The 65,494-nt window shown below is 34.8% G+C and overlaps 3 protein-coding genes across 12 annotated transcripts in view; all 3 read right to left on the reverse strand.

Moving 5' to 3' along the window:
- Positions 1–1,916, reverse strand: part of LOC110718218 — a 3,338-nt gene extending 1,422 nt beyond the window's left edge. For 4 of the 9 annotated variants that reach the window (XR_002510867.1, XR_002510866.1, XR_002510865.1 and 1 more), the window contains exons 1-3: positions 1,335–1,916; positions 342–637; positions 72–133 (exon numbers count right to left, since the gene is read on the reverse strand). Coding sequence is in view for 1 of the 9 variants with exons in the window: in XM_021897027.1 (XP_021752719.1) it covers positions 558–637; positions 1,335–1,815 (561 nt within the window). In the remaining 8 variants the exon portion in view is untranslated. Of the gene's footprint in view, positions 134–205; positions 638–1,334 lie in introns of those variants that run through there. The other 5 variants (XR_002510864.1, XR_002510863.1, XR_002510861.1 and 2 more) reach the window with 2 other exon arrangements.
- Positions 1,917–28,629: 26,713 nt separating this feature from the next.
- Positions 28,630–34,704, reverse strand: LOC110717446 (inositol transporter 1-like). 2 transcript variants are annotated; one of them, XM_021896146.1, is made up of 7 exons: positions 34,224–34,704; positions 33,230–33,300; positions 32,124–32,459; positions 29,918–30,025; positions 29,649–29,831; positions 29,247–29,445; positions 28,630–28,997 (listed from the first exon to the last, which is right to left on the reverse strand). In XM_021896146.1, exons 1-7 carry the CDS (start codon positions 34,360–34,362, stop codon positions 28,783–28,785), a joined length of 1,251 nt encoding a protein of 416 aa, XP_021751838.1. In that variant the 5' UTR covers positions 34,363–34,704; the 3' UTR covers positions 28,630–28,782. The 2 variants fall into 2 exon arrangements, with proteins under 2 accessions (XP_021751838.1, XP_021751837.1); XM_021896145.1 differs by having other exon boundaries at positions 28,630–29,445; positions 34,224–34,703.
- An 8,454-nt stretch (positions 34,705–43,158) lies between these two features.
- On the reverse strand, positions 43,159–50,263 carry LOC110718112 (inositol transporter 1-like). Its single transcript, XM_021896910.1, has 6 exons — positions 49,423–50,263; positions 46,945–47,015; positions 46,321–46,656; positions 45,605–45,712; positions 45,332–45,514; positions 43,159–44,284 (listed from the first exon to the last, which is right to left on the reverse strand). The coding sequence occupies exons 1-6, from the start codon at positions 49,562–49,564 to the stop codon at positions 43,619–43,621; spliced, it is 1,506 nt and encodes a 501-aa protein (XP_021752602.1). The 5' UTR covers positions 49,565–50,263; the 3' UTR covers positions 43,159–43,618.
- Between the last annotated feature and the right edge of the window lie 15,231 nt (positions 50,264–65,494).

Raw genomic sequence — 65,494 nt, forward strand, 5'->3', positions numbered from 1 at the left:
TTCCATCAGGCAGAGATAATCGAAAGGATTGGCAGTAATCCAAGACTGATTATCCAATAAGGGGGAGTTACCTCAGCAATGCAGAGGCCAGTTAAGAAGCTGAGGTAGCTGCAATGGTGATTCTCAACACACACTGCATAAGAATCACAGTAGAATAAGCACATGAAAATAAAAGTAACAACAACATAACAGTTGCACAAAACAATTTAAAAATTAAAAGAAGCAAGTTTTATTCCACTTTCATCTCTTTTATTTCATCTATCATTACAAATAATCACAACCTAAAATCTAAGCCGAGTACTAAATGTCAGACCATCATCGGTAGTTGATTAATCTCAGACCTGACACGGTCCTCTTCTCTAATGGTTCTGATTCCATCTTGTCCAAAATTCGGTCGCAAAGTTCTGAACTTTGACGGTCCTGGCATGTTTATCTTCCCATTCAAAGATTAATTCATTTAGATTACGAAAGTTAAAGACTTTTCATCTTTTAGGGAAAATAGGACATCCTTTTGTCCTTAGACTGATAAAATCAGTCGACGGCAGCGCCGCTGCATTCTAGCTGCATAATTTGACAGTGCACGCCACAGCCTGAGCCCAAAATTTTAGCCTTGCTTTGACATCTTCAGGATGATCACCTAATCAAGAGAACAGACAGCATGTTAAGCATAGCACAATGGGTAAAGAACAAATGTGAAAACAAACTTGAACATGCTGTGGCCAACTCATGCCTAACAGATGCCAACTATCTACAACTCAGAAAAATAAAAGCACACAATCCAATATACTACAGCAATTAACATTGTGAATGATTAGCTTTGTTCACACTTTACAGTTTACATGTGCACAATATCAAGTCTTTATTTCTGGTAACAATTTTGTCAGCAAATATCATGGAACACATGGAATTCTTTTAATCTTAGACATCAGAAACATAATGCAATGTTTACCTCAATAGTCTCGTATTCTTAAGTGTTTCAATCTTTCTAAACTCAATCAGATCAACTTATTATTTAATTACATATATATTCACATGATTAAGTAATCATTTGTCCTGAAATTAATTAGAATCAACATCAAATCTCTAAATACCACCCTGCATATCAGATTTAGTTGTCACATTACTGATTCAAATTACACTATCAATGACTATTGATTCAAGTAATTAACAGCTTTTCAAGGCAAATTAAATCAAAAATCATGATCAAATCCAGATCCCAAAAAACCCAGAAAAATTCACAGCACCCAGAAAAATTCAAGCAAAACCCAGATCATAAAACAAAGAAAAAACCAAACCCGGATCATAAAAATCAAAAATTATAAAATCAAACTCACCAGGACTAGAGATCTTCCAAGTAGGCATAGGACTAGAACTTTCAGACCCAGAAGACGACGCCGTATCAGTAGTACTATTAGCATGATTCAAACTTTGTTGATGATATTGTTGTTGATTAGGATGATCATCTAGAAACTTCTGAGACATAGAATAACAAAGCTCCAAAGCAGGCAAAGTATTACAAAGTTCAGGAATTTCATCATAACTAAACCCAAACCCTAAATCAACACAACCCTTTAATTCATCAAGATCATCATCAGTTAAGCTCTTTGTTCGAGGTAAATCATCGTCATCAGAGGGTTCAACGTATCCTTCTAAACAAACGTGTGGTACCCTCTTTCTGGGTTTCCTGATTCTGGGTTTTGGTTCGTATACAATCACCTCTTCTTCATCTTCTTGATGATCGGAATTAGGGGTTGTTGTTTGGTTGGAAATTATGGTTTTATCTTGGGATTCGGATTCGGGTTTGTAGGCTGCCATAGTTTTTCTGGGTTTTTTTTCTCTTTTCTTGGTTTTTTGGGTTTTTTCTCTCTCCAATTCTTTTGATTCTGTTGTGTGTGAGATTGTGAGAAATGGAGTGACAGAGAAGGGGTTATAAAGGTAGGGCTTTTGCAGTTAAGTCCCTAAATCGGTCATTAGACGGCTATTTTTTAATATTTGTTGTTATGCCATTATGTGGGGATAGAGGTGATAATATTGGTCCGGCCCGCTAGCCAGGCCCGATCTGGCCGGAAAATAGGGCGGGTTTGAGCAAGCTTAAAAATGTATTTTTTGTAAAAAAAATCGAACCCGACTCGAAAAAACCCACTTAAGTCCGACAAGCCGGTACTTTTTTGCGGGTTAGGCACGAGGAATCATGTTAGGGCCCGGCCCAGCCTAATTTTTGATCACCTCTAAACAACTCGGACAATGTTGTGTAAATCTTACTTCCTCCTTCCCCTAATACAAAGCCTCATTTCCTTTTTGGGTAAACCACAATACAATGCCTCTTTCTATTTAAAGATTGTATTTTTTGACATTATTACCCTCTTTTAGATGAGTTGTCATCTTTTTTCCTTTACTTTTTTGTACTTTTAACATCAATTTCCAACACTTTCTCACTTTCAATTATTCTCAACTATTTTTTCTTTCTCTCTATCTCTCTCTAACCCCACATGCACATATGTACTTTTAATCATTAGTTTAAAAAATTTACAACTTTCTTAATTCCCGCGCTAAAACCAAAAGAGGCTTTGTATTAGGGGACGGAGGGAGTACAATACTCCCTCTGTGTTTAAATATAATAAATGAAATAAGAAGAAAATAAGGGGTTTTGTGGGGGCCATTAGTCAATAGAATATTACTCCCTCCGTCCCAAAATATAGTTTTTCGTTTGACTTTCGATGGTCTCCAAGACGTGTCTTAAAACGTCTATATTTATATTCTCATATGGGTAAAAATTATTAAAATTTGATATTAATAAAATATATAATATGACGAATCCAACAAGATCCACATGGCTGGAAACAAAATCTCACATGAATATATAATCTCTTATAAATTAAAAGGAAGTTATGGTCAATGTTTTTAATGTTTGACCCAAATAAATCAAATGAAAACTATATTAAGGAAAGAACAGGATATTAAAAAGTAGAGAGAAATTATTAAAAAATAGAGAGAAATTGACCTTTTTTTTTTCTTTTTTAACTATTTAATGTTAACTTTGACTAATGTTAACAACTATTATCATTTTAGGTCTCAAAATTACGAGTATCATTTTAAAATGTTTTCAAATACGAAGTATTCCCTTCATTCGTAAATGAATGTTACGCATGGTGATTTCACACAGTTATTAAGGAAAAGAAGATAGTGGAGACTTGGAAAGCTATGATTAAATGTCACATATATTAAGTATTAAAATATTAAGTCAACGTTAAAATGGGAATATTTTGTTTTGGGACTTGTTAAACATCGCCCGCGTTTTTCTACATAAAGCCCACATTTTTTAAAAATTTTGACATTATTGCCCTTGTTTTAATTTTTACCGAAAATAAAAATTTTCACTCACCAAAAATGTGGAGCAGGACTGGATCGCCGAGTGAAACCGAAGAGCCCTCAACGTCGGCTAGATGCACCGGAGAGACGCCGTTGACGCCGGAAAAGGAGGTACGAAGCCATCTAAAACCACGAATTGGCGGCTGGCGTCCTGCCGGGACGCCGTGAACGTAGTAGTGGCGCCTAGCCAGGACGCCGCCACCGTGGCGATGGCGCCTGGCCAGGACGCCGCCACCGTGGCATTGGCGTCTGGCCAAGACGCCGCCACCATGAAAGCGGCGTCCTGGCCAGGCGCCATCGCCACGGTGGCGGCGTCCTGGCCAGGCGCCATCGCCACGGTGGCGGCGTCCTGGCTAGGCGCCACTGCATTTATTTATTTTTTTTTTTTTTTTAATTTAATTTAAAATTTGTTTTTTTTTTTTTTTTTTTGTGTTAAAATTTTTTTTCGTTTTTTTTTTGTTTTATTTTGTTTTGTTTTTAATTGTTTTAAAATGTAATGTAAAATTTTGTGTTTGATTTTTGTGTTTTTGATCGCTATGTTTTTAATGTTTATGTTTTTTTTTTGGTTTTTATTTTTTATTTAATCTAAAGTTTTGTTTATGTTTTTTTTTTTTGTGTTTTGTTTTTTTTTTTTTTTTTTGAATACTTTTTGTTTATGTTTTTTATTTCTTTGTTTGTTGTTTATATTTTATTATTGTTTTTGCTTTTGTGCTAATGTTGTGTCAAATGTATTAATTTAAGCTAATCTTATGTGATTATATTTATATGTTATTGTTGCAGGATTATGGTGGAGACGGAAATGATTATAGTGGGATTTTTGTACACGATGGTCTGTTCGAAGATGCTCAACAAGCGGTTGATTGGGCGAAACACGTTGCAATTAGATCAGGTTTTTGTTTAGTAGTAGCAACTCATAAATCTCAACGGGATGGTAGAATGGATCGCATTTTGAGATGCGACCGTTATCGCAAAAGGGAGGAACGAGATTTCAGTCAAGCGATTCGGTTTGATACAAAGCGGAAAGGTTGTGGGTGTCAGTTCAGAGTAAAGGTTCGACAACAGCAAAGGGGTGACGGTTGGGAAGTGAAGAGTTACGGTAAATGGGGGTATCACAACCATGAGATGATCGCATATGAAGTGGGTCATCGACAGTTAAGTGGCCTAAGTCCTGGTGCGAAACTAATTGTAAAAGAAATGAGTGATGCTCAAGTGAAGCCTGCTAAAATATTAGCATCTGTGTTGGAGAAATTTCCTGAAGACCAGCCAAACCGAAGACACATCTACAACGTCAGACATAAATTGAGGTTTGAACGGTCAGAGGGAAGGAACCCTATCCAGCAGCTTCTACACCAGGCACAAGCACGTGGTTTGAACGGTCAGAGGGACATCCTGTCAAGCAATAACCGTATCGATCGCAGGCGGTCAATGGACTTCTTCTCGACACGCGGACTCCACGCACAGGCACGTGGCTGGCCATCCCCAATAGGAACCGGGTCGCGGTGTGGTCGAAACGCCGGGAAATACTCGTATATCCACGTCTGTAACAACGTCATACATCCAGTGATACCTGCCGCATCAGCCCGGCTCGAGAATCCTAACTGGCGATACATGTACGCTAATGTAGCCGACCCCCAAGAAAACTGGCCTACTCTGTCGGGCTCACACGCGTCAACTATGTCGCGTGGCCTGAGCTTGTTTCCGCTCTTATCCGGAAACAAGGTACACCCGAGAAGAAGAAAAACATATGCAGCCAGCTGTGTGTCCTGCGTCCTACGTGAAGTGGGGTGCAAACATCGCTGCAAAACTGCTGCGATCTTAACACCGCCGTGATCCCACACACCAAGTGCCGCTGTGTACAGCGCAGCCCTATCCACCGCCAACAGCTCCGCCAATAAATCTGCCTGATCCGCATCTGTGACAACAGATGCTCGGTTTCCCTCTACGGGAATCCCAAGGATGGCCTCGACGTCATGCAACATGATCGTCATCTCACCGAACGGAAGGTGGAAAGAGTTCGTGTCCGGCTGCCATCGCTCAACGAAAGCCGTGATCAGCGTCGAGTCAATCCTCTCATGCATGGTGGCAGGAAGGTGGCTCACTCTAGTGCCCCTCAATCGGCCGACCATCTCGCTCTCCTCCGGCCAAGCCTCAGCCCAACTACACAAGAAGTTACAAGTCCTCTCCCGGGTTTGGCATTTCAAAATGCCGCTATCCAAAGCCCGCTCTTGGTCCTCCCAAATACGGGTAGCGATGTGTCCTAGAAAGCTAGGAATCACACTCCCGTCTATAGGTCCCCCAGCCACCTCGCCCCTCACCACCCAAGAATCATTAAATGCCCTCGACCGTTTTCTGCTAACCGCAGACACAGTGGACGCAGATGATGTGCCAGATCTACTAACAAATCTACCATCTCTACCCTTACGCACGTCTACCCTACGCGTCTCATACACATCATCAAGCCTCTGACTGAATGGACCGTAATCATCATATGGTCCACTCTGATCGTCCACATCCTCATCTGCATCCTCCTCCTCCTCCTCCTCATCACCGTCATCATCTTCATCATCCTCAGAATAGTGCACCCGTTCTCTACGAGCCGAGGCCGAAATACCACGGGATCTAACGTGTCTGGGCCCCGAGCTCTCCATTGAGTTGATCGTACTTCTCATAATGTCCATACTCTTCCCAGCCCCAGAACGAAAATACGATGCCTAACACAAAATAACAAAACATGTAATATGCAATATAAACATGTAATATACACATAAAAAAAGTAATTAAAATAAATAAATAAAACAATATACATATGATGGAAAATAAATTAAAAACATTACAAAATATTAACAACCTAAAAATAAAAAAATTAATAACCTAATAAATAAATAAATAAAAAATTGGAAAAAACAAAGCAAAAAAAAAAAATTACCCAAAAAAAAACAAATTGGAAAAAACAAAGTAAAAAAAAAAATTAAAAAATAAAACGGAAAAACAAAAACAAAAAAAAGCAAAAAAAAAATTTGAAAAAATAATTCAAAAAAAAAATAAAAGAAAATGAAAAAAAAAAAAAAAAAATTAGGGTTCCGGCGCCTGTCCCAGACGCCAGAGCCACGGTGCTGGCGCCTGGGCAGGACGCCGGTGCCACGGTGGTGGCGTGTGACGTGGACGCCGCCACCGTGGTACCGGCGCCCTGCCCAGGCGCCATCACCGTGGCAATGGCGTCTGGGACAGGCGCCGGAACCGTGGTGTCGGCATCTGGGCCAAACGCCGCCGCCCAAACACCGCCGTCCAGCCACCAGTCGCCGCCGGGCCACCACCTTTTCCGGTTTTTTTTTTTTTTTTTTTAAATAAAAAAATTTTAAAAAAAAAAAAAACATACCTTTCCTCCTCCAAACCCCCTTGCTCCGGCCACCGGTGCCGCCACTTCCTTGCCTTGCCGCCTCGACATTTTGAAAAAATATTTTCGAGAGAGAAAGTGAGACTACAAAGTTAAGAGAAGATGAGAGTGTGTTTTTTACTAGAGTAGAGAAAATATAATTTTAGTTCGAGGGCAAAAGAGTCATTTCACTTTTAATTTGTGGGCTTTATGTGGAAATTTGCGGGCGATGTTTAGCAGTTCACTTTGTTTTTGGATGAGGTAAATATTTTGATAAATAGGAATAGTTACTTTAGGAGTAGGTAAATATTTTGATAAATGAAAATAGTTACATCGAAAATATATAAAAGGAAAAATGTGAATTTTTTTTTGTATTAGAGATAGAATGAGTTGAAACGTAACAAACAAAGAACACTCAAAATGACAAACTTAACCATCTTTTAAGAATGAAAGGAGTAGGTATCAATGTGAATTTTCATAATGTTATACTTTTTGTTAGTGATTACTTAGTAATCAAACTCGTGCAAGGACATGTGTGTCAATCATTCAAACACAAAGAGAATTTTCTATTTTCCTTTATTTTTACTGAACTTTATTTATCAGCGATATAAAATTATTTACTTAATTTACTTTTTACTCCCTCAATCAGTCAATCTCATAAAGTCATAATTTAGTATCTATATATTCTTGTTAAAGAAAAATAAAAGTCTAAATTTCTTATTGATTGTCCAAAATGTAAATTTATATATATGATTTATATTTTTTTTTTTTAATTTTTTTTTTGTATTTAGAGAGCCACAAGGACAAATGATTAGAATCGATCCCAAGATCATATGAAACTGAGAGGGAAGCTCTAACCACTTAAGCTATGTCTCACTCTCATTCTCGAGGTTTATATATCGTTGCAGTAAAGTCTAATAGTTCATTAATCAAGTCATTTGATGAATCTTTGTCCATAAATTATAAAATATTATTACCACAAAATTAAAGGAAAGAGCTTTTATCTGATTTCTTTTTGGTGAGAGTAAAGAAATTTGGGTGAAATGACAAAAAATCTTGATTTACAAAAGGCAATTTCTTAATATACTACATAATTTTATAGAAAATTATCAACATTTGTGAAATAATTTATGTTTGGGAAATAAATTTGCCAAAATAATTTTGATATATATTGTCCTGAAATTCTTGCGTGGACATGAGATTTATATACACGTAGAACTAACGTTATTTGGAACATAGTGACCGCAATTTTAACATAGTATTCTTATTTTTTAACATAATAACCTTTATTAAAACTTATGTGACCTTTAATGTTATTTCTGGTTACATCCCAAAAAATTAACCTCTTATAGCTTTTATAATGTCACAATCGCTTTTATTTCAACATAATAACCCTTATTTTAATGCAGTGACCTTTTTTTGTATTAATAAAACAATCATAATATCTCTTATGTTAGTGGCCCACAATAAATTTGTGTGAACCAGGTCCATTTAAGAATTTGTATATATTGTTAGGCAAATATTGTGGAGCAACATCTTCCTACCAAAACAATTACTTTGGTGAAATCAACCTTTAGTTAATTGTTGAGACCACAATAATGATAATGTAACATAAATATGATTATAGTTTCGGACTATCACCACGGCACTACCATACCTAAATCTAAAAAGTTTAACCAATTAAGCTACCTAGATTACATTATTACACATAGTATATTACTTGATTACTTAGTATATAATGTTATACAAATTGTGATGAATCTTGAGCTAAAAAGTGTAGGGGGGACAAGATTTGAACCTTCAACATTTAGTTATAAGTACAAATATGTTATGTTTGTGACACAAATTTTCACATATTTAACACAATGATCATGTTCGGCAAAATGCAGTTGTAAAAGTGGTAGTTAGTTGTGCTAATAGTTGCTAATTGTGTACCTATGTAAGTAACTATTTGCTACCATGTTTTTCAACAAATTGCTAGCTGCGAAAATATGTAACTAACGTTTGATTATTTAGTTAATTAGTTGTTAACTAAATATATTATTCTTAAAACTATAGAAAAACATACCATCATTTACTTTTCATTTAAAAATGCAATTGATTTTAGCTTTTAATACGAGTAATAGTTAATTTTACCACTAAATACTACTCTCATCATTACATTGTTTAGCATTCAATTTTTTAATACTTCGTATTAAATAATGGTTTGAGTTGATCGAAATACTAACTAAAAGTTATCCAAAAACTACTCAAAAATTATTGTCGAACACACCCTTTAAATTCATAAGAAAAGATTCCAGGAGTCGAGTTTCTTGAGCCTCAATGAAAATCATTCTTAGAGTTTTCAACTTTTCAAGGGTATACTCTAAAACACAAAACAAGATAAGGATCATAAATAACATCTCAAAAATCAACATGGGCCACTTCAGTCTCCTATAAGACTATAACATATGATGATGATGATGTTACATGGGTGACCATATAATATAAATTTTTTAAAAAATAAAAATAAAAAGTACATTTTTTTATATTTTTATATAGGAGCATGTGATGTGAGAAAGGCATTGTTGTTCATATACAAGATGACAGCTGTCCAACTGCAAAAAGGCAAATTAAAAAATAAAATAAATAGTAATACGTGGAGGAAAGTAAATGGGGTAGCTACCCTTACCTTGGTGAAAAGGGCAAAGACAAAATTTTTATGGCCCAAATATAAGGGAATGTGGGCCTATTTTAAAAAACGGGTCCCACACCAAGATCCATGTTCATCTTATGTGAGTAGTTGAAAATTTTTGTTCTTTTTCTATGGTTTTCAATCGTTTAGAACAAATACTATTGCAATTGCAACTAACCAAGAATTTAATTGAAGAATAACGTGTATGAAATAGTTTATAGTTCTAGAGGATTATTACAATTCCAATTTGGTATTTTCTTAGGAATATTGGTTTCATAATGTGTTCCATGTTGCATAAAATTTATCCAAGTTGAGTAAAATTCTAGATTCCTAAAGTTGGTGTTTCTTGTGGAGTAGATTAAGCTTGTAAGGAAAGAGTTTGGATGAGGTTGGATAAATTAGATCATCATGTCGTTAAAAAAAACATAAATGCGACGTGTATTGGTTTTAAAAATGAAATTGCCTCGAATATTGATCATATGGAAGAGATGATGAAATAAGCTAATACTTTGTGCGCTTTTTATTACGTTGTTGTCATTAAGGACGGTGTAATAATGTGTAAATAAAACTGCTTAGCTTTAAAAATATAAGCTTATCTAAGCTTACATCACCTAATGTTTTAAACAAATTTAAAACATTTAAGAGGACTTTCAAAATATATAATTGAAATTTAAAAAAAAGTATTGGTAGTGTGACATGTAGAAAATTGACTATTTAGTATATTTGACAAAGAATTAACTCATAATATTTTTGAACATGTTGTCTACAGGCTTGTTTAATAAGCTTATGACACTTCAAGCTTCATGATGAAGCATAGTGTATATATCCAAATTGATTTGCCTATCTATATTCCATGCAAATATGCAATGTCATTTTAATTAGTAATTCATGGGTTAAATTTGAATAAAGACATATATATCCTATATTATCTATACCTGGCATGTGACACTATAATTAACGGATACATTATACTTATAAGACATATATCCAATACTAAAAGTAATATACCACTTACTAAAATCAATGTTGTATGTCGCCTAAAAGTATTGATACATGTATAATATACTCTTATTATTATTTTTATACTCATGTCTGTTTTCGTATTTTTTTCCATGCAATGTCCTTTACAAACAACTCAAACTTTTAAACGTGTATTTTGGTGAACTCCAAAGTTTAGTACAAATTTAACTTGGAAAAGAACTATACAAAACATTATTATCTATATATATGAGAATAATCAAGAAGTTTCCATGATTAGAAGTGTGTACTCCAACAAAGATGTTCCATGGTTTCTATTTTTAGTAGACTTTTGCTCTATATATGAATGTGCTCATCAAAAAGACATAAAATTCCAATTCTCCAATAATACAATTTACTTGAAATGTGGGGCTATTTCAAACATCAACCACTAAATTAAAGCTCAATTACTGACCCTAATTACAATTATCTAGCTGTCAATTCAACAATACCATTCAATTATCCACACTAATCCAAAATTAAGCTCAGCTGCCCCATGATTATGATTAGTAATTCATAAAACTTTATTTTTACATAATTATTTTATATTAAATTAATATAAGTGGTTCACATTATTTTTGAATATATAAAAAATATAATGTCCAAACTTATGATCCGGTATCTTTGGGAATATAACGTAGCTCATGTGTGTAAGCATCCAACTATGCTACAACTTGCGACGTTATATTATTTAAACCTTTGGATTTAATTATGTGAAACAAATTTATGATTGGTGCATTAAATGATATAGATCTTAACTTCGTTTCCAAGTAATTAGCCATATAGTGAAATGTACATTGACAACATAATTTTTTACTCAAATTTTTAATTTAGCATAATTGTATCCTCAATTAGGGAATCAATCCTACGTGTGTGCTTACACAATACTCAAATTAGTGTATCTAATTAAGACATGAATTGGACCAGCTGTTACTTTTTTCACGTAATTGCCATTAATTAGTGTTGGTTGAATGGATTAGGCTAAGATTTGGTCATTTGAATTGATAATTAATATAATTACTCTTGCCAACTCGCTATTAAACTCATTTTTGCCTTTTGAGAACCAACTTTGACCTTTGGTTATTTATAAAATAAATTATAATTTATACACATATAAATATAAGAAAACATACTACGGAGTAGTGTAGATTGTACTTTGTTAAAGTATTTCGTTTGAATTTCAATAATCAAGGTTGCATCTTGTAGGGTTGGTGAGTGCACAGTGAAAGCAAATTAAAGATGTAGAGATTGACAAACTAATTAGGAGATAGGTAAAGAAAGATAAGTAGTAAAGAAAATGGACACACAATATTTAACGTGGGAAAAATTATCAAAAAACCCACGAACGACGAGCGTCAAAATATAATCCATTATATGAAAATAGGAGAGTACAAGAACCCTTGAAAGGGTGAGTAGTACAAGAAACTCTCACTATAGGAACTCAGAAAGGAGTATTACGAAATAAGGATAGTGGATTAGGGAGATTGTGTGTATGTAGAAACTCTTATCATGTTATATATCTTAGAGAGCGGTATATGTAGGTAAATTCTCTCTTAGCATGGAGGGACACTCATAGAGTGTATAGTATCGGAGTATTGAAGGAAGATGTAAGATGGATCCATGCTCCTAAATGATGCCCAACACCACTATTTATGGGTGATGTATGGAGGTGGAAGAAGTGTGTGGAATATTCTACACACATGCTCCTTGAATTGCCACATAAATCTAGAGTCTTCATGAGCATTAACCAATTCTATATTCTTTCACAATTCTCCATCGCTTTCTCAATATAAGAGAATTTTTAGAAATTTTTGGATACCTTGAGATATAATAAGTTGGGTTATGGAATTTGGGCCACACTAACCCAACAAATCTCGATAACGAATATGATGATTATTTAGATATGAAGGGATCATTTGTTTAGTAAAAATAAGTTTAGTTTAGTAAAATTAATTTCTCTTTAGTAAAAATTAGTAACTTTAAGGAATAAATATAATAAAGATTCAGTAAAATTAACTTTAGTTCAGTAAATATAAGGCGAAGAGACTAGGGCCTAAGTGGATATAAGATGAACAAAATAGGGCTTCAATTCTTCAAATGCAGAGAACTTCATATATAAGATCAGATAAAGTCATATAAGTCCAATTATACTGTTTAGATAAGTGAAAATCACTTTTAACCATTTTCCTTCACGATATCCATTCATACCGAAAACTTATAGTAACACACCTAAAATCGAGTATTGTGTTTGAACATCTCCAGAAAGATGAAGGGTAAGAGAAAAGAGAGCTAGCTTGCATTTACATTTACAAATTTAGTATCGAAAGAATTCAATTATTTACAAGGGAAAGAAAAAATGAACCCTTTCAACCTATTGAGGAAAATTATATCTTTCACACGTCCTTCCATTCCTTTATTATCGAAGACTCTTTCTAGAAGGGCAGCTGGAGTACAGCAAGTCCCGCTGTGTGCGAACCTCCTTCTTCTTCCTGGTGCAAGTGAGTTGTTAGTAGGTCAATCCGCTTAAGTCTTCTATTCAAACATAACACTCTTTATTAAAGAAAATATAAATGAAGAAGATTTCAAGTATGCAAGACTAGATTTGGTCATATAAAAACATTAATTAGTTAAATTAAAGGAAAAAAAAAAATGGTTGTTGTCCAATTGTCAAAAGCTTGAGAAAGAAATTGCATACCTAAATAAAATTCAAATTAAATAAGTGTAAATAAAAAAAAAAAAAAAAAAAAAAAAGAAGAATATTACAAGCATAAGAATAAACAACTTAGTAAAGTATCAAACTATATTTTTACATACAAATATATAATTATATATGGTTTATGTAACTCCCAATTGTCAAAAACAAAAGAAAGAAATTGCACAATCTAAAGAGCCAGTGCTAGGCCAGCAAAATAGTGTAATGTTGCACATCGTAATGATGATTAAATTGCACAATGTTGCGCCAACCTAGCTATATAAAGCATCTTAATTATTCCCACCATATTATATAATCAGTCATATATTATACGAGTATAATTAATCAATCATATTATATAATAATAATCAACTATAGTATAATTAAAGAGAATACGTTAAGAGTTGGCATTATCAAATTCATTCTTTTCTTTTTCTTATTGTTAAGTGCTGCCGCCGTAGATTCTCCAACCTTTTATTCTCTCTTTTTTGACTTTTTTTAATTTGTACGTTTTACTCCAATGTTCTTGCTAAAACTAAGATGCAAAGTGCTTGTTATTAGGTTTTTCTTTCTTTTTGGACAATTTGGGGGATTCCATTTTGAGATTAATACACCTGTTAAAGTATTGATTAATTAAAAGGTTGAACTTAGATTAATGGCTAGATTAAGTGGCATGTCATATATCAATACTTTGTGCTGGAAGTGTTTTTAGTTACATCAATTTTGTTCGTGATCATCATGCTTTTTATAAATTTTGAAATCTTTGTGATATTGCAAATGCGTGGCGTGGCTGTGGTTGTGAAACTAGCTAACGTGTTATGCTTTTATACATATACTTTTCTCAGTTTCTTTAATACTGTGATCACTACCCTTTGTGTCTCATAGCATTGTCATATCAATTTACGTGTTTTGGCTCAAGTGATCAAGCCTAGCTTGAGCCACGTACGTTCCTTGAAAGAATCATGCCTTCAGGCATAGATTGTAAAATTTATACTAGAATGAAACATATTGCTTAACCCAATGGAAGAAGTGATGGCCACTAAAAAATAGTCATTTTGAAAATTTAGATCATACATACAATGATATAGCGTTTTTAGAATCTTTAGATTGAAACTCCTCAACCATTAAATTTTTGAGTAGATGGTTTGATTCATTTTCAAGTCAATACCCTAATCAATAGGTAAGTCAATTGTCAATAATCATGCGTTGGTTGCCAAGTAATAACATATATTTCCTCCGTTTTTTAAATATTGCACCATTTACCTTTTAAAGAAGTTTCACAAATACTACATCATATCCATTTTAGAAAAAAAATATTTGTGTTTACACTACAATTACCCTACATACCCTTACCTTTAAACCCTTGATTTTTTTTTTTTTTTTTTTTGAAAGAAGTTCTTAAGGACATTAAATTTCATTAAATAAAGCCATACGAAATCTATAATTGACAATTAACGATAATGAAAACAGATTTAACAAAATCAAACAAGAATTAATCGGGGAAAAGCTAAAAATCCAAATACATAGATATACAGTTTGGCACATTCCTGATTCTTTGTCTCATACAACTTTTTGAGTGGATTCGTCGCCGTTTCATAATTTTATGAGAAAGAAAAAATCTTTTGATGATTTCGTAACGCGAATCCGAGCCATCATCAACCGTAGCCCCGCACAACTAGAGATGACCCTATTAATCGCATATAAACCTTGTCTTTCGAAAGAGTTCGAAAACCTTGTCTTTCGAAGGAGATCCAAAAAACCTTGTCTTTCGAAGGAGATAAACCCTTTCTTTCGAAGGAGACATTATTATAACCTAAAAAAACAAAGGAAACGTAAAAGAAATAAAGATTGGGGCTTTCCACCTGTGAAATCCGATGGAAGCCCCTTCAAAATTAACAATGGTGGCTAGAGTTAAGGAGAGACAAGAGAGAGGGGAGGCTAGGTTTTTTTTTTTTTTTTTTCCTTGGTACGTAACAAATTAAAATTTAAACCCTTGATTCTTTAGTTTATGTTTCAATCACATGGACAATTTTGTACTTTTACTTTTCTCTCTCTCTTTCTTTTTCCTACTACCAAAAAAAGTTTGTCCAACCCTTATGGTGCAATATTTTTTTTTAAAAAAAGGAGGAAGTATATAGTGTTGGTAACAATGCTTTTCACAAATCATGAAATCTCTATGCAAATTAGAGATGATTATTCGTAGTGGGTATGTCGAGCTAATTAAACTAACATACCACACCCGGAGGTTGTTAGGATCGAGATCCTACCTTGGATACGAGGGGGGTGGGATCGAATCGATAGAATCGGATCGTAGGATAGTAAGATCCTACTTAATAACGAATAATATTATATATTATGCTATAAATTGACTTAAAAACATTTCTTCTAAGGGGTTTCAATGCTAAAAGACATTGGTTTTCTTAAGAAAGGTCGATCTTCATTTAGCTTTGTCTGTATGGTAGTTAGAAGATTAATAACACAAGTTTAAATTGATAAATTATGTGCAAATTTGTCAAGAATAAGACTTTAACTATGACAATTGCAAGTTGTCAATTGATAAAATCATATTAATGTCTCGGATTCGCTAATTTATTAGCGATAATTATTGAATACATTAAATTTAGATGCATATAACCTAATGAGTAATAAAAAATATGTCAAAATAAATCAAAGTCTCATATTATAGTGAAATGTCGGATCGGATCGTAGGATCGTAATAAAATCATAGGATCGTGTTGAGATCCTACCACTCATAATTAATATCGGAATAGGATCGTAAGATCCTACAAACTTTAAAATCCTACCAAAAATTCGGATTGATCACGCAATTTTGAATCGAAGAATCATACTAGATCCTGATCGAGTTTTTAACAACTATTGCGGACATGCTGGACAAGCATGGACGGTGGCCCAGTGGTTATGATACGCCGTGTCAAGCTATGTAATTCACAAATAATTTTGCTTGAGCTAAGTTAAGTCAAACCGTGCATGTTTCTCTATATATGGTGAGCTAGTTCGTCTATGTGCTATTCATGCCTATTATATTATAATCTATTTTTGAATTATTATAACTTATATTATGAGTAATTATATGTTGGTGAATTTTTAAACTAAATAATCCACAAGTAATTCACATATGAGCTTTAAAATGATATGGTTACGAATATTAACAATTCTATTCCATGATGATTTTGTAAATTCATCGTCTAATTGAATCTTGATTTGTATGTTTGTGGAAACTTCATCAATATATATCGCTATTCCCTTCCTCCATCCACCAATGATAAATACGCAATACCAATCATCATTTCACTTAAAGTAACAAAGAAAAATCATTAAAAATTATTTTACAGTTGACTACACAAGCTAGCCTACCAGTCTTCCGGTGACTAATCTCCCATTAATAGTTACTAGAAATCCTAATTAATAACTATTAGAAGGCAACTAGGCAAGGAAGCAAAGATATGGATAATTTTACACAAATAATTGCATAGTAAACCCAAATAGACAAATAATTGCATAGGAAATCCAACAAATATTCCCCTCTCAGTTTCAATTATTACTAGATTAGGTCACGTGTCATACATTGTACATAATTCGATTACATCTAATCAATAAAAGAAAAAAAATTGTATTAAAAATAACATAGCTAAAGTACAACTATAGCATATTTATTATCTTCTTATTTTTCGTATATAATGAAATGAAACATGAAATATAACAAAAGAATCAATTAGACAAATGAGTATATTAAAACTACACGTTAGGAGACCATATAAGTGTTTTAAAAATTGAATGATAAATTAGTATGAATTTTCTTTTTATTACCTAAATAATTATTAAAATTATGTATTACATACACCTAATGTGCAGGAATAACCCCGATTTAATGATATTTGGTCAATTTTTTTCCTAATATATAATAATATATGAAAGGAGTGGAGATACAAATAAAAAAGAATTAAATTTTATTTAGTCAAATTTTCTTACATGATTATTAAAGTGTTAAAAAAATCAAATTCTTGTTTTATAATAAATCGTAGCAAGCAGGGGGATCACAATTCGGCCTGGTTGCGAGCGGTCTCGATATTAGGTTTGGGACAAACTGTGAACAGTAAGACTTACCGTTGTGTTTTTTGCTACCGGTTGGGTGTTCCTTTGTTCTCCGTTTCGACACCGTGTTCTACTTGCTCAAGGGTTTTTGGTGGGGATATTTATGGGGATCATGCAGTGTCTTGTGCTGGAATGGTGGGTATTAAATATCGGCACAACGTTGTTCATGACACCCTTGTTGACATTTGTTTTCGGTCTGGGATTTCTGCACGAAAGGAGGTTAACGGGGGTTGACTAGAGGGAATGACGGGGCTCTTCGACCAGCACATGTGTTGCTCTATTCCCGAGATAGAGGTCTTGATGTATGTGTTGACTTGACGGGGTCTTCTCCTTTGACTCAATCTGGGTTATCGTTTGACTTCGTTCTTGGTCGTGTTGTGTCGGTTGCGGCTCAGCGGAAGCGGGACAAGTATGGGGCGCATTGCAGGGTTATTGGCTATGGTTTTTTTCCTTTCTCCTTTTCTTCATTGGGGGAATTAGAGAAGGATGTTGTTGCGTTGCTGAAGCGGGTTCAGGCGTTCGCTAGGACTCAGGATATTGGTGCTTGTGCAACTGCTCACATGTTCAACATGATCAGGTTCGCTATAGCTAGAGGGGTAGGGCCCAGATTGTATCTCGGCTCCCCACTAATTTCTTGTAAATCGATTGACTTTGTAGGTTTTTGTTATTTTTCAATAATAATAATAATAATAAATTTGTGTAGTACGAATTTTTTATTTAATATATTCATCATTTTAAATATTGTTATAATTTTTTTTTTTTTAAAACATGTTAATTATTTGAAGGAATAAAATATAATGTATTAAAAATATGTAATACAAAATAACATTTATTATATGGGAAACAAAGTATTAGCTATAAGGAAGCTAATTATTATAAAAGATACGCATAAAAGATTTGGAAAAATATTATAATAGTTATATTATGCTAAAATTCTCAAAGATGATTTTAGCAAAATGGAAAAGGGTGTATTTGGAGGGAAAAAAAACTATATCAAGAACTTACATGCACCGACACACGTGTCATTCCTGGTGTCTGCTTTAGTATTATGTTATTGATTATGAAAAATGCTATATATAGCTCTTAGGGCTATGTATAAGAAGCTAAAAAAGGAAAGTATTAATGAAATATATTCATTAATTACACTTATTTATGTGTGATTTGGTTATACATTCCTAAACTAATACCAAATAAGGAAAGTAATTTAATGCTTATTTGTAGCCCTAAGGCTACATATAGCATTACCCTATTATTATTAGGAAAAAAAAACAAACTAGCATTTTCGGGCGTTAAATAAGAAAATTAAAAGTGAAAATAATAAAATAAAATAAGCAGTATTCAAATCGATCGACGTGTGAATTTGGCATGTATTTCAAACAAATCAATATTTATTTAAGGCTAGTTTGACATCACTGTAGTTTATTTATTTATTTATTTTTTTTTTTTTTATTATTTTATTTTGAAACCATATGTTTAATTGAATCGATCGACCTGTGATTTTGGCATGCATTCAAAAAAATCAATATTTATTTAGGGCTAGTTCGACATCACTGTAGTTTTTTTTATTTTTTTTTTATTTTAAAACCATATGTTATATTTTTCATAAAACAATAAAATATTTGTCAAACTTATTGTAATCATCTTTAAATTGACAACAATTAAAAAAAATCTAAACCACTTTTTGTGGTCTCCTGTTTATTAATTTTTTTTTTTAATTTCAAAAAACAGAAGAAAAAAAATGGAGACGAACGAGCCCTTAGTTATCTAACGCCTCGGGACGCTCGTTAGGAAAATCCTTATTAGCAGGATATTTGTTTACTCACATTATTTGCAACATTTGACTGGACATGCTTGCCGAGCACATGTTTGACCGTCGATATATTTTATTATATATTTATAAAATGTATTAAATGTTTATATTAAGAAACTATACATTAAAATAGACCCAACAACATCTTATATGATTATATTGGCTTTCGTATAATAACTAAAAAAGATGGTCAAAGTGAGATGTGTGAATAGTATAAAAAGTCAAAACGTTGCGAGTAATTTGGGACAGAGGGAGTTTTTTTTTTTTTTTTTTTTTTTTTTTTTTTTTTTTTTTGAGAGGAGCATGATCTTTAATTTGTTAATATATACTAAGAATTGAAAATAATTATGTTTATATGTTGCATTGTAAACCATGAAATTAAAAAGTAAATGAGGGAGTAATCGATAATTTATTGTTCAGTAACTAGATCATGATGCAACTAATATCCCCGTTTCTTATTATTTACAACAAATTATTTTTTATTATTTACAACAAAAAGCTATTATTTGTAAGACATAGAGTATTTTTTTTTTTTTGTTGCATGCAAATAATAAGAAACGGGTGTGTATATATTATAGGGACACGAATCAATAGGAATAAAAATAATATACCTCCACACATATATTAGAATTAACACAATCTAATTCTAGATTATTATTTAATTCCACACAAGTTATTTCATCAAAATGTCAATTTTGTGACTAAAAAAAATCTCACAACAATTGAAATATACCAATAAGCAATAAAGACGCTTATAAATTTGGCAATATTATTATCCACTTCCTCTTCATCACTCACATTGGTCGCTAGGTTGGTGCAACATGGTTTTATACTTTATAACAAAACAAAAAAATAAAAAAAATAAAAAAAATTACAACTTTATATTATATGGATATATATGCAAATTGTTACTTATCTTATAATATAAGTTATCATCCACCACATTCTCTTATATACATATCAAAACCCACCGATCATAGATACCTATCACCAAACCTATCACATCATTCACATACGGAGTATTTATGTACGTGCATGCATGTGTTATATACATGACATGATCATCATCATGCATGGCAATGTAACATCATTATCATGAAGATTTTTGATGGCCCATATCTTGGTCAAGAAATTGCCACGTGGAAATTTTACAGTGGATAGAAAATAAGACAAATACAGCTCCAACAACCCACGTGGCTAGTCATTGTCGTCGTTTGATCAATAATTTTTATAGCGGGAAACACGAGACAATATGTTGGTGACCAGTTAATGTGGGTCCCACACATGAACATTCAACATTATCTATGTTGTTTCATACCCCATATCATTAATAATATTATGCCTATATATATTAGCATAGCATAAGCACATAATAATGTGTTATTAGAGATCTAATAAGTTGATAGATAATCATCATTAGGGTCACTAAGATTAGTGACTTTTGTGTTTTAATGGACTGCTTTTTGCTTCAAGATGAGAATATATTAAGGTGATTTGTCTTTTTAATTGGGTAATTAGTAGACTTCATAAATAATAGTGAGATCCATCATTATCTATTTTAACTTGGAGGGGAGTGTAATTAGTGAAGAGTATGTCCAAATTCTTTGGATGATTGAATTGAACTCTATTAATGGTGTGAAGACACTATCAATTACCTTATTGTGATTAGTTTCCCATTAGAATGAAACTACTCGTAATATGTACTTGTATTGCTTGCTTTCTAGGTTGGTATACAATCAATAGTCATATATGTATTGATAAATGTAATCTAGATTAATAACCAGACAGACAAAACCGAACGAGAGAAGTGTATTACCTACAAATTAGCCCACAATCTTTGTGATTTCGCTTTCCTTAGCTTTAAATTGTATTTGAGACTTATAAATTGGTATTCAATTTACAAACTACAAAAATCTACCTTCACATCTTTTTTAAACAAAACCTTATTTTACCAATCAACTATTTAATAAATAGGAGGTTATGTAATGTTACTAGCTCTAACATTAAATTTAATAACATAAAGATCATTAATTTACAAAATCATGCATGCAATATAGCCTAATTTCTAAATATTTTGGGATTTAGAATTTTGGGACGACAAAATGCAATTTTTGCACTTGAGGTGTGAGACATACAATTGAAACAAAAAGAGAATTTGTGGTATGTAGCAAGTTAGCAACCCATCTTTATCTCTATTTATTCCATAAGAAAAACTTGCACAACTAATTAATAATAAGCACAGGTCTACAAGATGACAATTACATTATGAATCCTCCTTTCCCCAACCCTAGCTAATTGGACCCCAAATTGCTCCCATGTTACCCTATCAAACAAGCAACTAAGGTTAGCCTAGAATTTGGTTCTTCTTACTTGAATCTTGATCAATTAAATTGTTTTTGATGCATGACACATGTAATTTTCAAGGAATTAGGAAAGGAAGTTAGTAGAGTTTGTTAACATTATTATTATTATTATTATTATTATTATTATTATTATTATTATTATTATTATTATTATTATTATTATTAATTAGTAGGCCAAAGTTGTTGGGGACAAGTAATGAGAAAATATCAAAGTGTGTAATATATTGAAAGTGCTAACTCAACTAGCTAAGAGTATATGCTATATTATGCTATGACTAATGTTGGATTATATGAAATCTCATGGACCATAATATATTAATTATTTATATATTGCATAGTTTTAAGTTTGATTTTAGATGTTTCTAGATTAGCTAGGTTGTTTATCAAATATTTGGTGAAGTTGAAAGGAAAACTTTTATACGTCATAAATACGTGTATGTGTATGAATTGAGCCCTGACTTTTATTTGCTTGTTTGAGTGAAGTCATATCTTCCTTTGGTCGCTGGTCTCTTCATGCTTGCGTATGTAGTGTAGAAAAATTTAGTGTTTCACTTTTTATGTTGTTTTTATTTGCAAATTATTGTAATAATGAATTACATTGTCAAGTAATTAAGTATGTCATTTATTTGATTCTTAATTATTAAGAATGCCGATTTTTTTTTCTTCAATATGTGTACGTCATTGTCGCATTGTGCCAATGTCCATCCACCGTTGATAGTATATTCGATCACGAAGTTTACTTGTAAGCTTACTTAATAAGAGTTGGATCCGAGTTAGGTCAATGCTAGCTAAAATTAGGGTATTATCGTGTATGTTTTTTCTATTTAATTTCGAATGTTTTTTTTTAAGTGTCTGTAATTCATGATTCAAATGTTCTCCCATATATAAGATGGTTTGGTATGTAAAAAAAAATATAAGATGGTTTGATTTGGCCTCTTGACTTAAAGATCACGTGATCAAATTCCATCAAGAGCTCTTTAGGGGTAAGGATTTTCTTATCCTTTTCCCGCATTTCCAATAATGAGTTTGACCATTCTACATATATTAAAATGTTCTTCCCTCTCTTAATGGTGAAACTTGATTGAATACTTGTTTGACCAACATTAGGAAGTAGGAACCAATTTGGAGCAATCAAAGTTTTACCTACGGATAATTAATACTTCCTCCGTCCCTTATTTGTATGCCTATTTCATTCTCTTTATTATGTGAGTAATAAATGTTAAAAATAGGCATATAAATAAGGGACGAAGGGAGTACATAGTATATATTCAATTCTAGATAACACCTTATGGATTGTCTATCACTACCAAAATCTCTACCCTTTAAAAACAATAAAAATAAAATTATATAGCGCAAACAATAATAGATTGATTGTCCATCACCAACAAAATCCCTACCCTTTTCTTTTTCTCACCCTCTCAATCTTCTCCCCACCCACAGCTATCTCTCGTAGATTATAGTAGAGCATAGTTCACAATGGATAGTTGACATTTTTGTAAGATTATTGACCATAGTTGAGGCTAACTACTTTTTAAAATTTGGTGAGAAATGACCACAACAATTTTTGATTAAATTATAAATTGAAAAGATCCAAAATTTAACATGTGAAAAGGATTTATTTTCCACAAATAAATATAAATTTAATTTATTTCACTAATAAGTTAGTTGAATTTATTTCAACAACTAAATCTTTCCTCATGGATGGCTAAGCTCACACTAAACCGATTTTTCTATTCACACATATTAATAATATAAATATATTATATTAGACGTAAATAATAACTACTAATCTAGTACCATCATAAAATAGATTAAAAGCCGGCATTTTTTGACTATCCTATTTTTGCAGAAATCACATAAATAAACAAAACTGATTAAGAAATATACTTTGTAATATAATTGACCAATCATAACTTATACAAAGGACAAATATGTATATGAATCTTATTTTGTAATATTATAAAGTAATAACTCCAAATTAAATAAAGTACACAAAATGAAAATAATAAAGGTGTATTTTTTAGCAATATTATTCATTCAATCACATCTATTAATAATAATTAGTTTTCCAAGTTGATTGGCATATCATTAGCCGAATTCTTTTTAGGTACATGCACGTACATATTTATAGTCTACTCAATAAATCAATTCTATTTCCCCTGCCTTTAATTTTAAATTACCTTTTATAGGTAGTCTTTCTTTTACGAGCTCTTCAACTTTTTATTTAAGTCATTAACTTTTTGTGCCTTTATGTAACTTAATATTATGTCATATTACTATTATTATATATTCTTGTTGATAAACATTGCGCCTCAATTAAATTTGTCCGTTTTGATCTAGAGCCACAAAATTTACAACTAGTGCGCCTAGCTACGACCCCCTCATGTGATCATGCACATGCATAACGGTATAGTGAGGGCTGATGAGCAAAATTAAAGTTTGCAGCACCAACTTTGCTTTGTTTCCTTAGCTAGCTATTTACCATGAGAATATTATAATAATCCTCCATTTGAATATAATAATCAATTAATCATATATTAATATTACTCTAATAGAGTGTTCGAGATTATGTTATTTTTGTTCTACAAGTATTTCTTATTAAGATTAAAAGATAGGGAGAAGATCAAAATCACGGTCCAAAATTGTCGGTCAATTATAGGCTCAAGAAATTTAAAAAAAGGGGAGTTAGGCTATGTCCCTATGTTTAATTCATCTGATCTGATCGATTAGATTAGATTAATTGATTTAATTAAACTTTAACCTAGTTTATACAGTACACTAATCCTTAAAATTAAAAAGTACTATCGAATGAAATATCATTAAATTCGTATTAATATTTAATTTTTAAATTTTTAAATTTTCATACATGTTAAATTACGGAACGAATTAAAAATATTTTTAGCAATAACTAAAGGCGATTAAAAAGACCTAATATGTTTTAGTTTGCTTTGCTCCAATTGTGTTTTAAATAAACAAATACTTTTATATATGACTAATTAAATAAGTTGAATTGAATATATAACAAGCTAACAGCCTTACCTAGTTTAATTATTTTGTGGATATACATAGAAAGTAAAGATGTAACACATATATGTTTGGTTTTTAATGGAGTATGATAATATTGGATATTTATGGGTGAGAGATAAGGGTATGTAATTTTTCTTTGGCATGCGTGCAATCGTGCATAGGCCTCAATCATGAATTTATACCATAAAAGTATAGGATAAGTAGTTCATATATGGTTCCTTTAATTTATCTTTTGGATTCCACATTTTTGTGTGTTGATATTGTCCATTTGTCCTAGTAAGTTGTGCACATTTGGAGTTATTAATAAATGATCGACCTTTTTGGTGTTGAATCATGTTCAATGGATTAGGATGAATATACTAGATCACATTGGCTGTTTGTTTCTGATCAATGATTAAGTCAGACCTCAGACGTTGTTTGTTTGTAATCTCACATACTAGCTAGAAGTTTGCTACTTTCAGGGAGTCTTGTGATAATTGAAAACCCAATAAAACGTGAATTATAAGCTGATAATGGATGTATCAAGTGATATATCGGGTCGGATTTGATTATTGGACCGACCTTATATTATTCTACCCTAGCTTTGCTTGATTTATCTAATCCAAATTTTATTTTAGGAGGAGACAATTGTCGTAAATATATAAACGGAGTACTCCCAGTAAATTAAAAGTAGTGAAGGAAAAAAAATAAAAATCAAGGAATATTAATTATATATATATATATATATTGCTAAATATAATGTAGAAAAGGCATTGTATTAAGCATTAAGATGATATTATTGTGGATGAAAACAATATTAATTAAGTTCGGATGATAAAATCACACATTTATAAATGTTTAGTAATCCAATGATTTTTTTTAGGAATCCAATAATTATATAATTTGACTTATTATAATAATTCCTTAAGATTACGTTTAGCATTTTTCTTAGAAAAAAATGAATTTTGTTTAATATGTGATACATGCCGCATATAAACACATTGGGGTCATTGTATAACCTATAATACAGAGTACTTATAATTAAGAATCAACTGATTAAGATGGAGAAATGCTTGGATTCAATCCTCTAATATTTGAAAAGTTGAGACTAGTAAGTTTTTGTCCACAAGACAAGATTCTAACTTGAGAGCTTAATTATGGAAAATCTAGCAATAATTATAAATTAAAAAGACTTTTAATAATGATAAATAGCACTGTATTGTATATCAATTTGTACAATCAAACGACTAATCACTGAAAAATCTTTCAATTAAAAGCTAATAAATCAATTAATCAAATCAGCTGATAATATGAAAAAATTACGTATAATGTCTTGTCATCGTACGTGGACCACATATAATTGTGTACACAATGTCTATCTGTAGAATTTATAATCATGTCTTTGCTGAAACATTGGACTTTACAGTCATCATAGTGTTCATGGACTCGATCAAAAACAAAACATTCCATATGCTTCTTAAGAGGTGGATTTCTAGATAATATAATCAATAATGTAACGAATTGAAGGTTAATTTAAAACTTTATCTATTTATAATTACACGTTTCATTGCAGTCTTGAAGGTTTATACTAGAGTTAATTTTGTGAAATATGACAAACAATAAGAGGATAAGGTTATTAAAAATAAGTGTTTGTGTTGTAATTCTTCTCTTCTACTTCTAAATTGTTTTTTTTCCTTATCACTTAGCTTTTCTCACTTGATCATTGTATGGGTAATCTATGGCTGCACTATGACTTCTTTTTAAAGATTTTAAGTAACGCAACATCAATTTGACACTACCTACTCACTTACCGAGGAATTAGAGGTTGTGGCAGCGCTATTTTGGAACAATCGAGTCTTGAATATCATATCATAACTTATCTAAAATTATTAGAACTTAACTTATTAATCTTTATCATAATTTATCTATAATTATTATAACTGAACTTATCAAGTTATCAGCTCATTTGATATAAGTGGAAATAAGGTAAACTAAAAAAGACCTTATTTAATGCATGGTATTCTTGACTAGCCGCCGTCAAAATTGAAACTGGTCGGATCAAATCAGATTGATCTATCAATATATATAATCACCTTAACTAGTGTACAACCATCCTTCAATTGTAGAAGAAGCTAGTCACTACTAGATGAGAAAGAATATGAGAAAACAAGATGCACCCCACCTCATGACATATAATTTATGAGTACGTGTAAGAAGGATTCATGGACCCTATCAATAGTAAAATTAATGGAATAGTAATAATGGTAGATTGTCAGATGAAGTGGGGGCTATGATAATTATTATTGTTACTAATGACAGATTACCTACGCAATTAAGATGATCCCTAAGGTTCCACGATTCATCAATTATTTATGAAACCTTATTCTTGTTATTTCATACAGTAGTTCATTAATCCTAATGGTCCACATTACATAGTAGATGTGAATTATTAGCTAATATAAGTAATATAGTTGTATTAGCTTCTACTATTAGGTTAGGAGTTTGAGTCAATAGTCTATTCACGTAATTAAGATCGACGTTAGCTTTATTCTTGTAATGATTCAACAGATGCTCTATTGAGGTATCAAGTTTGAGCCATGATGATACACAATAGTATTAACATGAGTTTTCTCTCCTAAGTTGAAATCTAGATTAGTCGGAATTTAGCAAGACTGATATGATCATATTTTGTTGGTCGTTCGCTTTACAAAAATCAATGCAAAACTAGCATGTTTGCAATTGATCCAGTGGTGTACAAGCATCATCATTATATTTGTGAAGCTAATAATGAGTTGGTTTTGAGTTACAACTACTCAAGTAGAGTATAATAAGAACATCAATTTAATCTGAAAGTTTGACAGCTTGACTTAGGTAAGGAATGGTGGAGTTTAGTCCATAGAAATAAAAAAACGACAAGATAAGATGTAATGGAGGAAGCAAAATATCTCACATGAGCAATGTTAGTGTGCACGATATTTCCAATAGATAAGATATATCATAATTCTACGTAACTGTTTGCTTGACTTCATTATATATCCATTAATACACTATATGCATTTTTGCAACAATTTAAATGTTGTGTTATTATAGTCATAGCCAATTAGCCGTTTGTACTAGTCATAAATTCAATCGTATTTGAACGTTTTGAATTGTGAATTAAAAAGGGATTGTTTAAAACTTGAATCGTATCAACATGTAATTTTGGTCTTAACCTAGTCTGAAAGTTACTCTTGGCTAAATTTAATTAATATTAAGATTTAAAAATGATCTAGCTTGAAAGCGGATTAAATTTATCTTACTTACAGATGGCTTCAACCAAGCTAACTTGGACTAAGCCTAATTGATCGAGTCACTTGCCAACTTTAAATTGTTTACAACAAAGTTATCTCATTTGATGAATATATGTATATTGAATTTGAAGCTTTAAGTTTGATTATACAGAAACTTGTATTTGAATATTGAATTGTATGTTTTTATGGTTAAGAAACTTCAAAGTATTTCAAGTAGAGGGGTTTCTTCAATCTTGAAATATGCAATTGTGTGTATAGAATATTTTAAAAGAGTCGTAGAGTATTAAAATATCTATCTTGACATACAAATGTATAAACTTTCTTTGATTTCTGAAAAATATTTGAATTTTACAATTATATTGTTATCATTTGGATTTTAGCACAAGAAAAAATATTCTTGAAATTGATATATTTTGGTACACATATGAAGCCTTTGAAAGAAATGGGCTATAAAGAATTGACCTAGTCAAGAAAGAACCAAGAATTTTCTACTCAAAGACTTCAACATGTATATTAGAAGCAAATTTTATGGGCTTAAGCCCAACACAACGGTCCAGTTTCTTCAACCAACTGTTCTCTAGTTTTAGTTAGTTTCATAGAATCATGGATTTGTTTCATCATACAAATGAGTTGTGTGCTCAACCATTTGAGTTGTGTTGTTATGTCCAGTTAGAGATTCGACATATAGTTTGAGTTAGGATTTTACTGCACTTCTTACAAGGTGAAAATTTATAGGTAATAAGTGGAGTGATTGTGATTGTGATTTGTGGAAAGTCGTTGAATCCGGTATACACTTCTAGACTAGTACTCAAGGTTCCATCTACCTTCCCTCGACATACGAAAAAATTCACACTTAGATTTTTCATAGAGCCATAGCCAACCTCTAGAGTGTCTGTGTAACAGACAAGACATTTCTAAGCCATTTCAACCAAGACCACTTCATTATTATTAATAAATCACAATTATTTTACATGGAAAACATTAATACATTTGCGGAATAGAAAAGGCATTCCTGGAGAAAAGAATCATCCAAAAAAATCATGTCCTAGATAACTACAGAACTTGGGGGTACAAACTAGGACATTTCTTCATCATTTTTTACATCGTTCTGATGGTTGTTTGCACCTTCAAGAAGGCTTTGGTTAATAGATGAATGTCCCCAAGCCCTTTCTTTCCACATTTCCTCGACTTCCTCGAATGCCAATCCCTTTGTTTCGGGAAGGCATACTGCTACGAACACAAAGGCAAGAAGAGAGATACCGGCAAGTATAAGGAAAGTTGGACCAGTACCTGCAGCATCAGCAATCGAAAGGAAGGACTCTGAAACAATCACGTTGGAAACCCAGTTTACAGTAGCCGCCATACCCCCACAGATGCCTCGATAAGCTTGCGGGTAAATCTCAGAGTTCACTGTCCAGGGGACGGGTCCCATCCCAGGAGAGAAGAAAATAATATATAGGGCAAGCCCTACAACAGCAAGGGCCCCAGCGGATTGAAGAAAGAAAGAAACAGCCAAGATCATGAGGGATGCAAACACACCTGCCAAGCTCATCATGGCTAATGGGCGACGACCCATGTGATCAATGAGGTAAATGCCCACAACTGTTCCTGCAGCATTCAGGCCCGCAACAACGAGGGAGAGAAGGAGAGCAAGTTGGTTAGAGCGGAAACCGGCCATTTGGACAATTGTTGGACTGTAGTACATAACTGTGTTAATACCAACAAATTGCTGACACGCCTGCACAGAAGTTCAAAATACAGAAATTAGATCAAATTAGTGTATCACTAACCAATAGACTGTGGCAAAGACATCAGCCAATAGTCTGATACAGCAAAAGGCACCGCATCAGGCTAGATTTTGGCTAACAAGTACAGTGATGGCGCTAAAGACCAGTATAGGCAATATTCAATCATCATGTTCTCTGTAAAGTTAAACCTTACCTGAAGACCACCTCCGACAAAAAATGCTAGTCTCCTTTCTTTATTCCCAAAAACATCCCAGATACTGGCTTTCTTTCTACTAAGCTCTTCCTCTGTAGCAGCAGCAAGACCATCCACCTCATCCTCTAACCTAAATGGGTCATAAATATTTGAAAGCACTGCAACAGCCTTGGCTTTCTCACCCTGAAATGCATGACATATAGATTCCATTAGTCTTTAGCACAACAAACACATACTTAGCGCAAAGCATTTCATCCATGAAGTATGACCTTCAGGTATAGCCAGCGTGGGGACTCCGGTAAAAAGAGCATAGCAATAAACTGTACAATAGCTGGCACGGCTGATACTCCAAGCATCCATCGCCAAGTTCCAGGGACCTGATCAGAATAATACATATCAGATACATTCATGTAAAACTAAAAAGCCAAAAGAAACAGGATGTTGAGATTTCACATGAATTTACGTCGCTTAGGAAACAAGATTTCTTAATGTTAAAGAAGAGGTGGCCAAAGCAGTAGAGCATGCTTTATAAAACATCTATGACACAATGCGCAGATAATTGTTTACCAATGTTATACTTAACTCAATAAAATCAATTAATTAGGATCAAGAACATTTTGATACTATCCACACAAATCATCAAAATGACCCAACACATCCAATTAGCCCTCAGCCCAAGGCAGGTTAAGGGGAGATTGCAAGAATGCAGCCTTACACCTAAATGATGGAGAATTTACTTCCATTAGAGAACTTGTGCAACATCACCATCTATTACTTCACAATAAGTAAGAAAGGCAAACATTTTAATAAGCTATTTTGTTCCAAAGTGTGTTTGCTTCAGTTGGAACTGGCTAAACTTACCAGAAATTTTCTGAACTTTGCAAAACAATTCTGGATAGTTCTGAATTCTGCAGAAAGTTTCTCAAGTTTCTAGTAGTAGTAATAGTAGTTTCAAGTTCATAATAAAATCTAAAATCGTAGAAAACAATATTAATGTTAAAGCTTGTAAAAATATACATGCCTCTTTACAAGCTACAAGCATACAAGGTTTTATTAGTATACAGTATGTGTATAGTAAGAGGAAGTAATAACAAAATAGTAATAAGAAACTATAAAAATTTATAACAACAGTTATAATTCAAAGGAAAATTTAACATATTCATATTAATATCCTTACTACTATAGGTGATCTGACAAATACTTGCATAACTAAGAAACTTAAAATAATATACCCAACTATTAACTTTGTGAACTAAACTGCATTAATTGATATCAAAGGTGGAATCTCTGGTAAAATAACCAATTGTCTCGTTTAAGTCGATAGCCAAAGATGCAAGCTTCAATGTCATTTGATGCATATAGTTGATAGTTGGGTATATTTTTGTGTATTTCTTGACCACAAGTTGGGTAAATCTATGTTTATTATATAAAACAAAACAAGATGTAAGAGAATGCACTTTGAAAATCCATATTATTCTGTCTAATTATGTAGTTACTAAAAGATATACCCTTTGAAGAGAATAATTTTACTAAGAGTTGTAGGTCTATCAAAAAAACTGATAGCCAACAACACGTAGATGATAGAGCAAAGACTTCCAGGGGTCATTAACAGTTGAAAGCTCCATCAGTTGTCCCTGTTCTTGTAAGTTGTAACTACTAAATCATTAGTCATGACAGATATACAGAGTGCGGAATATCTGTCATGACCCCAATACGTCAAGGATCAACAAAGTCATCAATTAGGAGGTAGTATTGGATTAAACCATCAAAAGACACAAATTGTAATGAAAGTCTGATAATAGTCACAAGTCTAGATGGACTAAATCTATGCACGATAAGTATTGGAATTGCAGGCAAAAGAACATAATTTTGAAAGAGTTATGGAACTTTTACTAGCTAGAAGTTAGAAACAGATACAACTGCACCAAGCAACTCAGCAGAAAAGAAGCATCCTGCATCAAAGAAATACATTATGAAAATATAGCGTTAAACTCTAAAGGCAGAAATGAAAAGAGAGCTTCCTACAGTAATGAATCTTATCGCGGAAACATGCCCTCTATTCTATCTTGATGCTGCTTTTTACCCAACTGCTCAGAGGTTCACAGTCTTCACACCAACAAAGTACTTATAAATAAAGAGAAACCTTCTCATACAAATTTGTATGAATTTACTATCAATATATTGAAACTTGCATATATGAATGCCCTTTTACTAAGCACTTTCTTCCATTAAGTTTGAAAAGATGAATCACCAAGCTCAGTCATGATTCATGAATGCAAAATATGGAAAAAATATCTAGTGTAATGTCAGAAAAGGAAGGATTCCAGTCAATCTACTCAAGAATACCCAGTATGTATTTGTTTTAATGAAGGTATCACTACTTTCAGCCAAAAGAATATACAAATTAAGAATGCCAAGGATATTGTTATAGAGAGAACAACTAAAGGCATAACAGCAGAGCAAGATTGACCTGACCTCTGTAAAACCAAGGTTCACGAGGTAGGAAAGAAACTGTCCACCAGTAATCATGAGCACATTTGTACTCACAAGTCCTCCTCTTACTTCAGTAGGGGCTGCTTCTGAAATATAGACAGGAGCAGTAACAGAAGCCACTCCAACACCCAAACCAACTAACAGACGTCCAAATATTAGAACATAAGGATTTGGAGCAGCAGCCATGACAAATGAACCAGCCATGAAGATAACATCAGCTAATAACGTAGCTTTCTTGCGTCCAAAGGTGTCATTTATCCATCCGCCAAAAACAGCTCCAATTATTGCACCTACTTGTGCCATGCTGACAATTGTCTCCTGCCAATACAAGCAATTAGAATTTCGTGAGTATAAAAGCATCAAAATATTAAGCCAACCACTTTCTATAATCCATGGCTGGAAAGTTATCCATAGCTTCATTCTCCAGAGGAACAAAGATACTGAGAAATTCAATCTCTTTTGTGGGACTGAAAAGTTAATGATTGATAAGCAACAGTGCAACACCCCACCCTCCCCCCCCCCCCCACCCAAAACCCCTTTCTCTCCTCTCCCTTCATTTGCACTATATGAAGAAAACAACAGAATAATCCAGTTACCCAACACAAAAGATTGGAAGGAAAAAAGAACTTTTGTTTTGATTCTCAGTCCAACATAGCTTACTGTAGACTGATAAGAACTCGGAAAAGAGGAATAAATACCTAAGTCAAGCCTGGTCAATTATAACTCCACCCCTTCAGTCTATCAGTATTATCTGAGATCAGGTCAGTTATAGGCTTATAGCTAGCAATCTAGTATGACAGCTCATTCTTGTGCAGTTGTGCTTGGGTGTGAATCCCATATCATATTTGTAGCTATTGCAATTCTACAAGGGCGAGGGAATGCATACAGTTTAACCATTATACCACCCACAGTACAAAATAGAGCACCAGGCTTCATATAAACTACCTTTTTAAACTATTACTCAGACAACTTACAAAGAAACATAAAAAGCATGACACGTTTAGCTGCCAAGAAAAATAAGCTCTTTATTCCATAAGTTACCACTTTAGCATAACTAAATTGCAAAGTAAATCCACAGTAGCTAATACCTGCAAGAAACTGCTGTTTTTGACTTCTTCAAAATCATCCTTGATGTACAAAAGTGCCCCTGATATAACACCTGCAATTCGAGATCTTTTAAGAACATATGACTACCGAAAAGAAAATGAAGACAAAAATCATCATGAATAATGATCGTAAAATTACTAGGAAAATATGCCTACAAACTACTAAAAATATGAGCGTAGTTCCGATAATTGAAACTTGGAAAAATCTTCTTTACATTATAACCACCACTCAAACTACAAAATCAAGAATAAACCTACATATGAATTGTTTTGAAAATTATATTTTTACATGGACTGGAACTTCAGATTAACTATAGGAGTGTGGTTCCACAAAAACACTAGTAAGAAACAGCTTATGTACAAGTATTAAAGAAAGGCCAAAGCAGCAAATAAGATAAGAATTACATACGGATCCAAAACTTCACTAATATTCACTTTCGGAGACATTTCATCATCAAAAACATTAGGATGTCCATTAAGCACCCTCACATTATTAAACTCACATGCTATGCTGCCTATGCACATGAGAATGTGAGATATAACACCCGAGTGTATACTAAATTACGTCAAAAAATGCCCACTAAGGATTCTGCATTTCAGCCACTTAGAGATTAGGTCCCTTTGAGATTCAACCCCAAGACCTGGAAATACTAATTAAATGCATGGTTGTCATGTTTTCTCACTTTCGCATTTTGGCTGTTTTCTTGTTTTCATACTGATCATACATCTGTATTTGTTCATAATGCATTCAGTAAATTCAAGCAAACTTTGTTTCCTAAGTAGAATCAAGCTAAATTAGAGCTAAAATTAGAAAATTCACTTTCAGAATCTTAATTTAGGACCTAAATTAGAATTAAAATCACCATAAATTGAGAAATTAGAACTAATTACAAAATTACAATCAATTGAGGAATTAAAACTAATTACAAAATTACAATAAATTGAGAAATTTAGGTGAGCAAAATAGAAGAAATACCTGTATCATATCCAAAGAGCAAACCACCAATTCCAGCAACAACTGTCAAACCCAACACATATTTATTACTAAAATATGTAAATCTTCTTTCAGGAAATGATTGCAAATACCCAGAACTCCCAGGTATAGAATCCAACATCTGTACTAAATTCTTACAGAAAAAGACCCAATTTTGGCCAACTTTTATTCACAAAATCGAACCAAATTTAGAAACCCAGAATCAAAAATCAATGTAAGAAGAAAAATTCCAAATTTTGGGACTACCCAGATGTTGAATTGGGGTTAATTGATCAATGTATGAAAAAGATAACATAAAGAAAGGTAATTTGAAGAACCCAGAAAATGTTTTGGATGTAATATGAAATTAAACAACGTTTCTGGAACATATGGGAGTTGGAATGAAGGAAGAAAACAGAAGCAGTAAAACTGCCAGCTCAAGATCATTGCCAACTCAATATGGGGATATGATCTTTTTAGTTGAATTTTCAAGACATCAGTCCACCTCACTAATCCTATTTACTTCCATTTTAAACGTTGAAGTTGTGCACCAAACAACTAAAAAAGTTAAAAGATTTTCCTAGTTGTTTGGACCAAGTCCATTGTCCTAAGCCCGATGACCTGAAAGGATGAAAATATCCCGCCATAATCCAGCCCATCATTCATCATTGCAAACTACAGATTTACCACTAATCTGTCCAATTAAGTACAGTTTTGCCACCTGAAAGTACAACTATAAATAACTCATCATTCATTAATGATGGAGAATCTCTCCTAATTCTTTCTCCTTCTCTCTCCCCTTTCTCTCTCTAAGTACACTCTCTACTTTCTCTATCTAGAAAGGACATTTGTTGACTTAAGCATCGGAGGGGCTTTCCCGGGTCACACCCTCGGGGCAGCTAACCTTCTCTGTTTTGCAGGCCTAGCTCTCAAGTGTCAAGGCGGAGCCCTTGGACGTACCTTAGCAAGACAGAGCTCTCAAACCTTTGGACAATAATTGGACTTACATTCTAGGACATCTTGATACCTTACCCTAACACGCTTAGGAGAAGTCTGTTTTCAGAATCAGGAGAAGCTTAGCCCTCATACAATAACTTAGGGCTCGTTAAGCCCTCAACCTATCCCAAGAGTCGGGATAAGCCTAGCCCTCATACAATAACCTAAGGGTCGTTAAGCCCTCAGCCTATCCCAAGAATCAGGATAGCCTAGCTCTCGTCCATCTATAACTCAGGGCTTGTTTAACCCGTAGCCTATCCCAAGAATCGGGATAGCCTAGCTTTCGTCCATCTATAACTCGGGGCTCGTCTAGCCCGCATCCTATCCGAAGGAATGGGATGGCATAGCCTTATACATCAATAACTTGGGGCTCGTTTAGCACTCAGCCTATCCCAAGAGTTGGGATAGCCCAACTCTCATACAACTTCTAGCTTGGGGCACGTTTTGGCCCTAGTCTATCCTTACAGTCGGATAGCCTAAGTATCAGATATCTATAACTCGGGGCTCGTTTAGCCTCTCGGCCTGCATAAAAAGGCAAGATAACCAAGCTCTCATTCGCATATGACAAAAGTCTCCGTAAAAAAATAAATAAATAAATAAACAAACAAACTAAAATAGCACCTCTTTCATGAATCAATAACATGGGGCTCGTTTAGCTCTTATCCTACTCCAAAAAATAACGGAATGACATATTGAGGTTTTTTCCAAATACTTGGGGCTTTTTGGCCTCTGAAGCTCAGCAATTCATGAAGAAGCACCAAACAAAATGCAAGCACTTAGCCAAAGAAAGTTGAGGGAAAGAACATGTAATTTTATTGCATGTAAAGAGCTAAGTCAAGAGTTAGATTGTTCATCAAATCAAAGATAAAGTGCTACAAGCTTAAATACATCAAGATAAGACAAGCAAATCAAAGTACAAAGAGCCGAGCCGGGGTAACTACTCATCAGGCTGGTCATGCTAACCCTGCTCATCCAAAACCTTCCTCTGTGCCTCAGCCTCGGCCTCTGCAATAAGAGCATCTATCTTATCCCGCACTGCAGGATAAGCTTCTATAACCCCAACGATGCATGTTGTCTCCAGGTGGCCCTTAGTGTCAGCAACGCCGGCCTCGAAGGCCTCATATCCCAGGCTGGCCTTAAATTCCTCAAAGGTCGGGGACTCCTTCCATGCAGCAATCACCTCCTCCTGAGTCTGCCCCTTGGGCTTGGGTGAGGCTGCTTACTTTCTCCTGAGCCTCAGCCAACTCTTTTTTCACTCTCGCCAGCTCATTCTTCTTCTTCCTAAGCTCCTCAGAGGCCTTGTCTTTCTCCTTGGTGGCAGCGTCAACATTATCCTCAAGGGTCCTGATCCGAGCACCCCCAGCCTCGTAGGCATCATCAAGAGCTTTCCTGGCTTTACCCAACTCCTCCTTGGCCAAGCGCAAGTCTTCCTTCAGCTGATGAATCTCATTTCGGGCCTCCGTAAGCTCGGTCTGAAGCTCCTCTACATCCTGCTGGGCGCTCCTCCGATATTGCTCAGCCAGAACCGTCATAGTCACTCCGGCCTACATCAAAGACAAACAGTTAATAAACACAAATATTCAAAAAGGAAGGAAAGGAATCACAATATATAAAAGGTACCTTCAAGTAACTATCAAAAGCAGTAACGAGGGCCTTCTCTGGGTTCTTCCTAACTTCCATCTCATCATCCAAAGTAGCGAAGAGAGACATGAACTCCTCCACCATGGGTATGCGACCTACCTGAGTCAAAGTTAAGAAAGACCCAGGGAATAAAGGCACGAAGCCCTCACCATCATCCCTCTCTTCACCCTCATCTCCGCCTCCGCCTTCAACATGAGGACGCTTCCCCTTAGGCTTGCTTCCCCCAGCTTCATAACTTTGACGCATTGGGAGATCGTAGGGGAAGCTTGGAGGGATCTCTGATCCTCCACCTCGACAGTCGTGGCTTGGGAAGATCCTTCGACCCTCTAAGCCGGCTTTTTCATGGTCTTCGGGTTCAGAAAAGGAAAAACACAAATCGAGTAAGCTATCAAGAAAAACGAACAATCGGTTAGGAAAATTAACTCTATGTAAAAATAGGGTGCATACCGGGGGAGGAGGTGGAGCGCATATTTCTCCCTTACTCAATGAAACTCTGATCTTCCCAGCTCGATAGTTCGCAGCGATTATCTTCCTTTGAAGCTTGTCTTTCAACTGACTGTATGCAACACCTGCAAACAAGCATGTTAGTCATGAAACGCGGGGAGGAATACATAAAGTGTTATAAATTTTAAGTAAACAAAAACAAGTCCTACCCCTATCATAAGCGTGGCTCAAGCCCACGACACTCAGAAAACGCTCCTTCTTGAAATGTCTATCCTTCAAAATCCACATGGTCGGACGCTTCTCTTTTGATCCTTTCTCCTTAAAGGATTGCAGCCAACTAGCTCCTACGACTTCATCAACGCTCATAGCAGGGACATTGTAATTCAAACCAATCCTAGGTAGGCCGCCATGGTCTCGGGGTATTCTCCAACCCCCCGCATGGAAAATAAAGAGAAAGGCATGGCGGTAACCCTTTTGGCTAGAAGGCTTTGTGTGTATGGTAAGGTAGAACTCTTTATCGTGAAAAGCATACCACCCGTGTCTATCAGCATTACCCGGGATTTCTTAAAGCCTATGGGTGTTTCTAAAGGCAGTTATGGGACAAGGTACGCCGAGTATACTACAAATTTCTATAAAAGCGTTTATTGTCAACCAAGAGTTGGGAACAAGCTAGGTAATGCACAAGTTATACTCAATTAACAACTCCTCAACAAATGGATGCAAAAGAAACCTCAACCCATTATCCAAGAAATCCTTATATACAACTATACACCCGAGCAATGAGGAAATGAGGAAAGGTTCCTTAATACTATATTGGATTTGCAAATGCCTAGTCCCTTCCGACAATGATCTAAGCCAAGCGGCGGAGGCGGCGGAGGGGGAGCACATAGAGGGACTAATCCTCCTAACAGGAGGCTTAAAGGAAACTGGTACCACAAGAGAAGAAGTGGATGTATCATCCTCACTTGACATAGCCCCCACACCGTCAACAAGAAATCGGTTCAAACAACCCCTAGCAGTCGGTTCACGTGCAAGAGATACTTCCCGAAAGGAGAGAGGCAAATAATAATCAAAGCCTAAATCATGCTCAGGGGGAGGGGATGGCATGTAAGAAGGTTGCACAAGGGAATCGACATATCAACACTACTACCAATCACATTTGTTACAAGCCTCCCACCCGACCAGATTTCCTTTGATAAGTCATAAGACATATGGTCGGGGAGAGAATCCGGATAATCTTGAGTCACTTGGTCGTTCATAACACATGCATAGCTCAACTCAAGATTACTCAAAGGATGTTCTAATGTACATACAAAGACATAACAGGCGTACCTCTAAGCCTAACATCATTAATAGCGCAGCCGAGGAACATTCAAGTATATAAGTAAAAATAGTAAATAATTACTAAACATGAAGATACGATACTTAGAGTTAAAAAAAACTAAGTATTAGATGCTCACTAAGTGGTCAGAGAGGCTGGAAGGTTTTCTTGCAGCAAGTCGAGTACACCCCGGGGTGAAAAACTCCTACAACATCAACAAAATTCAAAGTGTTAGAAAAATTTCAAAGGATAAGCCTAGTGGAGATAAACGTTTCATAATATAACTCTCATACAAGCCAAGCTCTCATCCTTTCATAACAACCTTAATTAAAATAAAAGCTAATAAAGCTTCATTAAGAATATCAAAGAATCAAGACCTCGACCCTCATGATCAAATCTTTTCAGCTCACACACTCTCTCACCTGCCTTGAGCACTCGGCAAGGTGGTTAAAGGCCCCGTCAGTTGTTTACTAAGGTGGGGTCCTTAGTATGTTTTGATCAAATAAAGCCCAACTATCGGCTTTCAATATGCCAAAGAAAAGATAAATTTGAATAAGCCAAGCTCAAGCCTGCAGCAACCCGGGCCCTCGGCATGTTCTTTGGGGGCGCCTCACAAACCCCTGGCCATCGGATCTATATAGCTAAAGTCTTCCGCATAGCTCTCGTGCTCTCTTTCTCTTTTACCCCAAGCTTTCGGAAAAATGGGCCAAGATAAGAAAAGCTTAACATTCTCAGCTACATAAATAAAAATGTAATTGACTGAGGCAGATCTGAGGGCTGGGCCCATTCTCCTAACAAAGTAACTCCTCGACCCATTGGATCAAGAATAAGCCTTCGGCATAACCAAGAGAAAGCAGCAACCAGCGGGGTCTTCACCAAATCGCTAGGCCCTCAAAATGGCATGCCTGACTCTTGGTGTGTTTACCCTATACCTAACTCTCAGTGGGCCTAACTCTTGTCCCAACAAGCTACTCCACAAGCGCTCATATTTCAAGGAAGAGTCGAGCGCTTAGCTTGTCCTCCCTCTCGGCCTGCTAAGCTAGGCCCTCGGCATCTGCTACAAGCTGAGCGCCTAGCAGCACTCGGCGGCCCCGCTAGCTAATCGCACGAGGCCTAACGCTCGGCAAGCTCAAGCACACATATTTCAAGAAAGAGCCGAGCGCTCAGCACCTTATCTTGCGGCCATGTTCTCGACATAACAGGCGAGCGCTTAGCCCGGATATGCTATCCCCTTAGCATAAATGACGGACTTTCGGCCAGCTATCCTTCGGCCAAGCCACTCTACCCCCTCGGCAGCTCACGACACTCTTGCCCTCAGTATAGCGCGGCTCACAAGCCTTACCGCGTGCAAAGCCCTCGGCAAGCCTGATGCTTGACTTTTGGACTATGTGCCTGGCTTTTGGACGCTCCCATCATTATCCACAAACCGGGCCCTCTGCAATTTGGCCACTCAGGTCCTTGACATCAAGCGACCCCTCAGCCGACATATGACCCCCTTAGCTTGGGGTGGCAAGCCCTCGGCCTGTCATGCTCTCGGCATTCAGCATTTCAAAAAAAAAAAAAAGGAGAAGAAGAAGATAAGAGTGTTCAAAATCCGAGAGCTGGGCCTCACCCTTGACAATCTTGATTATCTCTCGACTCCCAGCTCGACACATTGTGTTTTAAAAGCCCAAGAGGCTGAGCACTTGGATTTTATCCCTCAACCTCACCCTAGGCTCTCGGCTATTGTCTCCCTCTCTCATTGATGCGCTTTCGGCCTCACAAACAAAACTCCCTCAGCCCGGGGTAGCAATGCCCTCAGCATTCCTCATACCGAGCACTAAACTAATTTGACAAAGCTCTCGATAATCTCTCCCCAGGCTCTCGGCAACCTTGGGACTCGTGGCATCCATCCCACATTAAAGCCCTTGGCAAGGCACCTAGCAGGCCCAGGCGCTCAGCATATGGTGCCAGCTCGCGCCAGACTAACCCCTCGGCACCAGCTGGCCTCGCTGCACTTTTCCCTCAGCCTACATGAAAATAATTTGCACCCCGCTCAGCCTAGCTAAGGCTCTCAATCTCTCATCCCGATATCTCTCCTCCTACCCTCGGCTAAGCACATCAAATCAAAGCAAACATATGGCATACTCGAAGCAAGTTCATGAACTAAGTTACTTCCCTCGGTTAAGCCTAAACTAGAATTCGGCCTAGTTATGCTCACACAAACATTTGAAATTCCAAATTCAAACATTCAAATTCAAAAGTACAAAAACACAATCCAAGCTTTCGGATCTACAAAAACGAATCAAAAGTTAGAAATTTTCACATACCTCTTGAAGATCTTGATGAACTTTGATGAATCCAAGTGATGTGACTTGAACACTCAAACTCTCAAGATTTTGGGGAGAATTAGAGAGGGGGATTTTGTGAATTTCTCTAAGGAAATGAAAGAATGTGAAGCAAATGAAAGTGAAGTGGGAATTCATATAGTGAAAGGAGAGAAGTGATCTCCTCAAAACCCTTGCTCAGGTGGGCTTCAGTTATACTTGAGCCCAGAATGTCACAAATGGAAGATTAAGCATAATTACCAGCTAATTAGCGTTCAATTGTCATCAATTCATTCTTAAATACAAATCTTAGCCAAAGATCAAGGCAATTCATGCCTTCAGCTGTATACAGAGGCTCTACCCTCAGAAGATTATTTGGAAAAAGACAAGCTCTCAACTATGTGCAAGCCGTCATTCATTGTCAATAATAATTTCTCAAAATAGCTCAAACACCTATTAAGCATTGCTTGGGGCTAGTTTTCACCCTAGCAAGTCGCTTGGGGCTCGCTTTAGCCCACGGGTACGCCTAAAAAGCTATTCTGCACACATGACAACTTCTCAGCCTCAATTTCATTCATTCCGCGTGACATCTGAACTTCATGCGATCTTGTTCACATGTCATGCGTGGGGCTAAATGTTTGGGCCAAGTCCATTGTCCTAAGCCTAATGACCTAAAATGAAGAAAATACCCCTCCATAATCCAGTCCATCATTCATCATTGCAAAGTACAGATTTACCCCTAATCTGTCCAACTAAGTACAGCTTCGCCACCTGAAAGTACAACTATAAATAGCTCATCATTCATTAATGATGGGGAACTTTTTCCTAATTCTCTCTCTACTTTCTCTTTCTATGTACACACACTCTCTCTACTTTCTCTCTCTAGAAAGTACATTCACTGACTTAAACATCGGAGGGGCTTTCCCAGGTCACACCCCCGGGGCAGCTAACCTTCTCTGTTTTGCAGGCCTAGCTTTCAGGTGTCAAGGCGGAGCCCTTGGACCTACCTTAGCAAGGCGGAGCTCTCAGACCTTTGGACAATAATTGGACTTAGATTCTAGGACATCTTGATACCTTATCCTAACACGCTTAGGAGGAGTCTGTTTCCAGAAACAATAGTGTTGGAAAAAAAAACAATTTGGGGCTTACCTGAAACTTATTTTGTTGTATGGTATCTACGCAGACTCAAAAATTCAAATTATAATTTTTTTTATGGTGCGAAAGAGTCACAAGAGCATTACAAAGTACAAAAAGGAGAGGGAGATTCGAACCTACAACCTATCGTACACATGTGTCAAGTCTTTGTCATTAGGCCAAGATCTCATCGATTATTTTTTTTTAATTTTTATGAGAACCTCACAGTTACTTTTTAACTTAGGCATTGTTCACATAATAATTTGCATTAACTTCATTTCGTGATTTATACTTTAGAAAAATACATGCAAGGTCATGTTAGATTAGTATAAATATGTTGTAGATTTTTTTGAGTATAACATTTTATAATTTTGGTCTATCAAAATTTGAAGATATTAATGTTTAAAACCACAAACTCCGTTGATAAACGTTTACAAAGAAGCATGTCAATTAATATGAAATAGGAGAATTATAATTGAAGTTGCAACAATTGCTTTAGGATCCGTTCACTTCACCTTATTTTTGTTGAATTAAAATTATTTTTGCTGAACTTGACTGAAATTATTTTTACTGATTCTCTATTATATTTCTTCTTTAGAGTTCGTGGTTTTACTGAATTGAATTTTTTTTTTTTTTTTTGAACTGAAATTAATTTTACCAAACTGAACTTATTTTAACTGAACTAAAATTATTTTTACTGAATATTATTTTGTTTAAGGTAAATTGAATAGGGCCTTAGTCAATAAAATTTTTATGTCTAGCAGGTGGGACATAAATAACACAATAATACTTCATCCTTATTTAGTTGCAAATCCTTGTAATAAAGAGTAAATAAAAAAACCCAGATAGTAGATGTCAACTACTGTAGTTGGTTAAAGTTTTCAAGGCAATATCCAAAACCTGAAATCGAATTTCTATTATATTAGGTTCTTTGCAGCTTTCTTTACCCAAAGAAAATCAGGGGATTGAAACTTGTTAGAAACCTGCAATTTCGAAAGTAGCACAAGTTTCGATTTTGAGAAATAAAATTGAGAACTCTTTACATTAGGTTTTCAAATTTTCGGAATCATAACCTTTTGGGTAATGGGTATCCTGTGAGCACTAATTTCAATTCCAATAGCGATACATACAAAGAATAATCTTTATAATCAATTATAAATTTACAATCAACCAACTAAAAAAACAACGCATTTATTTGTCGCTAAACAAATAACAATTGCCTAAAGGGTAGAGAGCAACGAGAATTAATCCTTGCCTGCTGGCAAGAGGGATACATGGCCAAACCATATTCCTAATTCACAACCAATTTGTAGCATAGATACAACAACAAATAACCTATTTCTACTCCTACCACAAAATAATTTATTCATATACTACTAATAATTTACATAGCTCTTCAAATGGCATAGAAGCCTCCTAACAAGAGCAATAACTTGCAATCCACCAACTCAGGATCCCAAGAAACTAAGCAAACATATCCAACCACCTTGAGTCTGATAAGAATGCTTCTTTCAGCAAAATAGAATAGACAAACTGTCGAACAACATACGTTAATTTTAGGCTTGCCGATTTTCGAACCCATTCCCAGGTTCAAGAAGGCTCTGAGAATTTTCCCTACTTCCATAAGCCCTCTCCTTAAATAACTGATCCACCTCCTCAAAAGTCAAGGCTCTGGTCTCAGGAACAAAGGCACAGACAAACAGAAATGCGAACACAACAATGCCAGCTATTATCAAGAATGTACCACCTGTTCCAATAGCATCAGCAATGGAAAGAAATGACTCAGAAACAATAAGGTTTGTAATCCAGCATACAGTGGCTCCCATCCCACCACATAAACCTCGGTATGCTTGGGGATAAATCTCAGAGTTGATGGCCCATGGTACAGGCCCCATTCCTGGGGCAAAGAAGGCAATGTAGAGGGCAAGTCCTATGACAGCAAGCCATGAGTAGATAGACCCTGCGGTGTCAGATGAGCTGAGGAGGAGAGAGATGGAGAGGAGGATGAGAGAAACGAAAACACCTGCAAGGCTTGAGAGGGCCAATGAACGCCTGCCCATATGGTCGATCAAGTATATACCCAAGACTGTTCCAGCAGCATTCATGGCAGCAACAATAAGAGATATTAGGAGGGCTAACTGATTGGAGCTAAACCCGGCCATTTGGACAATAGTAGGACTGTAATACATGACAGTATTAATTCCTGAAAACTGCTGAAATGCCTGCACATAAAGTTCGTTGAAAAATTGATTCAGCAAAGCACAAGGGCTTTTAAAAGATATCGGAAAATGCTGGCTTGCTGCTAAAAACCAGCTGAACATGGGAAAAGGAGGCAGAGCTAATGATCTCTAACAGGCTTTATGAAACTCAGGCTGCTCTTAATTGTACCACGATAGGTAAATTCTCATGATAAGACACTTGGACACTTAAAACCTTCAAGAGAAAATTACCTGACCATTGTAAGATGGAAACCCGCATTCAGTCCAAACCTTGTTCTCAAGTCCAACATATAGTATTCCATAGTATATTGCAACCAAAGTTCCAAGAAGGATGTTCACTATGATTTTTCAGATTGAGTTGAGTATCCATCTCTATCTCCTATTCTAATTACAAATTTACGCCCTTAATCAACATTGCATACAATACTGAGCCCTTCAAAGTCATAAGTATTAAAATCCATAATCGAATCAAGACATTATTTCAAACTAATAAGTCCAAATCTAAGGGAACCATAGCTATTATTCAAACTGTAAAGAACTACAAGGTATCATATGTACTCCATATACGTTATAATGTATCTTGGGTTGACTGAAAAAATTTAAAAAGAAAAAAAATGGCAATTATATATTCTTACAATGACTTTTAATTGATGTCATGATAAAAATAAAAAAACAAAATAGAAGGGACAACTTCAACACAATAATAGAGTAACTCTCAATCAATCATGGCCTCATGGAGTAGTTTACAGTTCTTTTACAATACAGCTGTCTTACTCTAAAATCTGTGTAGAAATGCAACTTACAGTATGTGTATTTTAGCAAGTTGATATATCTAGAACATTTTTGAAATCATCCTTTGTTAGAATGCAGAGAGTACATATAAAGATGTAAAGTAGTTTTAATTAACACACACAATAGCAGCACAAGTGCTACCATCAAATTCTACATTTCACATAGCAAGGGCAAAATCAGTTAATCACTAACAAGAGCCACAAGAACAAGTAATGCACAATGGAAGCAACATGCTTCAACAGTTGAATATGAACTTACCAGAAGCCCACCACCAGCAAGAAATGCAAGCCGAATTTCTTTAATTCTGAACACATCCATAATACTGACAATTTTTTGTTTGCGCTCCTCCTCAGCAGCAACAGCAAGCAGATCAAGCTCATCTTCCAGCCTAAATGGGTCATAAATCTTTGAGAGAACCTCAGCGGCCTGCTCCCTATCTTTCTGCAAAATAGCAAATATTGATCCCCACTAAAGGTTTATCAAAGTTATTAAAGCAAGAATAGCTATAGATGATTTGAATAGGCTTCTGACCTTCATATATAGCCAGCGGGGGGATTCTGGCAAAAGAAGCATAAAGAGGAACTGCAAGACAGCAGGGACACCCGATACTCCAAGCATCCAACGCCAAGTTCCAGGCACCTGCTCAACAAACACACATCAAAATAAATCCGTGGAAAATATTCCTACACTGCCATTAATCCATTATATATTAAAAAAATAAAATAAAATAAAATTTGAAACCTTGAGTCCAAGCTCCAACACAACACATTTTCAACAATAAAGACTTGACACCAAATGAACTTAAGCTGCATTATATCAGACAGATTTTATAATTTACCTTGGTGCTCAACTATCCGAAAGAATATCAGTCAGAGTCATTTATATAGAAAAATATTTATCTAAGGAATTTGTGAAATTTTTTAAGCATGCAGATCATCAGCCACATCCAAGAAAACATTTACAAATCTAGTTAAGTAAAAGCAAATCTTGATAAACACAGTACATTACATCAAAATTAGGCAGAAAGAGAAAGGAGTTTCCATAGCTGATGTTTCTCAATCTGTAAAACATGAAATGCAGGGCTCCATTTCTCTCAAATGCTGCCATTGTCCAAACTGCATAACCAGAAATTTTTCTTTCCGTGAAAGCACTCCAAATAAACATATAAAATGAAATTTAGGATTCTGAAAGTAGATCCTTTGGCACATGAAGCATATAAAGAAAAAGACGGGTAAAGTCTATCTGACCTGAGTAAAGGCAAGATTAACACAGTAGGAAAGGAACTGTCCGAAAGTAATCATTAGCACGTTAGTGCTGACAAGTCCTCCTCGTAGTTCTGTAGGTGAAGCTTCTGCAATATATACCGGAGCACACACTGATGCCAACCCAACACCCAATCCAACTAAGAACCGTCCAACAATGAGAACATATGGATCAGGAGCAACACCCATGACAATGGCGCCAGCAGCAAAGACGAAATCAGCAAGAAGAGTTGCTTTTTTACGTCCATAAACATCATTGAACCATCCACCACCAGCAGATCCAATCATTGCACCAACCAATGCCATGCTAACAATTGTTTCCTATCAAGGGGGACAAGGTGAGATTAGAACATGAACTTAAATCTGAACACTGTATCTCCTGCTGCATTTTTACACTGTATCTATCAAGATGCACAACTGTTAGCAGAATCAATGTAGAGCCCCAGAAGGGTCGCAGGATTGTAGCCCCAATACAACAAAATAGCAAGGTTATTTTCAAAATGCAGTTATTTATTTTTTTAGATATTTTAGATTAAAGAGGACATGTAACAGTTTAATATTTCCATCCTTTATTATTCCAAAAATAAACACGGTTCATGATCATTGTACCTGCAAGAAACTGCTTTCTTTGACCTCTTGGAAATCATCTTTTATGTAGAGGAGAGCACCTGATATCACACCTGCATTATAGAAAAGTTTGCATTACATTAACTTAATTGAAGAGCAGAGCTACTGTCTCTGAAGTCTGAATGCTGTGTAATTTCACCAGAGAGAGAGAGAGAGAGAGAGAGAGAGGGAGAGAGAGAGAAGAGCAAAAGATCAACAGCCAACAGTAATTGTAAGGATACAATGGATTTTCTGTAAGACTGTAAGTCATCAATACTTAAATAGTTCAAGAATCGGCAATGAAGCATCACCCTTTTTTCTAGTCATTTTTTTTCTATTGATGGGATGAAGTATGACCAGAAGACAACTGTTAGATCATAGCTTACAATATTCAAACCATATATTGAACTTCAAAGTAGAATCAAATGACATTCTAGTCCATAGAGCTAGTATTTCGGTGTCAGAATCATTTGAAATACTGCTTCAACAAGCAATATTCTAAATGCTGAACCTGCCACCCAAGTACTACTCTTCAGCCCCAACTCCCAACTCCCAAGCTCAAAGATATTGCAATAGCATAGCCAAAGTAAGACCAAAAGCAATATTCATGGACCTACTCTTAGGTCACCTATGTAAGCTACCCCATCTCATCTATTGGACATGGGTAGTTAATACACAACGTTTTACAAACTTTGACTAGCTTGCAATGCATATCTTCCTATAGTCCAACCAGCATATATAGTCTACCATAGATAAATTTGATATTTCTATGACAGACAATGCTTTGCCAATGTACTATGGCATTTCCGTTCAGAAAAAAAAAAATGTACTATGGCATTCACAAACTTTCAACATTACACACCTCAGGGTCACAATATTCATGAAATTAATGAATTATACACTAGCTACAATACGCCACTTATCATGCTCCAATTACGACAAACATAAACAACACCAAGATTAACAAATAAAAAGAACTTCAATTTTTTGTGGGCAGAATCCTATGTTTTTTGATATCGAGTTATTAGAGTGCAAAATGACCATTTATCCAATTAGCATCGAAATTCATCCAAGTAACTCAAGGCAGCCATGTAGGCTCTATCCAGTATACAGGCTAAGCAGTTGCAACAACATCCTAATCAAACATGTCTACAACGATCCACCACTTTAAATACTAGTATTTTAATTGCACCAACACATGTAACATACTAAGAGCAACTTCAATGGTAAGCTAATTGTCAATGCCACATAAGGTTTTAAGTAATTATCAGTTGAGCTCCAATGGCTAGCTATTAGATTACTAATTAAATGAACCACATCTCCTTAATTTACGTTTTAAAATTTTATTTTATTTATTCTAATTTGTTTTATTTTAGCAAGTTTTAAAAAAAATCGAAATTAGGGTTTAATAAAGGGAAAAGAGGAGAAAATGGATTTTAAGTGGTCACGTGAAAGGTAAGTTACTTTTTTTTGTTCGGAAAAAAAAAATTAATGGCCGGAATCTGGTCAAAGGACCCTCGCCACAACCTAAGTGCAATAAAAGAACCTTTTATGCCACCTTTTTTATAAAATGACCTTTACAACAAAAAAAAAACCTATTTAAAAGGACCTTTCTAACAAATTTTCCTAAATAATATTGTTCACCATCAATCATGCTTTCAGGTGATCCTGGCCGGTATACAAATATTAAATTACATTAAAAACAAGCAGCAAATGACATAAGTGGTAAGATTATGTCATGGCACATTGGCACTTAGTTGCAAAATAATACTTTAGTATGAATAATGCAAAAAGTCAAAATGGATCATCTAAAAAAACAGAGAATTCGAGTATATTACACCGAAAACGGATTAAGTGGTTGTTAGTTGCTAATCCAACACCATAGAAAATTCTTGTTAATTGTCTTTTCCTCACATTGAAATTTATCCATGTATAAAAAAAAAATTTAATTTTTTTAATTATATCTGACCTTTAAATATTAATTTTTTTAAAAAAAATAAAAAATCATACGTAGTATTTTTTTAATTAATATGCAGTCTAGGCTTGGAAAACATCTTGAGTTTCAGGTTTTCAGCCAAATACTTCTAATTTAAGCTTAATTAATACCGATCACAACTGATTTTTTTTTTTTTTTTTTTTCATGATTCAATTTGCTATATATTGTTTATATTCAAATTTTCTCTAACATGTCATGGCTTTTTGTTGATGAATTTATTACGGAGTAATGGAGTATTTTATAAGTTAAAATTTTAGTCCAATTCTATCTTTAATGTAATAAACCATTTTTCATGATTTTTTTTTTTTTACTAAAGAACAAATTCCATGACTTTATCCAACACTTCCTCAAAATTAGTAAAAAAAAAATATCACTTAATTTACAAAAAATTATACTCATCTAATTTATTTATTTTTTTAAAAAAAAATAGACTACTAATCCATTAATACAGATTATTTTAGCTTAATTAGGGCATTATTGTATACCTGTATCATAACCAAAGAGTAATCCAGCAATCCCAGCAGTAAGAATTAAAGCCAACACATATTTATTACCAAAATATGATATTCTTCTCTCTGGAAATGAATCTAAGTATCCTGAACTCCCAGGAATTGAATCTAGCGCCATTTTTTACCAATTTTTTCAAATTTTAAATCTAAAAAACCCAAATAATTATCAAATAATTCAAACCCAGAAAAAATTCTACAAATAAAAGGGATTTTAACAAAATTTACACTAAAAAAACATTGATTTTGAAAATAGCCCAGAAAATTGAGTGAGACTGTAAGACTAGGAATATTTAAACCCCAAAAAAATAAATTAATTTAAATTGATTTAAGAAGAAATTGAGTGAGGCGTGAGGTTATAGCTTACTGTGAAAGATGAATGTTGAACGTTGATGGGAGGACAAGTGTGAGGGAGAGAGAGGCCGTGTTGTTGTAACTGAAACAAAATGTGATGCATGTGTTGCCTTTTTATTAAATCTACCAAGTACATTAACTTTGTACAATTGTACGAGTACATTTGAAATTCATCAAAACAATATGAAGGGATCTATAATTTAGATTTTTCCTTCGTGAGGACTGAGGAGGAGGGCTTTTTAATTATTATTTTTCTCATCTTTTTCAAAAATAATACTCCAACCTCTGTAATCTGGACTATTAATGCAATTGATCTCATCGAGTTGTGATTATGCAAATTGGGTGGCGATTTCGGATGGATATTACTGTGAAAATTACTTGGTTGCGTATTTGATGTGTATGATATGTTAATCTTGGGAGATTTCTAGTATACAAATTACTCTTAACTTTTTATTTTAACTTTTCTCGACTTATATAAACTTAGGATATGTTCTATTCACCTTATTTTCACTTATTTTAAGTCTAATAAATTCAGATAAGTCCAGTTCAGAAAAATAAGTTCTGGTAAGGGTTATCCAGGTTTAGATTACAACTAAAATAAGTTTTAATAAGTTCTGATAAGTTCAAACTCAGACCCAATGACCCGACCCGAAGGACCCGACCCATGACCCGAAATCAACCCAAAAACATCAACTCGAAATTGACCCGAATCCGAAATCAACTCGACCCATACCTGACCTGAAAATGGAGTAGATCCGATCTGACCCGACCTGAAATTGACTCAAATCATACCCAAAACCCGAATTGGCCCGACCCGAATGTTAGCTGACCCAAAATAACCCGACCCGAAAATGACCCAAGCCAAACCCGACCCGAATGACCCATTTGCCAGATCTACTGTACTCTATTATCCTCAATTACATATACTTTTTCGTGATATAAATAATTATATGATGTATCATTATTATGATAGTAAATGTATGTTGCCATGTTGCGAGTCAAAACAAAGGATACAAAATTAGTAACACAATGTCACAATTTACATTACTATTATTTTTAATTAATAAGATAAAAAAGTAAAATTAAGGTGTGAAACTTAGAAGTAGACCAAGTAATTGTATTTGGACAGTTGCCATTGTTGTCGAGAATTTACAACTTTGTGCCAATTCATCTCAAATGAAAAGTGACATTTTCTTCCACAACAAATTGTATAATGACACGAGTCATGAAATAAGGTGCAACCCATGAACTTGTGGGGATTGCATTCACATGGTTTTCAAGACCTTGAATCATCATTTTATGACAATTTGCGTACATTTTCTGTTGTTTGGGTGCAACGTCATTAATTTACAAAACGACGAGTATCAATAGCATCTCTTGTTTGATGAGACTCGAATTTAAAAGGTTTGCTATTGGACGAGAAAATAAGTAATCCTTCATTTGTTACCTATTTTATACAAGTACATGTTGATCGCATGTCATAAATCACAATATTTGCATCATAATATACCAACCTACTTATACTTATATACTAGCTAGGAATTGACGTAAGTTATAGACTAGGGAGATAAGCAGGAGATAGTGTAAGAATGAAGAGGCATAAGAGCAACTCTAATGGCAAGCTAATTTTCAAATTAGCTTGTCATGCCACCTATGATTACAAAGTTATTATTCTTTCTTCTAGCTAATTTATACCATATGGTTAAGCTAATTGTCATTTAATTTTTTAAATAATTAATATTTAATTAGAAATAATTAGTTTCTAAGCTAATTAGCTTAGCCAAACTAATAATTTGCTTATCCAAGCTAATTATTGAATAATCCTCCAATGGTTTGGCTATTAGCTTGAAAATTATTAATATTACAAGCTAGTCCTCAAAAGCAACCATTGAAGTTGCTCTAATTAGCGCAAACTTATGATACACCAAAAAATAATTAAGAATAAAATAACAAGTTAATCATTTATTATTTCTTTGCCGAAAAATTCTCATGTGTGTGGGTGGAGACTGGGAAGACTAATTTTTTTTATCGTAAAAGGGAGATTGAAAGCAAAGCAAGAGTGATAGCATACTAAGAGGCTAGCTAGGAGATCGAGAGAGAAAAAAATGGAGGAGTGAAAAAGTTAATCGTACTATTTACATATTTATTCATAGTACTGAATAACATTAAAGGTAGTCGCCCAGTCGCATTGGCATTTGAGCTTAAAGCTTGATTGTGAGCATCTACCACCATATCCCTATGACCAAGCAAATAATACAGAGCTAAAAAATGTTGTCCTGTGTTGCGACTTTTCTCCAGGTTAGTTGAATGTCCTATAAAGTTTCCCTGTAATATATAGGCTTACCAAATTGAGAGAGTCATCACTGAGGAAATAATTAAAAAGTGCCAAAGTAAAGCCCACAAACACTATAAACAAGCTAAAGCTTCTACATGATTTGTCGAGACCGCCAAACTGTAGTAGTAACCACGGCCTTTCCCTTCTTTGTGTTTGAGTACTTCTATACATACACCACCCTATCCCGATTTTCATATCTAACCCAAGCTGTAAGAAAATCCAAATTGATTTCAAAAACCCTAATTACACATATCTTTCCTTTTGGTTGCATTGTCATTTTGGTGCAAGAAAAATGAATAATGAAACCCTAATTTTAGTTATGCATAATTTGATTGAGTTGTGCCTAAAATTAGAGAGGAACTAGTATAGAACCCGTGCAATTGCACGACTTTAAAAGTTCAAATATTAAATCTCACAAGATTTAAGTTATAGTTTGCTTGATGCACAATAGTGAAAGACATAATTAACTTAATGTGTGCCCATTATCTGCAATTCAATGTTTAAAAAATAGATAGAAACAAAGATATTGTAGACATCTACTTTTGGTCCCCTATCCCGACCGAAAGTGCTATGACGATAAATAATTTCATCTTTGTGCTAGATTGGAGTAAATAATGCTTATGGACTACTGATTAAAGCCTAAACACATAAACCAACTAGCTTGACCCAAAATGAAATGAACCAAAGCTTGTTAATACTAAGCCCGATCAGCAAATTAGGCCTAATCCCGAGATTAAACCTAATTTTGACGGATTTAGAAGCGCCTAGGTTAAAATTTAGGGTTGCCGCAGGAAAAACCGCGTGCAACTTAAGGAGTCGCGCTGGCCTGGCACGCGCAACTCACAAGGTTACGCGTGACACCCAGCGCAACTCCTAGTGACGCGCTTGCGGAAGATTCAAAATTTCATATATATACTAAATCGAATCTTACCATAAAGCCACGCGCAAGACCATAGGTTGCGCTGCCTAAAGCAGCGCGTCTAATTCACTTGCGCGCTGCAGCCGCAAGCAACCTGTTGAGTTGCGCGCGCCACCTGTTGCTGCAGAATGTCCGAAACCCTAAACTCACCCATTCCCTATAAATAGAGGTTCTATACAAGCTATGAACACTGATATGTTCATTTTATGTAGTATTTTATCCCCGTCCCTTGGTCATAGTTAGGAGTATTTTTGGCTCTTTACACTACAAGAAAACAGCTTAATTACGACGGAAATAATCCGTCGGAATAAGGCCTTCCGACGGAATTCAGTCGAAACAAATCTGTCGCAAAACATATTGTAGGAAATTCGACCTTTTCCGAGGGAAATTCCGTCAGAAGAAGTTATTCCGACGGAATTTTCGATGGAAAAGCATATGTCGGAGCTGAATTTGACTTTAAACGAAATTCCGTCGCAAAATTCCGACGAAGTATATTCCGTCGGAAAGGAATAGGTTCCGACGGAACTATTTCGTCGGATAGAAATAGGTTCCGACGAAATTATTCCGTCGGAAGTTATATCATTCCGACGGAATTATTCCGTCGGAACTTAATAAGTTCCGACAGAAATATTCCGTAGGAATTATGTAACCTCCTTCCGACGAATAATTAGAGCCACTTTTATTACTAATATACGTTTTCTAGTGTTTTCATAGTTGTGGTATTATTTTACAGGAAATTGCAGATTCGGAGCATTTTCCCCGTACTTAGTTGAGCCACCGCGAGCATTGTAGCAAAACGCGTTACTATGATCATATTCCGGAGCCCAGGGCCGCGTTAGAGAAATCAACCTGGTGATTAAAGGCTTGGTGAAGAAAAGAAGAGCTCGGGCATTGGACCGTAATTCAAGACCCAAGGATGGAATCTTATTGGGCCAAGAAAACTAGCCCAAAAGAGTTGAAGTAATCCTTTGCTCGGGAGCTCGCCCGATCGGGCAGGGCTTCGCCCAAAGGCGCGCCCGACCGGGCGAGGGAGATAGTAAAGGGCGAGCTTCGCCCGGACGCGCGCCTGACCGGGCGCGAGCAAAGCATTAGAGAGGAAAAAGGCGCGTCCTCGCCTGACCGGGCGCATGTTTACGTTAGGAATTTTAATTTATTTTAGCTTTTTCCTTAATTAGTATTAGGAGCTTAGTATAAATACTTTGGGGTTGCTTAAATTGTATGACGTTTTTTAGACCGACAATTACGTTTGTCATAGATTAATTTCCAGATTTTTGCTTAAGCTTTGTTCTTGATACTCTTGTTCACTCTACATTCTTTGATTTATGCAATTCATCCTTTCCATTTAATTTGGTAACGATTTATTTCCTTTTTATTTTCAGTAATTTAATTGCTTTGGTTAATTATGATTTGTTTAATTACTTTGTTTAGCTTAGATTTGATTATGAGTGAGTAGATTTATTTCTAGGGTTTGTGGGGATCCATAAATAATATGAAGGGGTAAATTATTATTGTTGGTTGTTAATGCTTGATTAATATCCTATTAATTGATTTAATGCTATGCAATTAGATTTGGCCAGATTTAATTGTATGAGTTATGCAATATTGATTCGAGATTCGAGAGATGAGAATTGATGTTTAGGCTTAGTTTCAATAGGCATGTTAATCTATAAATGGTTAAGTCAAGATTTGAGAGATGCGATTTAATACCGGTAGATTAATTATGTGATTATAATACGTAGCGAAAGCCCTTTATAATCTGATTAATTTATGCATTGATGATTGATTGTTATGTTTTACCCTGGAATATTATTTATTGGTGAACCTATACCCTAGGCCTTTTATTATTGATTATTCCCTTATTTGATTTGCTTAGTTTAATTGTTAGTTTAATTCCCACAATACAAATTGGTTACTTGATAATTTAGATTATGATAATTGATTAGGAATAAAAGAACATTGTTTCCCTGTGGATTCGACCCTACTTCCCTATCTACTTTAGTTAGAGGACTTAGGAATTACTTTTGATTAGGTGATACGACTAGAACCTGTCAAACACACAAAAATTAGCCTAACAAGTCAGCAAAAACTTTGTGAACTTATGCAATAATCATCCCTCTTGTCCTAAACACTCACCCTTTAATTGTTTTGTTCTTACGGTGGAGGTTCCCGAACAAGAAGGAGTCCATAAGTGTTCTCAACGAAGATCTAGCAAGGAAAAGTGGTAAATTCCCGAGCACTTAGATAAATCACTTTTCTTTTCTTGCTTAAACAACTTTTAATTAATAAATTAGTATTGTTTGTTCACTTTAAATAAACTTTAATTAATTAATTTCACATAGTATTCTTGCGTTAAATCAAGACTAGAATTTGAATAATTAATTGATTATTTTATCACCTAAGCCAAGGCGAATATTGTTTATTTCTTGTTCCTTTCACGAATGTGAATAATAAAGAATAACGACATTCGTTGCAATGTAATCTTTATGTGATGATCAATGCTTGTAAATAAAATCAACTAACTTAGTTTTAGGTTTTACATTACATATATTGTTTGGTAATGAAATTGTGAAAAAGGAAGAGCTAGTAGAGGCCGCACTTGGGCTAGAATAGCGATTCCTCCCTAAAAGGAACGTTATTTTAGTACCCTCGCTCCCGAACTCATTTCTGGTACAAGTAGACCGATTTGGGCATGGGTAAACTTATGATTCATGCTAAATATCCCTTGAACCCTACTTGGGAGAAAGACATGAACAAGGTTTATGAGTTTTCCTAAAACTCATTGGCGACTCCCTATTAGTTTCTTACAAAAAAACGTAATGATAGAATCAATTCTAATTCAAGGTCCTCCAAACAGTCAGAAATTCAAATCCTAACACACCTTTAAAAAGTTTAAAGTCATAGTCTTTAAAGGGCCATGGCATAGAGGAGAAGGATCCCCTACTATGGCCACACCCTCCTCACAAATATAAATAAGGTTATGCTCCTTATTGATAAATTTTACCTTTTAGATCAAAATAATTTATGCCCACTCATATACCTCATGCAATATCTTTCATATGCATGTAATTTTGTTTGATGATTAAGCTAATAAAAATATACTCTCTCAATCCCATAATCTTGTCATAGAACGTAAAAATCGAGTTTACAACCAAATTGTATATCTTTAGGGACTTTATCCTTAAATGATCAAAATTTATACTAATATAAATAAAAGTTATGAATATATATCTATTTAGGGGGCATTTGGTTCATGAAATATATGAATAAGGTATAGGTTTCAAATGGTTTAAACCCATACCATGTTTTGGTTGATGATTAAATAAATTATACGAAGTATAAATTTTAACCCCATACCTTAATCTTCCAAAGTATGGGATTTGAAAATCCAAATGGATAGATGACTTTGACATTTTGACCCATACCAATACTTCAACTATCAAATAAATAAAGGAAAAATTAAACTCATTCCAGAATTGAACTAAAAATACAATTGGTATTAAGAAAAATATAGTAGTTAACATCTGAGGGTACTTAGGAAATAAATAAAGGTCTTTAGTCTCCATACTTGCATTCGCCTTACATATAATTTAGAACTCTAATATGTTTTCTCATCAATTGATAGTAAGTAATAATTATTGATAATACCTACATTATCATGAGTTAGGGCTAATAAAATTGCTCTTTCTTGAAAGTATTTTGTATCCCATAATACAAATTCTGCAAAATAAAAGGATAAGTACTATATACAATAATAGCTTCAACTAAATTAGATGCTTTCAAAATTGCTCTTTCATCAGGTATTAATGTAATTCTTTCACCGACCAACATTTGGCTACCCTAACTTACCATCTCCAACTAAATATATTTTAAATATTCTATGGTTTTTCTTTAAAGGGTAAAGCGACAGTAAGTAGTTGGCTACTACGACGAATGTACCCCAAAATATAATATAATAATGTCATTTTGTTTTTAAGATTCAAGTCTTGTCCATCCAATTATGAAAAGTTAATTTATTATATCCATTGGTACGTAATAATAATACTATTATCATAAATACAGATATACTAATAAAACAAATTTATTGTATCTCAATTTATTATATATTAATAATATCATATTGTTATCATTTTTGTATATATTCTCATGTCATAATCATCTAATCTCTAGCCTGACAAAACATTTTAGTAGTCATTTATAGCTAACAAAAAAGTATTGAAATTTCATTAGTTAATTAATTTATCATGATCCATTAATAATTAATATGTTATTTTTAAAATAAAGTTTTTTATTTTAGGGTGGGGAAAGAAGCGAAATTTTTTAAACGTTAAGGCAACAACTGTTACTTGTGGTTTTAAATGCTTGTGTTTTTATACAGTTATAGGCTATTATAATGCTCATGCAATTTCCTTCCCAAGACCCAAGATTAATGGAATTAATCTTTTACAGAAATAGAAGTATGCTACGGAGGTAACGGAGTATAACAACAGTTTGGGCAGAGATCTATAACCCTTATAAACATACAACGCCAAACTATTGTAGCTTAGTAACAGTAATGAACAGTATGCAGTAGTGATTCTGTGTAATTACGCTTCTGCCCTCGCAATTTTGCTATGTTCTTTCCCCTTTCGACTTCCTGTTTGACAACTACTGTTTAGCCATTGAATAGGTTGTTTGCACACTGTTTGAGTTACTAGTTATTATACTAATTTGGTGTATTTTTTTGAGTAATTTTCTAAACATTTAGGGGGCGTTTGGTTCGCGGAATATAGGTATGAGGTATGAGTTTATAATGACTAAAATCTATACCATATATTTGGTTGTCAAAAGTATGAATTTTAAACCCATACCTCAAACCCATGAGGTATGGGGTTTAGAAACCTTGGGGAGAAGGTGGGTTTAGCCCATTCCATTCCTTTAGGTATCAAATAAAAAGAGAGAATAGTGAGAGATTTCATTCCAGAATTTAACCAAACACATGGTATTAAGTATCAAGTTCCAACCCGATACCACCTTAACCCCATTTCTGATTCCAAACCCATACCACTCTGTGAACCAAACGCCCCCTTATGTAGTGTTGTTTGTATTAAAGAACTGTGTTCAAGATGTTCAACAACTATAAACTATCAAACAAAAAAAATAATTTTTTTTTAAAATTAGAATATTTCCACTTTAGGTGCCCTAAGATTTGACATAATTACACTTTAGTGCTTTGTAATTTTCAAAATTCCACTTTGGGCCCTAAGGTTTGCATTTTTTCACTTTGGTGCAATGTAATTTTGTTATTCCATTTTAACTTCTCGAACTTTGATTTTATTTCGCTTTGGTACCCCATATTTGATATTTTTATTAAGGTACTTTGATATTCATGTACATTTTAAGATTTTTCACGTTACAACCTACGACTATCCCTGATTGTTTTCTTTCACGAAATAATAAGAAAAATATCATATAGTTAAATATATTTTTTATTGGGTACCAAGCTTGTGAAATGGAAAACGAAGGTGGTAAGACTCAAATTTACAATGTTATACTTGTTGCCAAGTTTAAGCCTCTTTGTATAAGCATTTTTGGGAAATGATTTCGGCACACTCGTTGTGAGAGCACATTTTTCTATGGTTTTCTCACATGGAGGTGTGCTATCAATTTCTGCATTTTTGGTTGTCATCGGTCACATCAAATACTGCTATAGTCTTGACAAGGCACATTTGCAGTGCTTAAATGGGGTTACACGTGACACATATTCTTAAATAGGAATTCCTTTGATAATAATAATAACAATAACAATAGCAACAACAATAATCCCTCTGTCACAATCAAACTTGCACACATGCAATGCACTACTTAGACCGTCAAATTTGCCACATAGGCAATGCACTACTTTGACCTTAAGTATTCCAATGTACAGGTTATCTAAGATGTTCATAAATTCATTTTATTGATTTTGTTTCCATTTTTTCAGAGCATGTACACTGGTGGGAAATAAGGCTCCCCATTTGACAAAAAAATGGAAACGGGGACCTTCCAACCAATGTTACTCCTTCTGATTCCCATTTACTAAAGATTTTTTGGGGAGGTTAATCTGATTGGAAGCCTCCCAAAATTATTGTGGTCCCAATTTGTCCCAAAAGTTGCCAAAGTAGGAGGGAGAAATGATGGTGGGGTATGGAAAAATAGGAGAGAGAAAGGAAATGAGGAGGTTAATGAATGTAGGTATGGAATTGTAAAATGGGAAGGGTATGTGATAGAGTTAGTGGAAAATGATGTGGACCAATGAAATGAGGAGAGAGAAATTATGGAGAGCCCCGTAAATGTTAATGCTCTCGATGCGAAGTATATATAGAGTACAATGATAATTATTGATATATTTTCTCAAAAAATAAAATAAAAATAAAGTAATTGTTAATATTTATCTTAGCTTCCCTATTTGAATTGGTATATCTAGTTGAAATATGATGGAAACTTAAATAATTTTAGTGCCATGTAAGTTGAGGAATGAGGTGTTGAAAATTTACATGTCTTTTAATAATATAGCTTTATTTTATTGATTTTATTTCCCCTTTTCATTGATTGTGAGTGATATACAAATATATTACAATGATAATTGTTGATATACCTTTCCTTTTCTGGTGGATTTAGTTGAATTTTTTTTGGTAACTTACGTAATTTTACTGACTATTAATGTAGGTTGAGGAATGAGGTGTTAGAGGTCTCTAGCTAATCCTACATTTCTTTTAATACTCCCTCCATTTTTAAATACTTGCTCCACTCTCCTTTTTTGGCCGGTTTTAGATACTTGCTCCATTTCCCTATTTGAAAATATTTTACAATATTTAATTCATTTCTCTCACCTAGTGTACCCAACATAAATCATATTTTATTAATTTCATATTCTCCCTCCTCCAATTCTCTCGACTACTTTTGCTTTTTACAATTATTTATCCTTCCTCCTACCCCACTACCTCCATATTTTATTACTTTCTCCAATTTCTCCTAAAACTCCGCACATGGAGAAATGGAGCAAGTATTAAAAATGGAGGGAGTAAGATAGATTTGACTAGTGAGCAATATGAATTCGTAGAGACATGTAAAACATAATACTTGTAGTACTTTGTTTACATAATCGTCACACCAATTTTAGCACAACTTTTATGTGACAAGCTACTTGTTAGGCCCTGTTCTCTTCACCTTAAAATATATATATATATATATATATATATATATATATATATATAATAAAAATAATTTCAGTTCAGTTTAAATTAAGTTTTTTGTTTAGTAAAATTAGTTCAGTTTTGTAAAAATAAGTTCAATTAAGTAAGAATCGGTAACCGTAAAGAAGAAATATAATAGGAAATCAGTAAAAAAAAAGGAAAATTTAACATCAGTGGACTAACCTTTAGCCGGTTCTCCAATAATGGACTGACCTTTAAATCTGCCCATATTAGACACAAGTTTAACATTTTTCTCCCAAAATGAACTCAAATAACCGGTGACCTGTACAACCGGTCATTTTTCTTTAATTATCTTTTTTTTTAATTAAAAATCTTTAATTTTCTTTTTTAAATTAACAAAATAATTTTTTTTTTTAAAAAAAAAAAAAAACAGCCCCTCACCCCATTGCCAGCCACCCCCTTCTCTCTCCTCCCAATGTACACCACCATTGCTCCACCTGCACACCATCTCCGGCAGCCCCTAACCCCAGCCCAATCATCGAAGATCCCTTGCTCCCCTTCCCCCGCCACAAAACCACCCCTCCTCCTCCTCACCCCTCAATCTCCCCTGCTTCCTCACTCCAAACCCACGCACAACCGTCCACAACAACCGCAAGCCACAACCACCACACTCACACTACCTTAACCCACCGAAATCACCATACCAACCCACTTAATCGATTAACTTCGTGATTCACCACTTAACTTTCCGATTAATTTCGAAAACACCACTTGATCGATTAACTTAGTGATTCCCTGAGATCTATAATTAAGTCAATTATGGAGTAAAATAAAACATTGTGGGTGGGTCTTGCACCTTCTCAACCAAATCGCAGAACCCATATTACCACTCACATATACAATCAAACTCGCTTTTCCCTATATTCAAAATGGTGGCTTGTGGGTGTGGCTTGGTGGTGTTGGATGAAAAATGGTGGCTGGTGGGTGTAGCTTGTTGGTGTTCCCGCCGGAAGTTATGGAGGGAGGAGGTGGAGGGGCTGAACTGGGAGGGAGAGGTTGAGGCAGCGACTTCGACTTTGACGAGGAGGAGGAGGGGCAGGTTAGGTGGGGATCAGGTGGTGGCTGTAATGGTGGTTATGGAGAGGCGGTGGTGGTGCTGTGCTTGGAGGTGTTGCTGCCAGTGGGGTGAGGGGAGGGGGGCTGCCAGTGGGGTGAGGGGAGGGGGGCTGGTAGTAGGGCCCACAATGATTTTTTTTTTATTTTTTATTTTTTTTTGTAAGAATTATCAAAATTTAAAAATTAAAAAAAAAAAAAAAACTTGATCAATGATTTGATGACATGTGGACTTTTACCTGTTATAACAGGTAGGTGACCTGCTTGGTCCATTTTGGGCGAAAAATAGCAAACTTCTGTCCAATATGGGCAGATTTAAAGGTTAGTCTATTATTGGAGAACCGGCTAAAGATTAGTCCACTGGTGTTAAATTTTCCAAAAAAAAAATTAGTTCAATAAAAAAAAGGAAAAATTCATGGCAATAATCCGACCTTTAGCACATTCTTTTTTAATAATCCGACCTTTCGATTATTATTTAATAATCCGACCTTTGAGGGTCTTTCATTTTTATTGGTCCCCCATTTGACCAGAAACCGGTAGAAGAGGTAATTTTTTTTTTTAAGTTTAATTGACACGTGTCACAATTTGATTTGTCTAAAATTTAAAAAAAATTAAAAAAAAAAACCCACAGCCCTGCCACCACCTTCCCCACCACCCCTGCCACCATTCCCTCTCCTTCTCCCCTTCACGCAGCACCCCCCCCCCAGCCCAGAAATCGGCCAGCGTCCAGCTCACCCACCGCCGGCCGAGCCACCCCCAATAACTCCGACCTCCCCTTAACCGTCGCCCCACCCATCCAAACGAACCTTAACCCGCGAAAACCGCAACCAACCTCCACCTTCCCTCACCGCAACCCCTTCCCGACCACCGCAGCCCCAAAACCACCCTTACCATGTTTTCCGGCCCCATAAACCCTATTCCCCCACCCTTACCATGTTTTTCGGCGCCGTTAGTGGCCGATTTTGTGGCCGTTTGTGGCGGAATCGGGTGAGGGGAAATCTAGAAGTGGCGAAATCGAGGGAGGGGAAACCTAGGACTGGCAAAATTGGGGGAGGGGAATCCTTGGAGTGCCGGAATCGGGGGAGGGGAAACCTAGGAGCGGTGGAATCGGGGGAGAGAAGGCTTTGGTGGCCGGAAATCGGTGGAGAAGAGGGCAGAAACGGAGGGGGAAGGGAGGGGTTGGTCAGAGGTGGCAGGGCTGCCGCCTGCCAGCCTTCTGGGTTTGGTTTTAAATTTTTTTTTTTTAAATTTATTAAATTAATTTATTTTATTATTTTTTTTTCTGTTTTTTTTTTTTTGACCAATCACAGGCCGACACGTGTCATAACAGGTTACATGACCGGTTGGGACCAATAAAAATGAAAGACCCCCAAAGGTCGGATTATTAAATAATAATCGAAAGGTCGGATTATTAAAAAAGAATGTGCTAAAGGTCGGATTATTGCCATGAATTTTTCCTATAAAAAATTAGTTCGGCAAAAATAATTTCACTTCAGTAAAAAATAATTTCATATCAGTAAAAATAAGGTGAAATGAACCTGACCTCAATCTATTATATATGCTGTACGGAGTAGAAAAGGTAAATGGAAGATTTTGGAGGAAATTTTTAAGGAAAAATTGTCAAAAATAATACAACCTTTGAGCAATTCGCCAAAAACAAGTCAACCTTTTAATTATTTCTGAATAATACAACCTTTTAAGGGTATCTGCTAAAAATAAGTTATTACCGGTTAGTAACCTATTTAACAGGTTAGATGGGACACATGTCATAATCTTATTGGTTTGACAATTTAATTTGATTTTTTTATTTATTTAATATTGTAATTTTTAAAAGATTATTATATTTATTTATTTAATTTATTTTAAAAATAAACCCATCCCCCATCTATCTCCCCCACCAGCCACGCTGCCACCCCTTCCCTAGCGCTCTGCCAGCACCCCCTTCCTTGCCCTCCAGCACCGGCCGCGCCCATACCCCCTCCCCGGAATTTGCGTCAGCGCCTACCCAACTCCCCTTGTGCGTTTCCCTCTTCCCACCAAACCAGCAACCCCCTTCCCGATTCCCCTTTCCTCCCCTCCATAAAACCCCCTAAAATCCATCCCCCACCCTCTAGAACCCTAATCGAAACCGTCGCCGACGGTTGGGGAGGTCCGGTTAGGGTTTTTTAGGGTGGGGGATGGTTTTAGGGAGTTTCGTGGGTTAGGGAGCTAAAGGGATTTCGAGTAGGGGATTTGTGGTTCGGGGGAAGAGGGAAAGGAGGTAGGGCGCTGACCAGGATCTGGGCGCGGCCGGTGCCGGTGGGCAGGGAGTGGGGCTACTGGCAGAGCGCCGTAGAAGGGGAAGGGGGTAGGGTGGCAACAGTGGCTGGTGGGGGAGATGGGCGGGGGATGGGTTTTTTTCTTTTTTAATTTATATTAATTATTTTAATTGTTAATCATAATTAAATTAAAGTTTTAATTAAGAGTTAATTAAACGTTAAACGAATTTATTAAAAAATTAAAAAGGTTTACCGGTCATTAAGGTTGCAGGTAAAATATCTTGTTTAAAGCAGAAATCCTCTAATGGTTGTATTATTTAGAAATAATGAAAAGGTTGTATTATTTTTGACAATTTTTCCAATTTTCAATTGATTGAGAGAAGATGTGAGACTCTAACTTTTGGTATTGTGAAAAAAGGTAATTATGTAAAAGATACGTGACAATTAAATTGGGACATACACAAAAGATATGTGACAATTATCAGATTAGAACGAAGGGAATATAAATAAGAAGCTGTAATTTCCATCACAAACTTTATGGGTGTTTTGGGAATATACCAACCACAATAAGTCTTGTGTAAGGCGGGTTTACCTTAATTTTATTGTAAGACGGTCAATTAAAGGGTAATTTTAATAATTTTTATGGTAACTTTAATCCCGTTAAGAGTAACTTTTAATTTGTATAAATTTGGTTTGTATTTTAATGTGTAATCCTAATAAATACATGTTTTGAAGGCAAATATGATTAATCTAATATATTATAAATAATTTTTAAGGGTAAACTTTTGGTTATAAAACTAGTAACTTTTGTAGTATAAAAAAGTAACTTTGAATATTTTTAGGGTAACTTTAACTCATCTTACAATAATTTAATGAAAGTCCACCTTAATCAAGAACTTGTGTACCCACCATGTTTTTGTAAATATTTTTCAAAGTATTAGATGTAACTTTTTCCAAAACTTTGTGATATAGATAGCAATATCCTTAGTTTGTACTCCATATTGTATTTCACACTTCTTTGAAGCTTGATAGTATTTTTATTGCCTTCCTTATAATTTTTAGCACTAGGTTTAATCTTCATTTCCCCCCCCCCCCCGATACTAACTAGGGGTAAACCCCCGAAAGTAACAAAAGATAACTACAAAGTACGAAGTATATAACAATATGTGAGATTGTCTTCACCAAAAAAAAAAAAAAAAAATGTGAGATTGGGTAAAACTCCTTAAATTTATTCCATTAATTGATACATATAAGGATTGCATAATATTTTGTTAAATTAGTACAATAATGAAACATTTTTGTAATATGTATCCAAAACGGCTAAACCTACCATGCATGTAAGGACTATTTAATAGATGTTATCTACCATGCCCCCTGTAGTCGTAAGCTAAGAAATGATAATTTCCATTCGAACTTTATAAATTAGCTTTTCCCAAATTTCCATCGTTCTGGCAAGCCTTAAGCCAGCCATATGTCACTGCTTCGAGCTCTGTTGGAAAAGATTGAAAATTTGATCATTGTAAATTTTACTAAAGTTATACCCTTAAAGATAGCCCTTTTTATACTTACGTTGAATATTAAAACTGACACGATAATAATATTTAAACTACTAATATCATTAATCATACGAAGTAGTTTAGAATTGACATTTTATTTTGACATTACATAAATGAACATATAGTTAGTCGTTTGTTTAAAAACAAATTAATCAAATTAACACATGAGCATTGTGTTTGATAATCAATTTATTTTCCCTTTAAGTTTGCATCAATTTGCTTGTATAGTCATAATGTCGCATGAACTCATCGACTAAGTCAACTTCAAATTCATAATTAACGTTCGTTGAGAGATTGCTGTGGATTTTAGTCTCCATTGGTAGATGTAAAATCCAGGAATAACC

This window comes from Chenopodium quinoa, unplaced genomic scaffold, assembly GCF_001683475.1.
Source record: "Chenopodium quinoa cultivar QQ74 unplaced genomic scaffold, ASM168347v1, whole genome shotgun sequence".
NCBI lineage: Eukaryota > Viridiplantae > Streptophyta > Magnoliopsida > Caryophyllales > Amaranthaceae > Chenopodium > Chenopodium quinoa.

Excerpts from the sequence above, each read along its gene's own strand:
- LOC110717446 (XM_021896145.1), bottom strand. The coding sequence starts at position 34,362 with ATGTTGGATTCTATACCTGGGAGTTCTGGGTATTTGCAATCATTTCCT. Across the intron at positions 32,460-33,229 it reads AAAACAGCAGTTTCTTGCAG|GAGACAATTGTCAGCATGGC; the intron begins GTATTAGCTACT and ends TTGTATTGGCAG. Across the intron at positions 29,832-29,917 it reads CACGCTGGCTATACCTGAAG|GGTGAGAAAGCCAAGGCTGT; the intron begins GTCATACTTCAT and ends CATGCATTTCAG.
- LOC110718112 (XM_021896910.1), bottom strand. The coding sequence starts at position 49,564 with ATGGCGCTAGATTCAATTCCTGGGAGTTCAGGATACTTAGATTCATTT. Across the intron at positions 47,016-49,422 it reads ACTCTTTGGTTATGATACAG|GTGTGATATCAGGTGCTCTC; the intron begins GTATACAATAAT and ends TCTATAATGCAG. Across the intron at positions 44,285-45,331 it reads TTGCTGGTGGTGGGCTTCTG|GCATTTCAGCAGTTTTCAGG; the intron begins GTAAGTTCATAT and ends CTTTATGTGCAG.